The 72,089-nt window shown below is 40.5% G+C and overlaps 2 protein-coding genes across 2 annotated transcripts; one reads left to right on the top strand and one right to left on the bottom strand.

Annotated features, from left to right (window-relative positions):
- Nucleotides 1–16,915: 16,915 nt before the first annotated feature.
- PALMD (palmdelphin) lies at nucleotides 16,916–44,796 on the top strand. The gene is made up of 8 exons (XM_009948002.2): nucleotides 16,916–17,130; nucleotides 22,602–22,682; nucleotides 28,325–28,455; nucleotides 36,543–36,657; nucleotides 38,130–38,163; nucleotides 38,254–38,364; nucleotides 39,108–40,202; nucleotides 44,457–44,796. The coding sequence occupies exons 1-8, from the start codon at nucleotides 17,086–17,088 to the stop codon at nucleotides 44,498–44,500; spliced, it is 1,656 nt and encodes a 551-aa protein (XP_009946304.2). The 5' UTR covers nucleotides 16,916–17,085; the 3' UTR covers nucleotides 44,501–44,796.
- A 5,945-nt stretch (nucleotides 44,797–50,741) lies between these two features.
- On the bottom strand, nucleotides 50,742–70,227 carry FRRS1 (ferric chelate reductase 1). The gene is made up of 17 exons (XM_086463518.1): nucleotides 69,972–70,227; nucleotides 69,014–69,173; nucleotides 62,261–62,456; nucleotides 61,884–62,020; nucleotides 60,535–60,629; nucleotides 59,740–59,890; nucleotides 58,725–58,904; nucleotides 57,733–57,831; nucleotides 57,056–57,203; nucleotides 56,398–56,514; nucleotides 55,468–55,583; nucleotides 55,094–55,180; nucleotides 54,030–54,127; nucleotides 53,785–53,843; nucleotides 52,923–53,066; nucleotides 51,709–51,770; nucleotides 50,742–51,603 (listed from the first exon to the last, which is right to left on the bottom strand). Exons 2-17 carry the CDS (start codon nucleotides 69,062–69,064, stop codon nucleotides 51,511–51,513), a joined length of 1,833 nt encoding a protein of 610 aa, XP_086319644.1. The 5' UTR covers nucleotides 69,065–69,173; nucleotides 69,972–70,227; the 3' UTR covers nucleotides 50,742–51,510.
- Between the last annotated feature and the right edge of the window lie 1,862 nt (nucleotides 70,228–72,089).

Genomic DNA, 72,089 nt, shown 5'->3' with positions numbered 1-72,089 from the left:
AATATGGGATAGGAGAAAGACTAAGGATTAGGATAATGTCTGGCAGAAGTGGAGGAGGAGGTGGAAGAGTCTGAGACTCACACAAGGGTTTTTGGAAAGGAGACGCTATCAGTTCGGAGAAAGTTCCAGCCGCAGCTCAGGTGTGGCTGGCAGTTTTGCTGAAGCTGTCACGATGGTAAGGCAATTAAGACAAAAGGCTGCAGTCAAAGGAGTGGAGACTTGGCAGAAGCGCTGCTTTTAACCCCCTAGCAGGAGCCGCTGAACAGACCCATTGCACTACCAGCATCATCAATTCTAATTGCTAATTTGCATACGGCAGCACGGAACTGGCAGTGTTAGTTCAGCTCTGGACAACCCAGTTAGTATGAGGACGGGACACTCACAGCTCTGAAAATCCCCAACACACCTATCTTTCAGCACAGGTCCCCACATCACTATCTGAACACAGCCAAACCAAGCTAAACATAGCAAAGAGCTGTGGTCATAATGCGCAGAAATTGCTCCTTTTCTGATCTATATTGCACCTCTTGAGAATTCATGCACATATGTTAAAAAATTGTTTTAATTACCTTCAGAAAGCCAGCAATCAGCTCTCCCAGTAAGGGGAACTCATTTCTGAAGTTCTCTGAAGCCAAATGGTTACTACAAAAGCCATTTGCTGCCTCTGTCAAGAACAGGTATCCCTCAAGACATCTCCTAATTGCACAAGTTGTTCAATTTGGGATGGGGGGATGGGGGGATGGGGATATACTTTTAAAAAAATGCAAATTTTTTTTTATTTTTTAACCTATTATGCTACAAATCGTTTTCAAAATAGGAACCTGAAATCATGGCCTGTCAGTATTTTATTAAGGTATTTACAGAATTATGAAATTAATGAAAGGCTAGGAGATGATAGAAGAAATATGCCTATATGGTTAAAAGGCACGAAGTTCTCTAGGTATGACCAATGCATATGAAATGAAAATGAGTCAATTGTGAAATAAATTCCATGCACTCGAATTGGTAAAAAGAATCACTTCAGAATAACATGACATTGATGTAGAATATTTCTTAGGACTAAAGAAAGCTAAGATCTCTCAGCTGTGTTTATGCCCCCATTTTCTTCAGATAGTTCATTAGATCCCCAAAAGTGCCTTCCTCTGCCAGCCGGAGGTCTAAATTGATGTTATTGAAGTCGTTTGATCTATCTAACTTTAGCTCTTCCATTTCTGAGCTACAACATTAAACAACCCAACAATAAATCAGTGCAACAGTTATTGAGATTTATGGTTTAAATTCCAAGCAATACTAACATTACTGGCTGTCTCCTAAGAGAATCAAGTATTAATCCAAACCTACCTACATTAACATATATTTAATACAGTTGGAGAAAAGGTATTTACATAAAGAACACTCTTGAATCTCAGCAGAAAAAAAATATACATGTATGAATAAATTCGTTATTAATTTTTACAGGTGTTTAAAGTGTAGACTATGCAAAAAAAATGATGATACTTCCACTGGAATGTGGTATTCCTGTAGTGAAAGGACACATTACTGTGCATGCTATTCATTCCTTTGTTGATCTCCCATTGCTGATGGTCCCTTGGAAACAGAATATAAAATTTACCACACAAGGACTGAGCAACCACGGATGATGAAAATGTTTGATTACAATCCTGAGCTGCATTAGGCAAAATAAGAGAACATATCAACTAAATTAAAGGATGATATCAGTTAACTAGAACTGCTGGAGAGTTCCTGATTTTTCCTTCAAACACTAAAATTAATTCTGTCCAATCCAGTGATGATTATAAGAAAGAAATGTGGATTAAGTTCCTAATCCAAACCCCAAGAACCAGCTTCTTGAAGTCTCCTAACTGCATCGGCTGTTAAGTCCGACAACACAGCTAGATCCGCTTTACAGCAAGCTATTATAATACTTTGTGAAATGAGAAATTACCTGACAAGCCCCTTTTCCAGATTAACACTATGCATCAAAACCCTTTTAAAAAGTCATTTCAACTACAGGCTAAACCAATGGTAATATTTTCAAATTTTAAAATGTTTTGCTGAAATAGGTGATTAAAATAGTATCCAACTCCAGCCTTTGCAGGTCATCAGTCTCCAAGTGCATTTGAACAGTGAGAAATCTATAAAGACTGCTGTGGGTCTCACAACCAACCAAAGATCCTGCTTGCTAGGCTGAAGAGAAATTTGCAAAGACAGTCTTCAGAAATTACATTTAATTAAGCAGTACTGTGAGCTGCAGATTATCTTCGCTTTCCTGTTGTTCACATCTGAGAAGACACGACAAAAAAAGAGCTTTTATATTCCTCAAAATATTCTTTCATAAAACTTAAAGCCAGATTATTTTTTGCATTATGTATGGATGGCAACAAAATACTAACCTTTGATCTGCCAACAGTGTCTGAAAGGCCTATTCAGCCTTCAGGGGAAAGAAAAAAAAAAGTCGTTTCCCCACATCGTGCTAAATAGTCTATAAAGGTAAATTTACGTTTACAAGCTTGGTTTATCTAACAGCTTACCACCACTTCCCTTTCGTCCTGCTCCTCCCTCCTCTGCCCCTGCTCTTTCCCCCTCCTTTGCATTTTCCAGTAGCCACAGTTCCACCCTCTGCCCTCTTCCTTTACCACATTTTGGCACTCATCAGGCTTCTCTGGGCGATGATTTGACCCATTAGCTCAGCAGTAGTCACCTTTTTGCTTCGTTAGTTCCCTGATAGCTTAGCGAGCAGGTTCAGTGAGCAGACAGCCAAGTAAACTGTGGGAATACATGTTCAGGACTGAGAAAGAGGAGGAGGATGCCTCTTCTGAGCACAGCACAGCCACTATATCAGCTCAAACTTCTCATGTAATTTCACTTTAAGTGAATACCAAGCAACCAGTATGCTATCACTCAGAGAATCCACTTCAGATTCAGGTGAAAAGAAGGAAGATAATACGGTTAGAAATTAAAACGGTTAGAAAATATACGAAAGAGGTCTGAAATCCTAACAATCAAAACAAATCTTACAAAAAAAATGAAGGAAACCGTATCATACCAAGGTTTTTTGCTCCTAGTTAATAATCACCACACTAAGGTAAGGGGTTAAGTAAATATACAGTGCTATGAGAAGCAGAAGTGAAATATTTGAATCTGTTGAAAACTACAAGTTGGTGACATATGCTCACAGGCATCCGGATGAGTATTCAGCTTCAGCTGCTTGTGCTGCACCGCCTGGCGCTCCACGCAGCAGGCGTCAGCCGCTCAGTCAGAGTCCCCGTGTTATTCAGATGACCTACCCGGCACTGCAGAACAGGGGACAGCTGAAATTAACAGTTTGAATGACTGACAAGTTGAGAGTTTTTCTCAACCACTGCTTCCAAATAACAAACTCCTCAGCAAAAAATTAGGTCCTCTTCACTGAAGAAAATAGGCCTGTATTTGCAACAAGTGTTATCTACCATAAATAATCTTACCAGCTCTGCTAACAATAAAGTTTTGCATAATCTTATCATGTATTTTTTTCCATTAATACTTGGAAAGGCTTACGCAAAACAAATTGTATGTGGGATATTTTTTGCCCACCCACAGCGCAGGATACTGAGTATCTGGAAGCACAGGAAGGATTGCCAGAGTCTGAAGTCATCATGTTTTCACAGCAGTTTCAAGTTTCAGATAAATAGCTAAGCATACATGCTTATTATACACGTCAGTATAAGGTCTCTTATGGTGCCTGGACCACTGCAGTAATGTAAGCCTGAAGCCTGCAAGACGCTCGAGTTCATCCAGCAACTCACTGCTGCTGGAAGAGTCCCATTTTTTCCATCTTTCTCTTCTCACTGCTCATCTCCCAGCCAGAATCCCACTCGTTCTCACACCCTAATGCCACCATTCCTCTTGTTTCCCATTGAGCCTGTTCAGCTCACTGGCATAGCAGACACTCATGGATTTGGGGGTTTAGGTTTGGGTTTGTTTGGGGTTTTTTTAATTGCTTTCCTGACAGATTAGCAAATTCAATTGGTTCACAGAGTGTCAGAGGAAGGAAAGCGGCTGGAAAATGTGACTGGATGTGTGGGTGGAGAAAGCAGATATCAGAGCTATCAGATAAGGTCCATCCCATCTTGCAGCACACCTGAGCTCCAGTGCTCAGGGCAGACCTTGCTACAGGCAGAGGCTAGTTAGGCAGCTTCCCAGGGGAGCAGGGTGTGCGCTCTGCCCGCGCCTCAGGGCATGGGAATCAACTGATGTAACCTGCACAGCTCCCGTTCTTCAGCCTGCAGACAAGTGGCTGGTCATTAGGAGAACTTGCTGAATGGCTTCACCATCTCCAGTCTTGTCCCTGCCTCTTGTGCACACACACACTCCCCCCAGCTCCAGATGCAGAAGAAAGGTTTTCTCCTAAGGAATTCCTTCTTCAGCTCCGTCTTCTAGACCAAATCAGCAAACCTGGAACTAAGTGTTCACAAAATATGTCTTCAAGGCCCTAATTTTGCTCTGCAATCCTGCTGAGGCCTATTAGAACCAGACACCACGACTGTTCTCTTGTGTTCTCTGATAGCATCATAAAAGAAGCATCAGAAGAATATGTCATGCAGTTTCCCTTACTGTGGACAGCACAGTACCCGTGTGGGTTTTGTTACTTTCCCCAGGATTTGCCCCTGGTTATGGGGCATTTGGTTTCCCTTAATGAAACAACTAAAGATGGTTCTCAGAGCCCTGCTAAAAATTCCCCGCAGTTGGCTGGGTAGGATTTAAAACTCTGCACTATTCTTAGAAGTACGCATCTGCAGCAGTTGGAAAATGCTGGGTTGCAAGCAATGCATTCCAGAACATGTATAAGGCTCTGGTCCTGAGTATTTCAGACCTTTTGTGGGTTTTATTTACTTCAGTTTACTTTTTTTAAAAAAAAAACAAACCACAATCCTATCACTTAGCTAGTCACCTGAACATGTTCTGTTAAGAATTTCATGTTTAATAGCTCCACAGTAATTACACTTGAACTATCCAATGAAGTATGATTTTTGAATGAGAGACAACAGAGTTTGTTAAAGATTCCCACGTTCAGAGTCTCATAAAACATTTCCAAAATACTTAAGGCCAAGAACAGACAAGTGTCTGGGAACATGAAAAAGGCTACAAAACACATGTTTAACTGATTAAAAAATAATCAATACACTTTGACAAAGTTCACTGTATAATTTTAGAAAATAGGGCTAAGATGATCCGTATTTAGCACAACAGCATTTACAGCTAGGCTCCACTGTGCATATATTATAGACATCTACCATGGAAGAGACAATGGAGCCTGTGCTGCATTCTAATACTTCTCTATAGTACTGAAAGATATCTGACTAGCAGATTTATTATAAAATATTATTAAAATAATCAATGTCTTAAAAACATCTGAAGGCAACGACCAACGGCTGTTTCTTTAGTTTAGTTTTAAAGACAATATATTCATAGTTACGAACACCAACAGGAAGGGAGTTATACCAACAGAAACATAATAGTCCAAGGCTTTTCCTCCCAGAGATTCAGGGTGTGTGTCTACTCAAACAAGTAAAGAAGGTAGAATTTATCTTCATAATACTGTATAAAATTGAGATACTCAGATATCGTTTCGCTTAGTGAGAGGACTCAAGCTAATTAATTCTCCAAAACTGGCCTTCAAGGCAAAATTTTAATCCCTTCTGAGAGCTGGCAGAGGTTTTGTTATGAACTTCCTATAAGATCCTAAAAATATACAATATTAGAAATTATAAAAAAAATGTGTGCAATTTAATGGAGGGACGTGAGGCTTACACACACACCATTTACCACATACCTTTAAGCATACTGGCTAACTAATCTGAACTCTGAAAAGAAAGCACCCTGAATTTTATTCACCTGATAATGGTCAGGCAATTCCACATGCTAAACAGGTTATTAGATTAAAGATTTAGTGACCAACAGAAACTGAGAGGCTAGAAAGCTATAGATGTATAAGCCACAGAAGGAAAACAATGAGAAAGTCTCCCATAGACATGCTACACACAACTAGTCTGGTAATTATACATACCCCTAGATGTAATATTTAAACAACTACCTGTAAAGATACCTAATATCTTTTCTAATTACTAATAATTATTTTTATACATAATATATATATTTGCATATATAGACATATTCATCTATACAGACTTACATTCTGTGAATATTTTTTACCTTGTCTCTAATTTATCCCCACTTTAAAGCTTTTTTCCCCCCTTATTAACCCATGTATTTTTCAGGAAACACCTTCCAGTTTAGCTTGAAATTTATGACTCGATGGATACATGAAAATATGTTATTTATAACATAAAAGAAACCAGGTTAAAGTAAAACAAATTCAAAGTGATAGGTGCTGCTTCTGGCTAGTATTCTTTCCCTGGACTTCAAGCCTTTTATTTACTGAGGGCTAAGTTCTCCATCACTGAGAAGTGTAACCCCAAAAAAACTAGCACCATGATGAACCCCAGAAGAGTCCTTTAGCTGGACATATCCTGGACAAAAGCTATTTGCTGCTTGTTCTGCAACATTAATGCACTGTTGACCGAAACAGCTGGAAGTATCTTGCAGACTAATGGTGGAAACAGCCTTCAAAACCAAGCCCTGACTGAGACAAATGACCCTTCTTTCTTTTGGGAAATAACATACAGATAAAGTCTCTCTACAAAAAAAAAAATAAATTTGGGAGCAACTGCCCAAAGGCTTTAGTTATCTATGTGTACGCGTTTTACTGGGAATAAGCAAAAGTTTTCAATCTTCAAATTTATATTTCTTGCTGGCTCATTTTTCACCTTTAAAATGCAAAATCTTGGTTCTAGTTGGAAAACAGACCATTCCTCAATCATCTGAGGCATCCCAGACACCAGAACTTTGGGTCAATTGACAGGACGCTGTAGTAGACATTTTCAGTGAGGAAACTCCAATAAAATTTATCTCCTCTCCATTCCTCTGCTGTCAGAGATTCAAGACTACATGCAGACAGATGCATAGTGGCAGTACATTTGCTCACTGTAAGAATACTATAAAATTCGCTTTGATACTGTCTTGGTTTGAAAAAGACAGGTGTCTGTGGAGGAAGGCAGGAGCCTCCCTTGAAATGGAGAGTGCAACCCCCTTCCCTCCAAACTATTATAATTTTGAAATTAACGGGCCTTCAGGCAAAGATATGGGGAATAGGAATAACAGTTCTTTACTAATATATATATATATATAACACAAGGCAGGGAAAAAACAAACAACCCACTGGTTTACACTGACAGAGTCAGGAATACAACCTGACACCCTGTTAGGGTGGCAGTAGCAGTCCGATAAGATGCTGGCTGCAGTCCTCCTGAAGTGATGGGTGTAGTTCTGTGGAAGCAGCAATCAGGTAAAAGAGTCTGGTCTTCCTCCGAAGGTCCAGTGGTCGGCAGGTAGCTCTCGTCCTCTGGAACTCAGGTGGGGGGAAAAGCTCCTCTGGGAATCCAGTGGAAGAAAGGCGGCTAGGGTGTTCAAAATCTCCGTTTTTATTTGGCATGGACTGCTTGGCTCCTTCCCCCCCTCCCCGGGCGGAGCATCTCACAATGGGATGGGGAGTCGTGAGGCAGTTCCTTGATGGGCCATTAACAGGAGATAGCCCAGGAGCGAGTTACCGATGGGTCAGGCGATAAGGCATTGTTGTGCCCATTGACAGGAGATAGTCCAGAGGGGGGGAGGCAGGGAGCACCGCCCCACCTGGTCTCAACAGCTCCTGAAGATGGTAATAGAATATATTTTTTTTCTTTTGGCACATTTTACACTGTAACCCAGGACATAATCCACCCCTTATTCTATTACCATCTACACCATACCCAACCCAATGCCCCCTTACAGATACATATATACATATATACACAATGAAACCTTACACAGAGTTCTCACTTAAAATTAGGTCTCCTTGTGGTACACAACGGGTTTCCCCATTTTTCTGCATTACCCACCAAGTGTAACCAGGTCCTTGAGCAAAAACAACCCCACGGAGGGGTGTGCCTTTGCCTGATGTGGGATTAATCCAAACAGTCTTTCCTAACATACCTCTCGTGTGTACCACAGGGACTTTATCTCCGTCCACTGTGTGCAAGGGTCCAGACTGGGCGGGACCAGCTCGATTGATGGACCCTCGGGTATTGACCATCCAGGTGGCCTTTGCTAAGTTCAGTTCCCAATTTTTGAAAGTCCCCCCTCCAAGTGCTTTTAGGGTAGTCTTAAGTAGCCCGTTGCACCGTTCAACTTTCCCGGCAGCTGGTGCATGATAAGGGATATGATATATCCATTCGATTCCATGTTCTCTGGCCCAAGTGCTTATGAGGCTGTTCTTGAAATGTGTCCCGTTGTCTGACTTGATTCTCTCAGGGGTGCCATGTCTCCAAAGAACTTGCTTTTCCAGGCCCAAGATGGTGTTCCGGGCAGTAGCATGAGGCACAGGGTAGGTCTCCAGCCACCCAGTGGTTGCTTCCACCATGGTCAGCACGTAGCGCTTGCCTTGACGGGTTTGGGGAAGAGTGATGTAGTCAATTTGCCAGGCTTCCCCATACCTGTACTTCGACCATCGTCCACCGTACCACAGAGGCTTCACCCGCTTGGCCTGCTTGATTGCAGCGCAGGTCTCACAGTCTTGGATAACCTGGGAGATACTGTTCATGGTTAGATCCACCCCTCGGTCCCGTGCCCATTTATAAGTGGCCTCTCTGCCTTGATGGCCTGAGGCATCATGGGCCCATCGAGCTAAGAACAACTCTCCTTTATGTTGCCAATCTAAGTCTATCTGGGACACCTCTATTTTTGCAGCCTGATCTACCTGTTCATTGTTACGATGTTCTTCGTTAGCCCGACTCCTGGGGACATGAGCATCTACATGACGGACCCTCACAGGTAGCTTCTTTACCTGAGTGGCAATATCTTTCCACTCATCAGCAGCCCAAATTGGTTTTCCCCTACGCTGCCAGTTGGCCTTTTTCCACCTTTCCAGCCAGCCCCACAGAGCATTGGCTACCATCCATGAATCAGTATAAAGGTAGAGCTTTGGCCACTTCTCTCTTTCAGCAATGTCCAGGGCCAGTTGAACGGCTTTGAGTTCAGCAAGTTGACTTGATCCACCTTCTCCTTCAGTAGCTTGTGCGACCTGTCGTGTGGGGCTCCATACGGCTGCTTTCCACTTCCGGTTCATCCCTACGATGCGACAGGAACCGTCAGTGAAAAGAGCATATCGTGTTTCCTCTGCTGGTAGTTGGTTGTACGGTGGAGCTTCTTCAGCCCGCATCACTTGTTCCTGCTCCTCTTCGTCAGTGAGGCCAAAGTCTTCACCTTCCGGCCAGTTCGTAATTATCTCCAAAATCCCAGGGCGATTTGGGTTTCCAATACGGGCGCGCTGTGTGATGAGGGCAATCCATTTGCTCCATGTGGCGTCAGTGGCGTGGTGGGTGGAGGGAACCTTTCCTTTAAACATCCACCCCAGCACCGGTAGTCGGGGTGCCAGGAGGAGTTGTGCTTCGGTGCCAATCACTTCCGAGGCAGCTTGGACTCCTTCATAGGCTGCTAGGATTTCCTTCTCTGTGGGAGTGTAGTTGGCCTCAGACCCTCTATAACTTCGACTCCAGAATCCCAGTGGTCGGCCACGAGTCTCTCCAGGCACCTTCTGCCAAAGGCTCCAGGACAAACCATTGTTCCCGGCCGCAGAGTAGAGCACGTTCCTCACCTCTGGTCCCGTCCTGACTGGGCCAAGGGCTAGCGCATGAGCGATCTCCCGCTTGATTTGGGCAAAAGCTTGTTGCTGTTCAGGGCCCCAGTGGAAATTGTTCTTCTTGCGGGTAACCAGGTACAGAGGGCTCACGATCTGGCTGTACTCAGGAATGTGCATTCTCCAAAAACCTATGGCGCCTAGGAAAGCCTGTGTTTCCTTCTTGCTGGTTGGTGGAGACATCGCAGTGATCTTATTGATGACCTCGGTGGGGATCTGACGCCGTCCGTCTTGCCACTTTACCCCCAGGAACTGGATCTCTCGGGCAGGTCCCTTGACTTTGCTCTTCTTGATGGCAAAACCAGCTTCCAGGAGAATCTGGATGATCTTCTCTCCTTTCCCAAATACTTCCTTTGCTGTGTTCCCCCACACAATGATGTCATCGATGTACTGCAGATGTTCCGGAGCTTCACCCTTTTCCAGTGCAGCCTGGATCAGTCCATGGCAGATGGTGGGACTGTGCTTCCACCCCTGGGGCAGTCGGTTCCAGGTGTACTGTACGCCCCTCCAGGTGAAGGCAAACTGAGGCCTACATTCTGCTGCCAGAGGAATGGAGAAAAAAGCATTGGCAATGTCAATAGTGGCATACCACTTTGCTGCCTTGGACTCCAGCTCGTACTGGAGTTCCAGCATGTCCGGCACGGCAGCGCTCAACGGTGGAGTCACTTCATTCAAGCCACGATAGTCCACAGTCAATCTCCATTCTCCGTCAGACTTGCGCACAGGCCAAATGGGGCTGTTGAAGGGTGAGTGGGTCTTGCTGACCACCCCTTGACTCTCCAGCTCGCGGATCATTTTGTGGATGGGGATCACGGCATCTCGATTCGTCCGATACTGCCGGCGGTGCACTGTCGAGGTGGCAATTGGCACTTGTTGCTCTTCCACCTTCAAGAGTCCTACTGCAGATGGGTTTTCTGATAGTCCGGGCAAGGTGTTCAATTGCCTAATGCTCTCTGCCTCCACAGCAGCTATCCCAAATGCCCACCTGAGACCTTTTGGGTCCTTGTAATAGCCATTCCGGAGGAAGTCTATGCCCAGAATACACGGGGCCTCTGGGCCAGTCACAATCGGATGTTTCTGCCACTCCTTCCCAGTAAGGCTCACCTCGGCTTCCAACAGAGTCAATTGCTGCGATCCCCCCGTTACCCCGGCAATGGAAACAGGTTCTGCCCCCACATGTCCCGATGGCATTAGGGTACACTGCGCACCAGTATCAACTAACGCTTTGTATTTTTGTGGCTCTGACGTGCCAGGCCATCGGATCCACACCGTCCAAAATATCCGGTTTTCCCGTGCCTCTCCCTGGCTAGAGGCAGGGCCCCTCTAGCACTGGTTACCATTCCCTTCCTGGACATACATACTAGAGGTTCCTTCAAGGGGATCTGTCAGATCATCCTCCCTTCTGTAATATCTGGCAGCTCGGTCCTGGGAGGTTGAGGCTACCTTCACTTTAGTGTTACTCCCCCGGTTAGTGTTTCCCTCCTTGAGTTGACGCACCCGTGCTGCCAGGACAGAAGTGGGTTTCCCATCCCACCTTCCCATGTCTTCCCCATGGTCGCGCAGGAAGTACCATAGCTCAGCTCGTGGGGTGTACCCTCTCCCTCTAGCTGGGGGACGTTGGGCTCCGACTTTGGGGCCTGTGACTTGTACCGGTGCCAAATGGGAACTGCTCCTCCTCACCTCCTGCTTTATTTCCCTCATCTCCTCTTGTAGGCTCTTAATCACAGCAGAAACGTTAGCCTGCATTGGGCCATTGATCATGCTTTCAAAATTTCTAAGCTTGCTCGTGACAGAACCCACTGTCTCTCGGTCGTTATCTGCATTAATCATTGCAATGAAGGTGGAGTATTCGGATGGCCCTAGAGTTGCCAGATTCCACAACATTTGCCCTGTGCACCTGACTTTGTCAGGGTCATTACCATGCTGTCCATCCCTCCCAAAGAGTACCTCCAATACTGCCACTTCTCTCAGCTGCTGGATCCCTTCCTCAAGGGTCTTCCAGCGCATTCTATGATGGTGCTCCTGCATTCTCTCTCTGTGGACAAACCTCTCTCTCACACTCATTAAAAGCCGCTCCCAGAGGGAAAGGGTCCCTGGCTCCCTTACAAATACCAGATTGACACCTGAGTCCTGAGTCAAGGGTCCCAAATTCCTTGCCTCACTGCCATCCAGTTGCACACCCGTACCCATAAGATCCCAGACCCGAAGTAACCAGGTTGTAAAAGCCTCACGCCCCCGCCGTACGATGTCTTTGTGCAGATTACGGAGACTGTCGTACGTCAGGGACTCTGTGATTATCTCAACCACTGGCTCGCCTGCAGGTTCTGAGGGCCCTCCTTTCTTAACTGAGTGGTCTGATTTCATCTTAGATTTCCTCGTTTCCACAGGGGCGACTGCTGCTGGCTCTGACTGCCCTTGCGTTTCAGCTGGAACCTGGACGGTTGTAACGTCTGTGGGTTCTACTGCTGCACCATTAGACTCTCCCTCTTCAAGGCAGGAGGAGGGATTCCCAGCAGCTGAGAGAATGCACTCCTTCAGCATCTGGCCCATCTCACGTATCTCCTTCACCCAATCCGAGTGGTTCATTTCTGATGTGAGCTGTGAGGCAGGGTCAGATTCTGGAGCAGCATTCCTAGTCAGGGTAGTTATCCAAGCCAATCTCCCCTGATCTCTGAATACTGAATAAAACAGGATTATCAGCAACACCAGCCACTGTATGATATCATTAGCACTTAGGAAAGCTCTGAATCCTTCGAAAACTGGTGGAGTAGACCCAAAGAGCTGGGTTAGGGGTTGGGAGAAAGTTTCTCCCGGTGTCATTTCCTCACAGTAGGTACCATTATTAAAGTAACCCCAAAAGCATACATTTAGTGTTTGATAGCTCCGAATCCATGTGCCCGCCTTCCAGAGGAAGTTAATAAGCCATGAATTCCTCACCTTATTAATCCATAAAACAAACTGGATAACAGTCACGGTAGCCTTAGTTATAGGACCCATGTTTAGATAAGGGCCTGCAAATGGGAGAAATACAGCCACCACCACATGCCACACGAATCGGGATAAGCTAGCCCACATGATGCCACTTAACAAGGAATCTATATCCAACGCACAAGAACCGTTATTCCTTTTATCTCTCGATGCCCTCGAGCCCCACGTTGGGCGCCAAAATCTGTCTTGGTTTGAAAAAGACAGGTGTCTGTGGAGGAAGGCAGGAGCCTCCCTTGAAATGGAGAGTGCAACCCCCTTCCCTCCAAACTATTATAATTTTGAAATTAACGGGCCTTCAGGCAAAGATATGGGGAATAGGAATAACAGTTCTTTACTAATATATATATATATATAACACAAGGCAGGGAAAAAACAAACAACCCACTGGTTTACACTGACAGAGTCAGGAATACAACCTGACACCCTGTTAGGGTGGCAGTAGCAGTCCGATAAGATGCTGGCTGCAGTCCTCCTGAAGTGATGGGTGTAGTTCTGTGGAAGCAGCAATCAGGTAAAAGAGTCTGGTCTTCCTCCGAAGGTCCAGTGGTCGGCAGGTAGCTCTCGTCCTCTGGAACTCAGGTGGGGGGAAAAGCTCCTCTGGGAATCCAGTGGAAGAAAGGCGGCTAGCGTGTTCAAAATCTCCGTTTTTATTTGGCATGGACTGCTTGGCTCCTTCCCCCCCCCTCCCCGGGCGGAGTATCTCACAATGGGATGGGGAGTCGTGAGGCAGTTCCTTGATGGGCCATTAACAGGAGATAGCCCAGGAGCGAGTTACCGATGGGTCAGGCGATAAGGCATTGTTGTGCCCATTGACAGGAGATAGTCCAGAGGGGGGGAGGCAGGGAGCACCGCCCCACCTGGTCTCAACAGCTCCTGAAGATGGTAATAGAATATATTTTTTTTCTTTTGGCACATTTTACACTGTAACCCAGGACAGATACCAAGTCCAAAATGCCCTTTTCCTGTTTCAAACACTGCTACAGAAGGCAGCTCATGACAAAACAAAATAATCAGACTAGTTAAGATGCACAAAATGGTGATTCATGAACTCAGTAACCATTCTTTCCAGATAGTATAGGCCATGTTTTCAACTGGTAACAATCTGATCAACTCCATTCACTTCAAACTCACTTTTTCAAAAAGTGAAAGCTTCTTGCTCCTTACTGTTCATGAGATGTTTCTTCTTAGAAGCAATAGTTTGCTACTACGATAATCTATAATTCACTGTACGTGTATTACCTTTGGTTAACGATTTGTGTCAATAGAAATTCCAGTACGATGAGTAAGAGTAGAACTGAGGATGGTTTTGTTTGTAGAGTACAGCCAGGGACAGCCACCACACTTCTGAAGTGACAGGGTTTCTCTACCCAGTACTCAGACTTTGCTCCAGAAATGGGCAACGGAACTTGCATTTCCAGCTATGAAAGTGCTTCTGTGGTCGTACTTCTAGGTTTTGGTTCAGGATATTGCATTCTTCTAACTCCCCACCCACTTTGCTGTAAGACTTCATAATGCAACTCTTTCACCTTGTGCTTTAGATTCTCATTATTACTCCTACATTAGGTACCCAGTGCAAAACGGAAATGAACAAAGGAAGAAGTGAAGCCAGAAAAATCCAACCTGTATGACTATGTGATATAACAAACATTTTCTGCATAACTCAGAGAACCTGTTGTACCAAAAGGAAAATATACAGTTACCAGTTACAGAAATGCAGGCTAACACATTATTCTTCCAAAAGGGTTTTTGGGTCCGTCCGTCTGTGTGTCTCCCCCCCTTAAACTTGCAGAATAGGTAGATAGTTTCCTCTGGATATATTTCTGGCAGGCAAGTTCTGAGTAACCTTGTTCCAAGAATCCTGTAGACTGAAAACACAGCTGTTCAGATTCACTGGTCTAACCTATAACACCACGGATGCTCCTATTGGTGAAGCAGGCTTAAGGGGCAGACAAAATGACAGCTGGTCCATTTCTTCTCTTGCACATAAATCCCATTTAGAATAGGATTAAGATAACTGGAAAACAACCTATTGACTGAACAACAAATCCTAGCAAAGGGATGTATATGATTTAAACAATTTAAAATGTTTAAAGTGGGCTTTAACTACTTTCTTAATAATGTCACTTAAAAAGGGAAGCAGCATTTTAGAAACCATCTTCAGGCCACTTCATCTTACTGGGGCTTTAGATTTGGGAAAGACATTGTGAATACTTTTCTGGTCTGTAAACATATAACATCCACAAATAATGTTTTTAAAAGCATTTAAATAATTTTGAAGCATAAAGTTAGGAAAATATTTTAGGTCGTAAAAATTTAAAACAATGCAAACCCATTGATTCTAATTTGAACTTGAAATACCGATATCATTTCTCCATTCTGTGATGCCCATTTGCATTAGAGTACAGATTCTGGACCAAACAGACTTCCTTATTTCTGATGTAACTATTTGCTGCTTTAAATATTTTTTAAACATTTTGAAGTCCATATATGCACTTAAATTTTAAGATGAGCTTTGCAGAAGACAAAGATGAAATAAGTTTGGGGATTTTTTTCAAAATATAATAAGGCAGGCTATACTAACTTATGAAACATTAAACAGAAAGACTGCCTCTCTTTTGGCTTCTGCAGCAAGAATATATTTAATTCAATGGGGTGGTTGAATTTATTCTCAAACCCATAAGCTGAATGCATTTAAATTCCCATGTAATGTGTCTGTTGATATACCTCAGTATGCTTGCCTTTGAACTTCACATTTGCTTTTATGTGGTAATTTTTTTAATTTCAGGTGCTGACCAAAGGAGGCATATATTAATATTTAAAAAAAAAAATTTCTTCACTGGAGAATAAAACTTGGGGTCTTTGCAAGTTTGAACAAAATCTCAGGGTGTATCACAGTATAAACAAAATATTAATGGATCCTTAATCCCCCAGTGTGGAAGGGGACAGTCTGCTTGTGTACATGGATGAGTGATGACATACTAAAAAGTGGAAATTGAAATTAAATATTGATTCATACTGAATTATGAGGATGTAACTCACCATCAAGTGCTCAATTCTGTAACATTTTAGAGTTTGCTACTAATAAGCCCGATCTGCCACCAAGATTCGGGTCACTGTACTGACATGTAAAGTAACACCCCTCACCAAATCCTGCTGAGTTTAGTCATCTCAGTGAATTAGCAGGAAAAAAACCCAAACATGCTGACTGGCTCTCCTCTTCTGTTGGTGTCCTTACAAGGACTTAAGTTACATGATACTGATAGCAACAAAGAGATTCCAGATTCACATTTCATCTTTATGCTGTTTGAATTCAGCTTTATCTTGCTTAGAATTTTTTCCACAACCGGATTTTAGGAGAAGCAGTTCCACTTGTTTCGCAAGTTTCCTAGATTGATTCTGGAAGGCTGACTCCCACTCACGTAACTGGAAAGGTCAAAATGTACGCCATCCCTTAAGGAACATAGTGCTGTTTTCAGCAGAAGTCTGTAGTAAAAAACCCTTCAAGTCAGCTGAATGGAAATCCAGCATGAGAGCCACTGGCATTTTAGACTCATCTTGGTAACACTGAAATGATGATCCTGAAATCCTTACTTAGACAAAGCTTCCCCTGAGTCCTAGATAGCTGACCAGTTGTTGTGCAGATTAACACTTGCATTCAATGACAGACCTGATTGCTTAAAGTTTATTTTACTTTAAGTTAACAATTCTAAAACATTCTTCCAGGTATGAATACAGCTTCTCTAAAAATTTCATCTAGGAAACTAAATTAAAACTGCCATCTCAAAAACCCATCTCATCTACAGTGTTAATATTATAACAGGTTAAAACACACAGATGAAGTAAGTTTCATAAGAAAACAGGAATATTTAATAAGTTTAAAATATCTGTTTATCGCCAGGAGCATATACAAAGGCAAGAAAGAGAAATAGGAACATAATAGAAGTTTACTTCTACCATGGTCCTGGAAGATTCAGTTTTGGGCATTTAACAGTTAAAGAAGCAATGGCATGCTAACTGAGCACATTAAAACAAAGAGTTGGCAGCTTCTGAAGGAAAAGGGCTTGTGCTCCACTGTTCCAACTTGTCAGTCAACTCATGCCAGCACTCTCCACGTCTGCCTCTTCTACACACCCTCATTACATGTGTCTGTCTGGACTGATCTGCTCATCTGTTCAGGGACTCTCCTGACAAGTCAAAAATTCTGCCTTCTCTCTGCTCTGAAATTGGATCAAATCACCTCAGCTTTTTTTTGTGGCTCCACCAGGAGGCTTTTTGCTTATGGTCTCATTCTGTTTTCCTTCACTACTTGTCTGTTTTTGATTTCTAGAATGGAGGAAGCCGAATTGCTGAAAGAAAGATTCCAGGCCATAACAGTAAGTGCTTACAGCTATAACTTGCTATTAAAAAAAAAAAAAAGCTTAGAAGTAGTATTGTCTTAATGAGCTACTGTATGTTTTCTGAAGAATGACTTATCCCAGAACTGAAAAAGGAGACTTCTGTCTGCTTGAAATTGTTACTTTTTCATTCTGGTTTATAAGCCACTGCTTTAAGACAGCAAAGTTGCCTGTACTGACTTTATTAGGGGTTGTATTGCAGTTTCAAACTAAATTCAAATCAGTGAAAGTATGTGTGCAAATCACTAGTGGACAGTCTAAAATACATATTACTATGATCACAAATGAATGTTTGCCTGAAGGACAGCAGGTCAAAAGGCAGCTAGAGAATTCCAGAACAAACAAGTTTCCCATTTCACAACAAAACCAAGAGATGAAAGTTATTTGGTTTTGCACTGTGGAATTAAATACAATCTCTGAATTATTGATGATCTAACATAAATACTGAAAAAGTAAAAAAGGACAAGCTTGGATTAAGCAATTTCCTACGTTAGAAAACATTTTCAGTTTCTCTTCCAAAGGGAAATCTGATTCAAAAGATTTATTGTGTTTTAAAGGAACTACTGAGCTGTTTTCTAAAAGAATATAACCTGATATAACAAGAATGGCTGAATCCAAATTTTCCTCTGATTTGATCTCCACTGAAACCTATTCAGTTACAAAAGAATTAAACTGAAACAACATTTGGTCCTTTGGGATGAAAGGAAAACTGCAGAAGGATCACTCACTGTCACAGGCAATATTTAAAAACAAATAATGGGAACAAAGGTATTTTTCACACTCTTAGCATGATAGATTAGTTGTGAAACAAACACCACTAGATAAATAAATGATGGGCAGAGTCAAAAAAATACTTTATAGGAACCAAAATAAATGTGAGAAGGCATAACTGGAAAGTTACGGGAGTTGAATAGGTTGGGTTTTAATTTGGTCGGGTTTTAATTATGACACTTTATAAAGGCCAACAGCCCCATTTGTTGTATTTGAGACCTGAGTCCATCCCACAGTCAGGTAATTTGAAATGTTTTAAAGGATTTAGAGTATGTTTGTTTGTTTAACTGTAATGGTGTTTGAATGAGACTCATAACCTGGACTTTGTCTCTAGCGTATGTGCTCAAAAGATAAGAAATGTTTTGGCACGGCAGAGAAGTCCAGGCCTTGCAATGTTTTAGACTTCCTGGTATCTAGCAGGAGGAACAGGGCAGCACGCTTGCCTGCTGAGGACTCCTATGAATGTACTAGGGTTAGCATCCTCTGGCTGCATCTTTGCCTCCAGATAAATACTGGAGGAGTATTTTTTTAACAAACTGTGACAGCTTCCAGTGTCTTGCATTACAGGAAATCGTATTTGGGTTCTGGCCATGACTTCATTTATTACACTTGCGCCGTAAAGGAACTATTTGCTTTCTGCTTTCATCAATTGAGAGCATTTAATTGAAACACTCAGTGTATTTGTTACAATGCACTGCAGAAATGAAATAGCCTAAAGAAGGTGAAGTTATCATCAGGTTTAAGAACCTGCAGTGTGAGCTGTCTAAGAAAACAATACATAACAGTTGCAACTGTGAGTTGCTCAGTGGCTCTGGGAAGGTTTGTGCCAAGCAATATACCTGGGAATTTCAAGTGCTACCTACAAGATGTATGTTGTAAAGGATCTAACAGAGGATAGCAAGGGGCACTCGGAGCAGTAAATTACTACAGCTGCACTAAAGCCTGATCGGTTTCTGTTGTTAAATGCCCGGCTCCTTTACAGCAGCTGGCTCTCACAGAGCCACTAGGGCTTTTCAAGTTCTTTTTCATATCTTCTCTGTGTAGCAAAGCAAATTGGAAACCCCTATTATTATTATTATTATTTTAAGATTTTGATGCTCCCACAGCTCTGAAAAGGAACCTGTTATGTAGCTTCCACCTGCTGCTGGTGTATATATAACAAATTAAAAAAAAAAAATCAAATGCATCCATTTTGTTAGAGAAACTCATATCTTAAAATACAAAAGCTTTAGAGTTTGCTGTGGAAAGTGTTGAGACAGAACAGTCAAAGAGGAAACTTCGGCTTAACCCTCTCTCATCAACTCCTCCATTCTATAGGAAAACCAAAATGATAGATTTCAATTGTGTGTAAAGATTTGAATTATGACATTGCTGTAGTCTCATGCCATCAGACTAAAGTGTCCATATCTCCAGATAAGACCTTTCAATAACCAAGCATTACCTCTGGAAAATTATATGAAAACAAAAATACATCAGCTAAAACATTAGCTGCTCCATTGGGTCTGACAGTACATGGCATCCGCCATGGGACCAAGCAGACCAACATTGGTACCACTGCGGAACACTGGCACAAACTAATGGACTTGACACACAAGTTACCTAGCAAGACACTACTCCATAGAAGCGTTTCCCTTCCTTTCAGGCAGATCCAGTTTAGAACACAGTGCTTTTCTATGCTCGAAAGTCAGGAAATATTCCTGCATGTTTCAGTAGGAGTGAAAATTAGGGCCAAGACTCAAGTCTCACTGGCATTGATGTGCAACAGAGAGGAAGGGATGGAGGTGCTTTTTCATAAAAAACAAATCCTGCCCATGTTAACAAGAGCATAGTAAGAGAGGATTAGAGGACTTCTGCCAGCAACCTGATTATCTACTGGGGCAGAGTATGAAGTTTAGTAGAAGTATGGATCCCTTAGCTGTCTAGGAATAAACTTTTACTCTATTATGTGTCTAGTCAATAGTTTGTACAGCAAGACATGATTTGCTGACAAGGCATAGCAGAATACACTGTAGAAAGTGTCCTAACAGGTTTCAAAAATTATTCTGGCAACACAAGATTAAAAAGTGTTCCTCATACATCTTCCTTGAATTTAGCTTCTGGCATTAGACCTTCAGCTTTCTTTGACTAGATAATTGAAAGACAATCTATTTAATCTGGATAATTGTATAATGGATGCTTATTACCAACCAGTGAAACTAAAACATGCTAGAATACCATGGGATACAAGTGGAAAACTTTAAGAAAAAAAAATCAGATGCAAAAGAAACATAGATCTCTAACAAAAAAAATAGGCAAAAGTTTCATTACTGAATAGGTTCCTTATTACACAGTTAATTTAAAATGCAGTTATTTGTGCCTTTACACTCCAATTTCTTTCTGCACAGTATTTTTGTGTACCACTTTTCATTTCAGGCTGCCTAAACTCTTATTCCACATCACCATTGGTACAAAAAGAATATTTAAATTGACTTAGAATATTTTTTAATAGTATGAACGATGCAAAAATTCATTCTCTGGCTAAGAATTTTATCCGGAACTTTAGTAAAGAGGAAAAGCTATTTCCTTAAGAACTGTAACAGTCTGTAAACATAACCCCTTGTCACACTTTGCTCATCTAATGAAGGGTTAATTAAAGACCATTTATATAAGATTGGGAATATTTCCTAATTAAGGAAAGGTGTGAAGGTCAAATACCAGATGTGTCTCCAAAATCAGGACTAGATGAATAAAATCCAGCATAGCAGCTCTTGGGTAAAGTCTCTGAAAAGGGAAATTGCAGAAAAATTACATATTGTAGTGATCCTAAAGCAGTTCCTTTGTTAACTGCGTTAAAGAACATTGGCAAAACTCAAAACCACTACAGAGATGAAGGCAGCATGTATCTTGAGGCAAGATCCCTACCTGCTCTGCTTGCTGTATTAGAGGCAGATTAACACCGTCAAGGAAAAAATGTAAAGTACAGATGGTGTTTATAGAACCATAGAAGTGTTTGGGCTAGAAGGGACCTTAAAGGTCATCTGGTTCCAACCCCCCCTGCCATGGGCAGGGACACCTCCCACCAGACCAGGTTGCTCCCAGCCCCATCCAACCTGGCCTTGAGCACTGCCAGGGAGGGGGCAGACACGGCTTCTCTGGGCAACCTGTTATAGGCAGCTACTGCACCTTACAGAGTGCAAGAGAGAAGAGCTCTCTGACCCCCATTCACCTACCAAACCCCAACATACCATCAGTTGTGCTCGGCCAGCGTGCAGTCCTGCCCTCAATCTCCACTAGGCTAGGGGATTTCTTCTACTTCCTATCCTTCAACAAAGTGTCCCTATGCCTTGTGGCCCCACTGCTAATTTCTCATTTCCAGTAACAGCAAAGTGATTCAGCCAAGCACACTACAGCTCTTCCTGTTTCCAAATCCCAGACCCTAGGGAAGCATTGGAGAACAACTCCCAGCCTTATGCCCAGCACTTTCTTACTGACTTTCTACAGTCCTTATGCCCAGCTGGTTGCTCAGGTGGGCTGAAAGGGCAAGTCTCTTGCTATGTTTCTTAAGAATTTAACTCCTTCCTAAACCATACTTGTCTGAAAGAAGACTCGTTAGAAAAACCTATTGGTCATCTCTTCTAACTGAAAGGAAGGGGGGATTAGCCTCCAGTCAGCACACACTTCTGCCCAGGGCTACAGATGATTTAATTTACTCCCTAAACCATACCAAGAAAAAAGTGCAAAAGTTGCCATGTCCAGTAACAGGACTTCATAGCATTAAGGCTGACCAAGAGAATAGCCTAGATTCCACTCTTACAAGCTGTATTAATTGTTTCCTTTGGCATGATTTCTTTCCCAGTGGCTGCTGAGGACACAAAGTACTAAATCAGTGTTTGGCTTCGTATAGAGGAGCCACAAGGATACTCCATGTGACAGCAGTTATGCAAAGACAGAAGAGGCTCAAATGTTGCCAGTGTCCCCTGTTCACCCATTTCCTTTTTTCTATAATCTGTAGCAAAAAGGATGAATGTGGCACTATGACAGATCAGTACTACTTGGGGATTTTTCTTTCTAAAGTCCAGCAACCATGAAAACAATCTTTGCACAGACAAGTCTTTTTTTCTTTTTTTTTTTTTTAATTGAGAGGTAGCAACCACGTGTATGAAGCATTCTACATTTCTCTGTGTTCATCTTTACCACTATTCACCTAATGAAATAAAATTCTAAGTCTTTGTTTATTCCTGTTTATTTCAGCTATTAGCCACAGGATACCTAAACTCAGTGCTGGATTCACCAAGAGCCCGTTTCATTTAGTGATGTATCACAGCTGCACAGTATAGACCATTCAGACTCCTCTCCTAAATGATGTGTGGGCTGACTTAGGAATTTTGGTCAGGTCCCACTTCCAACATCCTTTTGCATGTACGATTTTGCTCAAAGGTTATTTCTTCCTGATTTCTTCCCCTACCCTTCCCAATGGGTAATTATTTTTTATTTGGATCATCCCTGCTTTGTGGTCATTAACATGTTTAAACACACTTCAGAGACACACGAGCTGCCAAGAATTATGCCCTGCCTGAGCATCATATAAGTTTTCAAAAAAGACTTTATTTGCATGAATTGATTTTGCCCTACTGAAAACCACTTTTTTTAGAAACAAGTAATTTCTCTAAACAAAGTTTTATTGTTCTCTTAATTTGTAGAACAAAAGAAAACTGCAAGAAGAAATTACACAGAAACGTCTAAAAGTGGAAGAGGAAAAAATGAAACACCAACATTTAAAGGTAAGTGTTGGATTTATCTAACTAAAGACAGCCTCAAGCCGTTCAGCATGAATATAGGTTTTGGATTTTGGAATGCAAATCTTCATGCATTTAAGTTGTGCTTTTACTGTCAAATTTTCGCAGCTTCTTGGAGTCTTGCCAGGAGTCCATTTGCCTTTAATAAGCATCACCCTTTGAAAAAAGTTACACTCAGGAGCTAATGCTATTTGATTACTTTCATGGCATAAAATGAGATCATAACCAGGAATAAATCACAGCTGAAAATTAAGCATCACATTTCAGACTGGGTGTGTTCACTCCTTAATTCCACTACAGCAACCTCACTCGGTACAGGGTGCAGCACAATCATGACGTCTAATTACATTTTTTTCTGGGAAAAAAAAAACAACAGCCTATTTTTATTTATTTGGCTATATCCTTTTTTCAGCTTGTTTAATGACTCTGATAAAATAATGTTGTTTCTTTGTGTATTAAAAAAAAAAAAGGTATAAATGCTGCAAATATTGTCCTGAAATATGGCCTGGTAAACTCAGAATTACAAAGTCCAAATTGCTAACAAACCAAAAGATCCACCTCTGTAGACTCTTGAAATGGTAGAGATTTCTACCCAACACCACCATTCCTTAAATGTCTATTGCAATTTGGCAGTACCTGTCATTTAGGGACATAAGATAAAATCTATGCTTCTAGAAATATGCAAGATCTGTTGTTTTACATACCCTTTTAATTATGTGAGTGAATAAACAGTTTCAAGAAAGATATGCTGAATCTTATACCAGAAGCATGGCCTGTCTCCTTGAGCAAATGTGGGAGGAACATATTTAAAAGAGACTCTTCTTCAAACTGAACACCTAATCCTGGGTTTCATCCACCCTCCTCTTTTGTGTCAAGCAGGGAAAAAAAAAACACACCAACAAACAAAAACAAACAAACACACACCCAAAAAAACCCACAAAAACAACAAATCAAAAAAACCCAAACACACACACTATTTCACTGGGCCAGGCAAGCCAACACAAAAGTCACCCATTATTAGATTTTTTTGGAACGTAGTGACCATAAAGGCAGGCTTGACCAATTGTGTAACATCTTGCCTAAAAGAGAGGGGAATATCTTTTCCGAGTCCTGAAATTAATGGGCATCAAATATGTGACTGTCTTTCCTCATCTTAGTACATGGTGACATGGAGTACTGCAATTTCTGTTTCAAGTTTCCATGCACATAAATTCAGAATGACTCTTTTGCCCTTCTTTTAAGCAGGATAAACTGATCTGTTCTACACAACCAGCTAATCCTCACCGCTGCTGTGTGCAGACAGAGTCCTAGGGCAGTTTCTGTACAGATTTAGTACATGCCTTCAGCTAACATTAGCAGGTACAATGGAGTTAAAAAGTTAAGAAAACAAAAACCCACCTTGCACTTATTCTGAGGATGTTTTATGGAATTTTACAGAAGCTAAAACACTCCTGCAACAATACTACTGAAATGCTCTACCTTCGGATGAGGACAGAGGATGTGATTTGTTTGCCTTTTCTATGAAAAATTTATACATGTATCACACAGAAAAGTTTTTAAATTAAAATCAATCACACTGCATACAGATAAAGGATCTGTAGTGGAAATGATTCACTTAGCAAAGAGGGACTAAGCCTACGTTTAAATATATATATATATACACACACGGTGTATAAATACATACATATCGTTAGCCATTTGGAGCACCCAAAATGGAGACTATTTACCAACTGATTACTAAGATAGGCACCTAATATCAGAGGCAACATTACTACATGCACATCCTCTGCTTGATGTCCAGAAGCATTGTCCTTTAATGAACATTTATTCTTCTGACTAATTCAGATATTTCGATGAAGTCAACACGAGAACCTACTGCAGAAATCACTTTAAAACAGATCTAGACTTCTAAAATGTTCAGGCACTTCAGCAAATTTTACTGAGGACTCATTTCCCTAGCGAGTCAGGTTGATTTCATTCATTTATACTCCCACGGGTTGTGCATAGCGAAATCTAGAGCTGCATGACCTATTCAACATAACTTGCACCTGTTCCTTAGGAAACTATTGCAGGTTAGTAAATCTCACTGTCATATAGACGTTCCTGTTAGCTGCATATCACTATCCTGTTCCTCATTTTGTCATTCATTCCTATTTATAACCCTTAGCAACAGGTTTATTAAAAGGCTGATGTTGGTTTTGTGGGGGTTTTTGGTTGGTTAGTTTTTGGATTTGTTTTTTAAACTTCCTTTTTGTAAATAGAAATCTCTGCTCTGGCTTCCCAATGATTCTGTTTGCTGTCCCCGAGCTAACTTCTTACTAGAAAGAGACAGACGAGCTATCATAACGGGTCTTAGTTATCCAGAAAAACTATACTGAAGAAGAAATATTTATTCCCTGTGTGCACACATGAAGCGGAGGACGTGGAAGCAAATACAGACATCTGTGTGGATAGGGCTTCATGGAACTGCAAGGGGTAACGGGGGATGCTGATGAGGGTACAAGGCAAATTTCATCCTCAAGTAAGTCTAGATGCGCCAGCAACTAATTCTTCCTCTTGCCTAAAACCCTTCTCACTGAGGCAACAAGGGAAAGGACCAGACAGTGTTTCTTGAAATACGTAGTCAGCACTGATTTGCATGTACTTTCCAAGGGCTTTTCTAGTTTAGCTTATTAAGTTTTTGGCTTCTGGCATGCCTGAACTCCATTAGTGCTACCTTTTAGGTGCTGGTCTCACACCTTCTTATTCCAAGAGCTAATAGTGTTGAACTACCTCTGTGAAAACTGAAAAGATGATTTATGCCTCCGCCAACATGCCATAAAATGATCTGCCATACCACTGGGATAGCAAGACCCACAAACAAAAACAAACACCTGTGCCTTGCAGCGAATGATGAATCTTTCAGTGTTAGTCCAACCTTGTTAAGAATTACAGCGGAGTTATACCTGGAACAAACATAGAACATCATTCACAGAATCTGCAGAATGTTGTCACAGTACTCCCGATGTGATCATGAAGTACAACAGAAAGCGATTGCTTTCCAGCACACTGGCCATTCCCAGGGTCTTATCACATCACAATGTACGAGTATCCCTTTCCCTGAATGAACCGAGCCTAATGCAAAATGAAAGCACTTTCATGTAAGTGCTATTACACATGCACAGCCTAGCACTGAGCTAGAGATGCTTTACAGAGGAAGGAAATGCTGGACAGCAGAGAGAACCCAACAGCCCCAAAGCTGTCCTTTGAAAGCCCCAGGCTCCTCCTGCACTGGCTTCTGCCGATGCCTCAGCAGAGCAGCCTTGAAACTGTCTGTTGTTGAAAGGCTGTTTCCAAACTACACAATATGTCATTCTCTCAAGAGTGGCTAATTAAATCAAAAAGATTACATGGCATTTAGTTGGGAACAGCAGCAAACTATTCTAGGAAAAATGCAAAAACAACACTATTGTGTTATGCCTGTTTTTCGGGAGTCTGTATTCTTGGGCCTAACCCTGTATGTACGTGAAGCCTTTGTGGACTTCAATGAGCGTTATCAGTTTGAGGTCTACAGGGCCAGCCCTGCTGTAATTCTTACAAGGAATTTTAGATTCCTTTTTGGAGATAGCAATGCTAGATTAATTCAGTTCCAGGCAGGATTAAATTCTCACTTTTCTAGGAGCCCTACTTATCATTAAAATCTAAACAGCTTGATTGAAAGGGAATTAATGGCTGTGTTCCCTCCACCTTGAGAAAACAGTATTTTGTGGTCAATATGAGCTGTGCCAACAGCAGACTACATGCATCTAACAGATCAGGTGAAACCATTCTATTAAAACCCGCATTTATCTTATCTGAGCCCAAGACACAACTGCCAGGAAGTGCTGCCAAGTGACCCTACAGCCACAGTCAAGGCTCAGTCTTGAGCAGCCCTTTTTTCCCATGGATTTCCTAGGATCGGGCGTCAAGACAGAGAATACTGTCCCGCAGGGCTAAGGCAAATGTAAATGTTGCTCATACATTTCAGGCGGGGGAAAAAGAAAGAAAAAAAAAAAAGAATTTGGGAGTGCCACAGAATTCCCAACAAGCCTGTTTTAGCCACAGTTTCTATCACATTATGTATGTTACACATCAAACAAGTTGAAAATTGCATTTAAATGCAATCAGGTCCTACATGCATCCTCCTCCATCAGTTGGGCCCCAGTAATAACCTCTTGTGAAGTATACAGTAAACAGAAAAGTGTAGGAAGCAACAGTTAAGTGACTCAACACACAGGCTGCAGGCAGGGATTCCAACAGCAGCTGCAAGCAGCACTGAGATTCATGCAGCCTTCTCAGTCGCGCTGAACACACCTCTGCCCCAAAGCAGCAGTAGTCAAAATCCAATTTAATCTTGATCTACATTCTCCAATTAATGAAACTATATAGGGAACAAAACAAAAAACCTAATGTGGAAATCAGACAGCTCAAGGAATCTGAATTATAAATGGAAAACTCATGGTTAATTAAAAATTTTGTATGTGCACTTTTTTCCCCCCACGTTGAAAGAGTTTTTCTAAGGAGGCCTGACTTCCACTTCTTCCCCAAGGCAGCAACTAGATTTATATTTCTGAGTTAGACTGAAGGGAGTAAAAAGAGCACAAGAAAGTTTGCATGGTTTACAACCTCTAGCCTGCAAATACGAACTTATCTCCACAAACGTTGTGTTGGTTTTTTTTTTTCAATAGGAATATTTTAGAGAGCTCTGATCACTTTCAGATGCTGCCTTTCATATTGTAAAGCAGCTGTAGGAAGCAATGCGTGCATGCAGTCACATTTCTCAAAATTTGAAAGCACAGCTGAGGGATCCACTCACCTGTATACATCCAATACACCCATTTATAAGCCGCTACTGTACAGAAAGAACTCCACAGGCACTAAACAGGTCAGGACCTAAATATGTAAGCCCTGGATTGCCCCTACAACAGCAGTTCTAAATACATAGCAGATCTGCTGAAACACTAACAAGACATTAGCAACCCATGCTCCACCTTTCCAGTCCCACTCTTACCCCCCACATCCTCACGAGATGAAATGCAAGTTCACTGCCATAATTACCCAAGTTCCTTGTAAACTCCAGAGACAGCATTGCACCACTCACTCCCTAGAGATCTCTTCCCCCTATACAACCTTATTTACAGAAACTATTCACCTTTTATACCTCCTCCCAGAATTTATGCAATACCACGAACCCAGAAATCAGGGCTGTTGAAATAAAACTACAGAGCTTCTGACTGGAGCCTTCTGCATGAGTCTATAATGTGTACACTTCGAAACAAGTGTCTCACTTTATTGAGGACAAACACATCACTGGATCCACTTATAAATATTAGTCTGTTACAGGTAGCAACTACCATCCTCTATGTATTTGTTGGGTGCGCTACTAAAATGGGACATTGTTCTTAATGAGTTTAGTTTTAAGTCAGTCTCAAAATACATGTTTTTTAGTACTTCTCTTTCAGTGTCACTCACCACTGTTAGGTTGCCTTATGCTAGATACAGCACAGAAATGCGGATCACACGTACGGCATCAAGACAAATACAGTAAAAGACTGAATAGCCTAACTTTTAAAGTACACTTACTTGTCTGTATTTTCCCCCCCCATCAGAAAAAGGCCTTGCGAGAAAAATGGCTCTTGGATGGCCTTAGTTCTCTCACTCCAAAAGAGCAAGAAGAAATGCAAAAGCAGAATCAGGAGGACCAACAACGGACTCATGAACTGGAACAAGACATTTTCAGGTAGGGTAGTACCCCTACCCTTCTGTTTGGGTTAAAGTGGTCCCTTCGTAGAAGTCCTACTTTATTTTGCAAAAGATTAAAGTGTCAGCAGGGGCTAAACATATACAGTTTGATACACAGAATAAAGCGATCTTTGTTATATCTTCTAATCAGCTAGAATTAGAGAATACACAATGCAAACTTGCATACTGTGAGTTTTATCAAACTGCACAATAAATACCTTGTAGAGGATTTGTTTCTCTAATTCCAGATATCCCTTTCATGCTATACTCAATAGATGTAAGCCACGGTTTTGCTCTAAGATCACAATAGTTGGATCAGAATTTCAAAATAACAGTAAATAGTTCTAAAAGTTCTTCAGTTTTACTAGGTCCTGCACAGCCTTTAATACTTGACTTCTACCATAACACAGCACTTCAGAACAGTACAAGCTGCCTAGTGCCATTAGTATCACTTGCCTTATTGTCACTTATCTTCCATGCTGTTTTGTCCTCAACATATTCCCGGAAGCCTGTTACAGCAAAGGTCTTTTTCCGCCTTTTCTTAGAGATGTTCCTACAAATCTCATTGCCTAGTGCCTCCTGACCACATAGGGCTAACATCAAACTGCACAGACAGTCTCGCATATGACTCCATACTACCCATTAGCACCCACAGAAAAGATGAAGCGTTCATGTTTCTTTAGTTTCTGGAAAGTTTCATCATCCTTTTTTGAGGCTTCTTCCTCTATTGCAGTTCAATAGCATCTTCCTCCATACTCTTCCCTTCCTTCACTGTCCTCCCACACACACTTTTTTGGCAAAGTTGTCACCAAGATTACCTCCTCCAGTTATCTCCCACCCACCTCCCTCCTTACTCCACCTCTCTGACACAAACAATAATTCTTTTGGCTGACAGGCAGCAGCCTAGTGCTAGTTTGTCCTATAATTACTCTGACTTCTTGCTTGAAAGCACTTTTCCCAATAGAATGGCTTTTCACGCACCTTTGTAGAATTCTTTCTTGCTAGGAGGTAGACAGCGTGCTCTAAAAACATCCCAGCAAGTTGTGATTACGAAGACATGCAAGAGGGGTCCCTACGACAGTGTGATCATCAGGAAAGAGAGCCACGTGGGGAAGGACTGGCTCAGGAGCAACAGGGAAGTTGCACTGAGGAAGTAGCCCCCCGCTAGCCCACTGGAAGTCCAGTCCTTCTCCAAGCACTGGGAGGATAGACTAGATTTTCAAAGTCCTGTGGACTTTGAGTAAGAGCTGGAGGTTTAGCCAAGATCTCCTTTATGCCCTAAGAAATTTGGTGATGGGAGATCTTCAAAACTATCTTTTTTTTTTTTTGCAAGTCTCAGAACCAAGTCATGAACTGGATTTGGTGTGTGGTTATGTTGGCAGAAAGATGCTTTTATTCTCCTGACATAACCTACATCTACACTATTGCCAATTCATTTGATAACACCCAAGTAAGGAACAAGTAATGCTATTAAAGTGAAGGTCTGTGAATGTCTATGTCGCTAAAAAGGAAAGCTACTGAACTCCTCACATACCAACTGCCTTTAAAACAGTGAAATGGTCTAGCAGTAAGTGTACTGTATCTCCAGCATCAAATCTAGTCTGTCGCCTCGTAACGTTACCTTTAGGGTTCTCTGCACCTGAGTCATTGTAACTGAGCTATCTCACAGCAAGGCTGAGAGCGGGTCCCTCCCTCCTGATCTACCCCAGGGAAGACTTGGAATGCAGGATTAGGACTTAAAAACCTTCCTACAATACTAGTTCAGAGATTTCAGCAAATAGGTTTGATTATTCACATATATAATGTCATTTCCATGTCTCGCACAATCCTAGGTTTGTAACTACAGTTGTACAGTCTTTTAATACTGTTTTTATAATTATTGTCCTGAATTTGTCACCAGCTCAGTGGCCTTAATTTTTATTTCCTCAGAGACCAAAAGTGAACACACATGGTAAGCTTCGCTTCTCTGGATATCGCCATATAAACTCTTTTTTTAGCTTGAACTAGAATTTATTGCCATTACAAATACTAAAACAGTAATCCAACTGGAGCTTCAAACCTGAAAAACTCCTTTAATTCATGTAGGTAAATCAGCATCACAAAGGAATATTGTGTCTGCTTTAATTCTAGATTAGATCCAAAAGTTGACAAAGGGTTATAAACTTAAAATTTATCTGAATTAGAAGCTTCCAGGTCTTTTCAAAAGATGCCCATAGGTATTTAAAGGAAGATTTCTAAACGCATTTGTTCTTTAAGGAAGGAGAAATGAACATGCCAAACCCACCATTTGTCCCCGATGGCTTTCTTAAATCACAACACGGACCCTGGAGTAATATCTCAGCCCATCTCCATTTTTTGTTAATTACAAGGACTAGATGCAGATACACCGAACGGGAAGATGGCACGTTTAGCCTGCACCACGTGACCAAGAGCACAGGCATTATGCCAAACACGACTGAGGTTCCTCAGCTCGTACACTTGATGTATGCTGAGCCTGTAACAGCCTAACAGCAGAAATGTGCCTGTTACCTTCCCACCAGAATTTTTGCCAAAGACTTGGTTAACATTCAGCATGTACAAAAAAAAAATCCACTTTAAAATTCCTTTCCCGTGTAGGTGGGATGCACGGATGACAGGTTTGTTTTATTGTGTTGGGTTTGGTTTGTGGTTTGGTTTTTTTGTTGGTTTTTGTTTGGGTTTTTTGGTTGTTAGTTTTGTGGGGGTTTTTAATACTTTCTATTTACATGCCTGCATTTAGGAAAAATGTATCAGGTATGAATTCTTTTCCTACAGAGTTCCAGATTCAGTTAATTACAAACACAAACGTTAATTTGTGCATCTAGATGGCTGATATTCTGACCATAAAGCAACGATTTAAATACTAATGAAAAGGAAATAATTTTACTTGCAACTTTAAGCATTATAGGGGAAAAAACTGCAATAAACGCTTGATTGTAGTTGCTGGCCTTTCTCCTCTTACTAAATGCTTTTCTTTCTAAGAATATAAGGCTATTTGTGTTACTATACTTGCTTAATGAAACCTGTGAATTTTTCTTTTGTTTCATATATGTCGCTTTTTCTTGGCAATTGATTTTTTTCATGGCGAACTAAGTATTGCCACAGCCATTTGTTGCTAATACCAGTGTTACCAACTAACTTTTCCTGCCTCTGACCTTCTCCTGGGAAGCTCCACCAAATTGCTTCCTCCTTAAAACGATTCCTACTTCTTGATGTACATCTGAAGCACTTCAGATTTATTTGTAGTGAAATGAATCAGACAAATTACATCAGCATAAAATGAAAAGATTAACTGACAAAGAAAGCATAACACAAAATGACACGCTGTCTTCACTCTTACAATAGGAACTTCACAGGTATAATACATCCTAGAAATGAAAATCAGTACAGAAATGCTCCTAATTACATTCCTGTGCCACCCTGAATTAAGAGCACTTAATTCACCATTGCCAAAGTTCGAAAGACAGTTTAGAGGTTCTTAAGGCCTTGATATCAAAAGAAATATTTTCGTTACTGATATACTTACTCTCAAAACCAAACAATCTACACAGCTTAGAATCTCTGGCAGCTTTAATCTTCACAATGCACAGAGAACTCTGGCAAGGACATTTGATTTTACAGATGGAGAACAGAGGCAGAACATTATACCTGGAGTCAGGCAGAAACTTCCCTCTGAACTAGAAATTCAAGCAGATTTATTCACATCAAGCATCTTTTGCCATAGATTATACTTCCCACCACTCTTCAATAGCTGTCTAGCAAAGGCCTCTAGAAAAACATCCATGCTGCCTTCCAGATATCGTTTTGTTTAGACATAACCAGCCCAGCTCCAAACCAGCCAGCAGCAATACAGAAACCTAGTAATACAGAGTTCAGTATGAACAAAGTCCACTAAAAAGCACAATATGCACTGTACAGTACTTGCACAGTGCTTTTGCTATGTCATAGATATCACCCAAGCTAATAAAACTTGCTTGCCTACATATATGTGAATTCATACCTTTTACTTGCCCTGTAAATCAAAGATTGATGAACTGATCATGTAGACACATGTCATGCAGCAGCTGTAAGATACATTATTGAGAAGCTCAGTAGAATTCTTTCTTCCAGGCATCTGATTATAAAACTTTACTTAATTCAGATAGATTCTGTCCACTTTGGTGATTATTCTCTGTGTGTTTTATCTTCAGTTAAAAAATCTGAATCACTTTAAAGTTTTTGAATACCCTTAGACCAGTCTTTGTTTCTTTCTGCTGAGAGGACAATTGCAATTGTAGGCAGATTATTTACAGTAGTGGCATGGGCCTTTCCATCACCATCCTAAATGGGACCTCTGTTTTGAAACATTCTTTACTCGGGTGTCAAATAGAGCTAGTATATGCTTGCTAATCAGTTCGGATTTGAGCATTTTTTGATAAAATGGAGAGTTCCATTCTTTGGACCAACAACAAAGCAGCGAACAGTGAGTAGCCTGAACCACCTTGCAGGCAAATAGCTGAATGCTCTGGTTACAGACAAAAAATAGCATTTACACAATCTGTCCTATTCACCCTTTTTACATGTTAGAGGTTACAGTGAGCCAAACGAGCGTGTCCTTGGTCAGGGTACAAGCTGAATGAAGAATTAGGACTCCCATTTTTTCTGTTTAATCTTCAGCTAATAGCACTCATTCTTGATGGAATTAGTTGCTAAACAACATACTTATAAATGCACAAACAACGGCACGTTAACCAAGCCTATTCAATGATTTATAACGCAAGACATGAAGGCAGGCTAAGGCTAGATGGACTCCAGAGCTGCTGAAGCATTTGACTCACCACAAAACATGCGAGGACTTGCTAAACTGACTTTTCCTCTCAGTCCAGTATTCTCCAGGGTGGTATCCTCCTATCTGCTTTTCATTCCTAAGCTGTTTATTTTTCTTCTGAGGTGGCAGTATGCCAACCCCAGCAGATCAGCTGGTGGCCAGCAGAACACAGGTATACCCTGTAGAATTTCTCAATTCAGCTACTACTTTGGCAGAGAAACCTCCAATTTAGTATCTTGGCTTCTAAGGTTCCTTCTTTCATCCACACCTCCATACTACTTATTTCCCCTCTCAGATAATGAATACTACTCAAGGAGAGACAGACAAACATCCAAAGGACTGATTTAATACAATAACTATGTCACACTTCTATTTCTTTACAAAACACAGCAGCACTATCAAAGGACAGTTTCTTATAATTGCTAGTGTAGCTGCCAGACCCTTTCAAGACAAATACAAACTGTGATGTAACTTCATAAACATATCACTGATTTAGAAGATTTAAACACACCAGAAAGATCCTGGCCTAACTTTTCAACTGCATGAAGTCAAAAGGACTTTGATTTCTTTGAACTTACACAGATTGCATCTTTTAAAAGTTTCCTTTCAACAAATTCCAGCACGCACACTCACAACATCCTCTGAAAATGAACCATAAAATCTATGCCTATATGCAAATACGAGTGCAAAAGAGGTACTTAAGGTCTAGATGCAATTCCCATTACATGGGCATGAGAATTTTTCCCTAACCCCACTGAGCACTGAATCAGTCCTCTTAATTACCATATGAAGTGGGTGTTGTTATGGGTGTTGGTATGGGTGTGAAAGCATATATAAACTTAAATAATACTTTTCTTGATCTCCCAGATAACTGTATGGGGTTTATCTCCTTTGATTTATTTGGGGTTATGTTTTCTCTTGCTCTCTCCCTGCTCCCTTTTTGTTGTTTTGGGGGATTTGGGGGGGTTGGTGGTGGTGGTGGTTTTTTTTTTTACCTTTCTAGGATTTTTCTTCCTCTTCTTCCCGTGTCTAGGTATGTTTAGAGTCCAGACTGAAATAAACCCGTAATAAGAGTTAATGATTCTTCAGGCCATGATGCTTCTGTGAGCTTTTAATGATTCATTTTTGCATTATGATAATATTGCAACCAAGTCTCATGTAGAAATACAACATTTCAGTATATTAAACAAATACTATTCTGTAAGAAGTGCAGAAATATGGCACATGATCATTCTTTTATAGCCCTCCAAGAATACTCATCCCCCTCATCATAAAATTTATAAATTTTAGCACTATAATCAGTACCTTTGAGCAAGGTCCTAAGGGCATCTTGCAGAGCCCAGGTCCAAAGTGTTATCTGCTTTTAAATACTTTTTTTTTTTTTAGTTTTTACTTTAATCCTGAATACATTTTCCTTCACATCTCAGTTCCAAAGTCTCTGATACCTTCATGTTTCAAAAAAGAGGATATTTTCACTAACTGGTAAAAGTCCACGTAGTATCCTATTATTGTAGCTCCACAAATCTGAGTTTAAATAGGGCGAGAGCCATAGTGTTAATTCAGACTCTTCAAGCAGTCACACAGAAGGAGATAAATCAAGCTTCTCTGCGAGCCTGCATTCAACTTTTCTGGTCTGCTTACTTTAAAGGGATGGCAGGTTTCTATTATTAATGATGACTTTGGTGTAATATTGTGGATCTTAGCACATACTAAAGAACAAGTCAAAACATAAAACATTTTTTTCTATAAGGGTTATAGGCCATCATTACTCTATTTGTAACCTTGCTTCAGATCATCTAGTTATGGCTATTCTGACTGATCTCGGCAACTAATGATATCAGCTGCAGTTGTCTTAAGTCTACAGTCACCAATTCCTGGCATAGATTCAAAAACTGTGGAAGACATTATTATTTCACTCAAATATGGAAGATTTTGAAATTTGCTTTTGTTTTTTCCTTTAAGATAAAAGAAGTTCTTCCAAAAACAATCCCAAAAAGAAAAGGTAGATAACCAGGAGACTGAAGCGATATGGCAATCACCTACAGCATGAGAGATCCAGTTCAAGCCCCAGTTCAAAGTTAAATCTGGACTTGGTTCTAGATCTTCATGAAAAATTGACTTCCGCCTACCAGGCTAATAAGGCAGATTTTTATCTAAAACACAAGAAATACGCACTATACATAGAGATTAGATATTTTATCCTGGACTTTGTCTAGAATTGTTTTGTCAAACCTCTTAGTGCTAAGAAATAAAAACTCTAATTAGGAAAAAGATGCCTCAAACATTGTACTCAGCTTTAACATGCACGAAACCATATAACATAGATTTAACAAATAACAAAAACAGAAGTGAAAGGGATCTGTGACCCCTTTTAAATAATGTACAAACGTAGAATAAAACTCAATAGCCCAAAAGAAAAGCTGAGCTTCAATCTCCCTTTTACATAATGATACAGGTTTTTCAAGAAAACAGTTAGCCCATCAGCCAAGTCTTAACCGGCAAGATACTTGCGGCTTGCACTGCTAAAATCTGACAGAGATAAGTCAGTTGCTGAATATCCTGCTGTCTTAGAGAATATCCAAAGTTAGTATATTTGGTATTCATCAGAGGTAGGCTTGTAGCCTTTGTAAAACAAAGCTCTTACTGGCTAGACCCGGGTTCAATCAAGGCTCCTCCTCCAATAAATAGACTCCTAAAAATTGTTTCCTATTGTGGAAATCTCACCTAATTGCAATCTTAGAAAGTGAGCGCTGTTCGCACCTGACACGACATTCTTCTGACTTCCTAACAACAAAAAAATTTGCTTCTTTTCATCATGTCTACACGTACACATACAAAGTTGAGAGACAAAGTCATAACCCTGGTGTCTGTATACTAGATTCCTACATCTTAATTACAACGGATTAATCACGTTTCTTGAGACAATGTAGGAGAGAAAATTTGCTTAGAGATGAGGAAATGCTGTGGGGGCCTATATTCCTTATCTATTCCCTCCTGAAAAATAAGTTAATTTCAGCCACTGTTTTCAAAGTAGGCTCAGAAGGAATCTATGGAGGCACTTTTTTTTTTTTTTTTGAGAAAATGAGAACACTATTTCACAGTATTTCCTGATGCATCTGAAATTATAAACTAAACTCATGTTAGAGCAAAATTTGTCAGGGTAAGTAAAACCAGCCCCACCAATGTCCATATTCACAATATATTGAATCTGCAATGTTGTTCTCTGCCTGGTATTAAATCAAAGGGAATTGTGATTGCAGACTGGAGAAGGAAATTGAGGCTCTGGAAAGAGAGGAAATGGAAGTCTCAGCTAAGGAAGAAGCAATTTTAAAGAAACTTAAGTCCGTTGAGAAAACAACAGAAGACATAATAAAGGTTAGTGCCAAATTACTCCAGAAGAATTCATTACTTGTTCATCATCGTAACCAGGAAAAGGAGAACTACCTGGATCCTGTGTGTCGTCATGAGCTTTTGTCAAAGTGACAGTAGTTCAGATACAAGAGGGGTCAAGATGTTATAGCGTTCAAGTGCCCAAACATCTCCACTTGCGTGTTTATGTGGGTGGGGGAACAATCCATAGCACATCTCAAAAAAAAAATAGCACTGACACTGCCACCGACCAGCAACTTTGCATCTCAGCCAGAGACAGACATAACAGGTACAGAGTGGGTACAGAAGCTGAAATATTCATATTCCTTCAGGTGACACGCCCAGCTAAACTGCATCATGCTTTCCCCCAAGTCCCTGAGAGAGGTTATAGTGAAATATGACTTAATATTATCAGTCACTAGTCTTTGTCAAGAGATCATTTTGGTATGTGAAAATCATCTTAAACTATCTCAAAAAATATAGTGATGGAACTAAACTTCAGTTCTCCAGTTCTTCTTACACACAATGTCTCTAAAGATGCACAGGGAGATAAACACAACTGGAAAGCAAAGTAGAGCCTTTGAAAATCCTTGAAGCCAACCAGCTTGGGCCACTGATTAACACTTTGTAATGTCCCGTCCGTCCCGGTGTGATTTGGAATCTATTGGCAAAAGAGACCAGAAGAATTTCACTTTCACCCTTGCCATGCTCCAACCAAGTGGAATAAGTTCCACTTTAGCCCCCTCTCAGTACGACACACAAAAAGTTAAAACTATCAGGTAAAGCAAAGCACAGTCTAGTTAACATCTCAAGAGTGACCATGAGCCAGCAATGTGCCCTCATGGCCAAGAAGGCAAAGGGTGTATTGGAAGGGGTATTGTCAGTAGGTTGAGAGAGGTTCTCCTCCCCCTCTCCTCTGCCCTGGTGAGACCACACCTGGAACAGTGTGTCCAGTTCTGGGCCCCTCAGTTCCAAAGGGACAGGGAACTGCTTGAAAGAGTCCAGCGCAGAGCCATAAAGATGATTGAGGGGGTGGAACATCTCCCTTCTGATGAAAGGCATAGGGAGCTGGGTGTCTTCAGCTTGGAGAAGAGGAGACTGAGGGGTGATCTCATTAATGTTTATAAATACATACAGGGCAAGTGTCAGGAGGGTGGAGCCTGGCTCTTCTTGATGATGGCCAACAGGACAAGGGGCAATGGGTGCAAGCTGGAGCACAGGAGGTTCCACATTAACATAAGGAAAAACTTTTTCACTGTGGGGGTGACAGAGCCCTGGAACAGGCTGCCCAGGGAGGGTGTGGAGTCTCCTTCTCTGGAGACACTCAAAACCCGCCCGAACGTGTTCCTGTGTGACCTGCTCTGGGTGGTCCTGCTCTGGCAGGGGGGTTGGACTGGATGATCTTTCGAGGTCACTTCCAACCCCTCACATTCTGTGATTCCATAACTAATCACATCCATTGTGGTTCTCTTTCCTAGTCTGTGAAGACTGAAAAAGCAGGAGTTGAAAAAGGTACGTTTAGTCAAAAAGATATTTTTTTTAAAGGTTCTTGTAAAAGTCAGTGAAAACATACTAAGTGCTTTGTGGATCTTCTTTATTCAGAGGCAGCCGACTACATATATGCCAGCATACCTGACCTTCCCAAGTATTTCAGGCCTTCCGCACTGAGAAGTACAGCACATGCTGCCACCGATGATGAAGAGAAGAGAAAAGGTACTGCTTATTAGTGACTCCAAAGGGTGTCAATACGTGCAAAGACTTCCTATAAATTGAATCTAATACACTTTAAGGGAAGGATAAACATTACAGATATGGGACGATGTTGTTCCTATTTAAGCTGTGTTATCCACGAGGTCATCAAAACTGAGAGGTGGGACACTGGTGTAAGGCATGTGCCATTGAAAATAAGGATCAAGGGTTTTCAACATCGACATTTCTTTCCAGCACTTCATTCCTCTACCTGGCATAACTTTAAGTAGTTCCTCCCTCCCTATCATACAGTTCACATTTTCTGTCCACGCTTACCCCTACTGGGCAGACAGCAGTAGTCTGGTTATTTCCCAATTGCTACAAAACCTCCTGACCCTTCTGAGTGCCCAGGACTCTTTAGACTTGTAGCACATTGAGCTCTTTCAACTCCTATTACCCAGCACAACACCAGGGGCCAAGGTTAAATCTGGCTTTCTCAGTCAATCTCGTAATAAAACCTGGCTCCTCTACAGCTTATTTTTCCTCACAGAATTAGATCCAAATGAAAATATTTTTTTCCACTTCAGGTTTTGACAGGATGGAAGGGGGCATTCAAAATGAGAATTCGATATATTGGTTATGTATGTGACAATTTCACATATTTGATAATTTATCCTGACTGTCGCTCTCTATCACTGTCAGACCTCTTCCATAATATTTCTTGCAGCTGCTGCATTATCAGTTTAAGCACTTGTTTCTTCCAACAGCATTATTTGCCATGGAAATTAAAGTTGAAAAAGACATGAAGACAGGAGAAAACACAGTGTTATCAACAATACCTCTTCCCTCAAGGGACTTTAAAGAGACAGGAGTTAAAGTCTATGATGACGGCAGGAAGTCAGTCTATGCAGTGTCCTCAAATGGCAGCACAACACAAAATGGGATGGATGAACTTGCTCCTGTTGAGGTGGAGGACCTGCTACGGCAGGCAACTGAAAAAAATTCCCAGTCTCCCACAGAGTATCATGAGCCTGTGTTTGCAAACAAATTTTGCAGGCCAGTTACTCCTCAGAAAGACAAATTAGTCCCTGGACCAAAACTGGAAGACAATCCCAGAAGAGAAATGAATGGCTTTAGCAATCATCAGACAGAATTCTCCAAAACAGAGCCCTTGATGCAGCAGCATAAAGAGAATGGGCTTGATCTTCCAAAGGTAACACAGCCAAAGTCTCCCTCTCCAGTACTTTCCCATTCAGAGAAAAAAGTGCACACTAATCCTGAGAACATGATACTACATAACGAAGAAAGAAAAGCTGCACATGAGGAATTAAAACCTTACCAGACTACAAAAGAAAGACATAATGAGACAAGATTTTTAAGTCCCTGCCATCTCAATGAAACATCTCCTGCACCTCAAGATGAGGAAGATGTTCAATACAGCATTGTCCAAGCTGTACCATGTTACGTGGATGATTCTGAACCAGTAACAATGATTTTCATGGGTTATCAGCGTGTTGATGATGATGATGCAGAAGCAGACCAAAAGATGTCACGATACGATGGGGTTATCCGTGCAGAATTAGTTATCATTGATGATGAGGATGAGGACGACAGCAAATCTGAGAAACCAGCATATCATCCCATAGGCCACTATAGTCAGGTTTATCAGCCACCAAGTAGGAAAACCACAGAAGTCCCACAGACAAAGCTTGTAAGCAGTCTGGATACGAGCCTGAACAAGGTACCCCACAAAAATTCCATCTCCCTGAAAGAACAAGAGGAATGCTTAAGCTCACCGACACACCATGCTCACCTTCACAGCCAGGTATCTGGAGATGGTACCGAAGATCCCTCGCTAACAGGTAACAGGAAAGGAAAATCATGTCACTGCTGTTCGCTCATGTAGCAAACTGATACTACTCTTACCTGCTAGCAACTGTTTCACTTTGCTGTTCGGATTGTTTCATGGGCTAATACGCAATTACTAATCATCTCTTTGCTCTTGTCTGCTAACAAATGCCAATCTGCATTTTGGTACTGTTGAATTATCTCATCTTTAGCAATGCACTAGTTACCATACCAAAATTTGGAAAATAAGTTATCTCAGAAAAGCCATTTTTGTAACCTTCAGAGATTAAAAGCGGTTCTCTTAAGTGACAATTAAAAGTTCCATTAATGCTACCTAAATTAGCAGAATTAGTTTTCATTTCTACCAGGTAACTAACAGCATTGCTTCTTAACACTCTCTCCTTACTGGAATATTTTTGTGCCTATCTGCATTCTAAACACTTCCTAGGTAAACAAAATTGTTCCTTAAATCAGAAAGGCTGTTTAATAACCAGCTTTGCTTTGCATTTTTACAGATTCAGCATTGCCCACCTTACCTTGACAACTTTTATGCAAGTTTTAATATTTTCTTGTTAACCTGAGTTACATATTTTTATAGTCTCTGAATGACAAAGAAACAGTTTTCATCACTACATGTGGTTAGTCCATATAGCCTGTAGTGTTATTTTTAATACTTTTTATATTCTACTAATGCTCAAGGTGTCTATTTCTTACCATAAAGTTTTACAATAAAAGGTTGAAAGAACAATAGCAAGATCTTCCCGAAACACAGAAAGCTCTTCTTTATGATTATGTTGCACTTTAACGCATACAATTAAACTGCACTTAAGTATATTTACAGAGCAGCAGATTTCAGACAGTAGTTACATTCCACTTAGAGGAAAGAATACTGTACCTGATTATAGGAAGATCAAGGATCCTGATCTCACATTCTCTCCCTGCTCTCTTCCAGGCTGTATTCTGGATAATTTTGCAATTTGGCAGTGTAAGTTTGGGCCCTGACTAAAGCTGCATTGGCAGCCCAGCATTTCCTTCCAGCACAGGTGAAGCCAGGAGAGAGTGTGGTCATGGGATCATATAAGGAGTTTCGAGTATTTTTGCATTAATATGCACTGATTGGGAAGGGCTGCTCAGTAACTAATGCTCTCAGTTTATAGGATAATAACCTCATGCCTGCAACAGCCTGAAATATTCCAGCTGCTGCCCAGCCTTTCTGACCAACGAGGTGCCACTGCACTTTTCTATCACTTGAGAGGACCTTTGCTTCTCTCAAGCACCAACCCTGCCACCTCTGCACTTCCCTGTGGCCTCCAGGACCAAAGGCTGCTGCCAGCAACCCTTATGCCAGCAACTGAAAGCAAAAGTAACAGGTACAGGCAAGACAAACCACTCCAGCAACTGCTCCAGCCCATTATATTTTGGGGATAGTCCCTTAATTCCCCTCACCACATATGTATAGGCATATAATGGAGAAGCAATGCTCACCCACACACCCACCAGCTGGTTGCACTAAACAATTCATTCATCCTACAACCTGCTGCGTGGGTGCTCCTGAGCAGATCCTGGGAAAGGGGATTCCAATAAGTAACTATGAGCTGGCAGCACCATTCGGGTGGAGCATATACAGGCTCTGAGGTGTCAGCCAAGCACCTCTGTCTGTAACTGTCTTTGCTTTTTTTTTTTTGTCTCTTGAAAGAAGCATCTGAAACGTCTTCATTTTTCTCTGCCACTCACAGACACTGTCCGAGCAATCTGGGTTCTCTCTCTTTTGAGGTTAGTAGAAAACAAACGCTGACTTTCAGGGAAGGTGGATAAGTGTAAACCTAGCAAAGACATTTGAGAATCTGTTCTGTTAATCTGCACTTGGTCTTAGCCATGCCTTCCCAAATATTCTACCCACGGAGAAAATAGCCAACTAGGAAAAAAACTGGTCTCAATTAAATTAAAAGCAGTTTGGCAACTGCCTCAAAAACACACCCAACAGTCAGTACTGCCTCCAAGTGAGTGTCTTAAGTGCCCAGCAGAATTTGGAGCTAAGCCATACTCCTCCTTACCCCTCCACCTATTTATTGCCACTCCCTGGGACATTTTGATCAGTGGAAAAAGCCAGGAAGTGACTCAATTTTTCCCAAGCAGTCCTTTAATCCTACTGTGACTTCTAAAAATGAAACAAAACCAGGAAAGCCTCTTAAATCAAGAACAATGTATTACCCAGAGTTGCTTCTTAGGGAAAGAAATTGTTTTCAAAGCAGCCACTGATGCCCAGCCTAGCAGGTTCACCCTAAACAGGGCCAGTGAAAAGTCAAGGCTATTTTTGGTACCACCTCATTCATTAGTAAAACAACAAACAGTACAACAGAAAAAATAATCTCTGAAATAAAAGCTTTGGGAGGCTATTGCAGCATTTGGACATCAAAGAGGCATTGAGGACTCTCTGAAAGACAACGGAAATCAAGGAAGCGCAGGACAGACCAGGGAGATGGTCCCTTATGTAACAATCTTGCTTTGGGAAAGAGATGAACCTTCAGAGCAAGTTACTGAAAGAGTTAGTGATAGCCAAGGACAACTAGGAGGCAGAGGAATTGTTCCATGTGACAAACTATATAGAGAAATACCAGATTAAGTTAGGAGCTTTCAGCATGCCCCCAAACTACAGAAACCTCAGACATACATGTTTCCATATGGGAGCAATTTTCATTTCCCCATGAGCTTGGTGGGGGACCAATATCTCAAAGTATGTGCCCTCAGAAAAAGCATACAGAGAGAAGGATGACAATGCTATAATTAGGACACCAGTGTTCTGCCTTATTATAGCTTATTTTCTTCTTTAAATTTCAGTCAAATGAGCTAGTGTGCAAATGTTTTCAAGATTCAACACTCATTAGGGAAATTAAAAAGTCCTTGGGGGGGAAACAAAGGCTAGACACAGTGGAATGAATAAGGAAAGGAAAAACTGAACCCGAGTAGGCAACAAAACCTCCTGACAGTGTGGAACAGGCTCTCATGGGACATGAAAGTCCAAGACATTTGGCAGGTAGCTAGTCTAGATGAGTTAATTTTTTTCCTTACCACCAGAAGCTGTGCAACCTTCAAAAAAAGCAATGGAGACTTAGCTCCATTTGCGTTGAACAAAGTAAAATAGAAAAAAAAAACTTTAATAGAGAAAAATTACCGCATGCCATCTGTTTCCATAATGCGTACAGCAAGACAAAAACGGACTATTGGCTACACGCGAAGCATCAGACTGATTGTCCTCTCAAAGCACAACCAGGACTTGAATCCTTCAGAATTCCTTAGTCTGCAAACAGTACACAGGGTCTTTGTAAGAGCTAAGCTTAACATCAGCAGCCCTATGATATAAAGTTACACTGAGATGCTTCTACGATTTGCGACAACTTCAGCATTCAAAACATAACTCAAGTTGGACATTTGCTGACAAGCATAAATCAAGTAAACAGCTGCTTTGACCCCCTGTTCTCTCAGTACAGAGACTCTGACCTATGCAGGGTGAAGGAACGAGACGTGCTATTTTGGGTGACTCTTCAAACTAACAGGTCAGAGGACTGGAGATTATTCCCACTGCATTCTCAGATCAACTACGTGGTGGGGGGAGGCTCTTGCATATCAAACAACAGCACTATATTGCTGTTCTAAAAATAACCTTAACATTTAATCATCTGCCCTGTGCTGTCACTTTCAAACTAACCCACATCACACCCAGTTACAGACAATAGCCATACTGATGTTTATACAGATACTAAGTTACTCCGTCAGACTTAAATCAGGAGCATGACTAACTCCTACTCTGACTCACTACACCAGGAAGAGAGGAAAGTTTTCTGAGAACATCAACACAAAAGAAAAAGGCTTCCAAATAGTTACATCTCCCACCGAGGAGTTCAGTTTAAACAAAGAGTTTGTTTAATTATTCATGCATCCTTTTAATCTGTCAGCATCTAGTCAAGGGCAATACCATCTGTCTGCAAAGCATTAGTGAAGGTAACAGAAACAAAACAGTTAGGAAAGAGCTATGCTAATTTTCAAACAGTGATAATGGAGTAATTTCTTATTATACTCGCTTTATTGCAAAATTACCAGAACTAATACCTTCTACTGGTTTCTTTCTATAACACTAAAACAATGCTTATTCTGCTGGATTAACCACCGGAGGTATGTGTATTCTTCATTTTTCTAAATAAGGAGCTTTAGCATCAGAAATAGAAAGTTAGTCTTAAAACGCAATGGCTTTGTTTGTCTTCTTTTTTCAGCTCTGAGGATGAGAATGGCAAAGCTGGGGAAAAAGGTGATTTAACAGCTGTTATGACATGGAAGTAAAATTTACTACTCAAAGCAGAATAAAGCTAAGAAGAATTTCTTCAAACACAGCTTGTTTGGATCATAATATTTGTTTTGCTCCTCTGTTTTATGCATCTGGGTTATTTTGCCCTCTGCATAATCCAATGGACTTGAACAGACTTTTAGATTTGACCAACTGCCACGTACACATGAATCACATCCTGGATTTTACTGAAAGTGGTGGAAAGTTATCTAAGACCATAAATACAGTGTATATCCAAGCATGAAGACATGTGCATACCTGTTCCCACAATCAGGAATACGTTGTTGCTATATACACAGAGCAGATAAACACCCATCTCCATGGAACAGGACATCGTTTCACTTCAAAGTGTGCCAATCTACCTGATTTTGATTGAAACTGCCACCCCAGCACTTTTCTGGTAAAAGCATTGGTTAATAAAAAACTAAACACGAGAGATAGGAGCAGGAAGAAATGTAAATACGAAAGCCAGTTTTCAAGCATACAACCTTGTCCAAAATTTAAAGCATTCCTTTTTAAGCGACAGGAAAACCAACCAAGAACAGTGAAGTCAGCATTTAAATATTTAGCCACCTTCTAGAGTTCCAGAGTCCACCCACCCTTCTGTTTCACGCATGACAATACAGCCATCCTCAGACCCTTCTCCCTTCCCCATGCTGCATACAGGCTGCCCACTCGCAACCTCACAGGTCAATCCTGCGCATAGCACTATGAACAGCCTGACCTCCCAAGCATGGTTTCACCTTCTAGCTCGCTCAGAAAGCCCTGCTTTTCCATGAAACTGGTTGCCAGACAGGCAGCGCCTGTCCATCAAAAAAAAAAAAAAAAATACTGCTTAGCATACAGGTTTCAGCCAGCCAGGGAGCTAAAATTAGTGCAAGCCTCCCATCAGAAATACTGAGTTGCCCATGGCTTGTGCTGCAGCTGCAACAGGAGGTCTGTTACAGGTGCAGCCACTGCTGAGCACAGGGCTCCAGCAAGGGCCAAGGCTCCCACCAAGGAATAGGTTAATTCTTTCCCCGTGAGGGAGGAGCTAAGTGCCCTTAAAGCAGTCACAAGGTACAATTACACCTAGAAAAATCACAGGCAAGTCAGAAAGTCAGATTTTTCCAGTACATTGTTCTTGGGGAGGGAAAAGTGCCTCATAGCACTACATCTTTATATTCAGATCAATGATAGCTTTATTTTGCTAGGTCTTAGCCTGGTTTGAATAACTAAATGAAGCTCAGGTTGCATTATTCTAGCATAGCTGACAAATTATGCACCAGCAAAGAACAACCGTAACTTTTTTGCCGGTCTTTCTCCTTTCAAAGCAGGAAACTGAAGCTACTACCTCATACTGAGGCACAAGGGTAGTAATCAGCTGACTTTTAGCCTCTAAGTCTGAAGTGGGGAATAATCTCAAATTTTAGGACTCGTCAGAGGTGGTTACCTGGAGAGTGGAATAGTAGATAAGAACAAATAAATTTAACTGTATTACACTTTCTCTATGTCTATCCTGGGTTTTTTAATAGCATTTTTTATTTTTTCCTTGTTTCTTCTGTTATTTGTTGGTTCTGAAAGCAGCAGAGAGAGTTATCTAAACTCTTATTTTTGTATCTTCTCAAAGGTTCTTAACAGGATACACCAAAAAGTGAGAGAGTAGGAGATTTATATGAAGTAGTCACAGGCAGTTTTTGCAATAGCAGCAGATTGCTATGGACACTCATCCTCTGCATTCCCCAGAAATCTGTGCTATTAAACTTAAGTGATCTGGAAAAGGACTGCTACCAACATAATACTATTTAAAGTAGTTTAAAAGAAAGGAGACTGAAGAGAGACTTCACAATAGTGAACGCATAGTACAACTACAGGTGAAATTCACTACCAATACATCAAAAGTGACGTGAAAAAAAAAAAAGTAGCTGTTGGTGCTACGAACCTCTCGGCTAGGAAGCCAAACACCTTGGCAGTATTTTAGATAGTCCTCTGAAAATACCATCTTCATGCTCAGAAGCCATGAAAATGAAGACAGTTTTAGGACTTGGTGGGGAAAGCATGGAAAACAAATCAAACCAGAACTGTGACATTGCACTTCCTATTTATAGCTTGAGTAGAGTTTGGTCACCTCATCTCTGAAGGGACAAATAGAGAAAAATAATGAAGATTGTCAGAAGTGTGAAATGGCTAAATACAGCAGCAGTCATATAGAGAAAAAGACACTGAGGAAAAGGCCTAAAGAACTGTGATAAAGGCAGGAAGGTAAAAACAAAATATGAATCATTAGGCAGTGATAATCAAGAAGCAGGCTTAAAACAAAAACAAGAAGCACTTTCTCATAGTGACTAGTTACATGGGAGGGCAAAAGCATTAACAGATTTTTGTTAATAATTCATTGCACACTTTATAAATACAACTCTATCATTACAAAAGTTCACTGTCCAGATGCAGTTTCTAGCTTAGGACATCCTTGCACAGATTGTGGCAAGTAGCAAGGAGATCTTGCTGTAAAGAGAGAATATCTCTGTAGTCTTATTGCACCTCTTGCTCTAAGCACTCATTACTACTACTCCTAGAGACAATACTGGGCCCAGTAGATCTTTGCTTCGCCATGTGGCAATTCTGATGTCACATGTATTAAAACTATTCAGTTTGTGCCAGATGAATCTGAACTGTCCCACAGTAACACGCTAACTATGTAGCAGCATGGGTATCAGATCATTGGAAGAACTGTGAGCATTCGAGTTGTGTGCTCCTGGGAAGCAGCCCAGAGCTTTCCCACATCCCATGTCAACAAGAACAGAATTAAAATAAGGCAAGTCATCTTTTTCACACGTCAGTACAGATGCCATACAAAATCCAATTCATCATTAAAGGTGAATGATTTCTGAGGTCCAGCAAGACAAAAGGCTCTCTGAAAAAAGCCAAAGCTGGAGTCCCTTAGTGCAGCATCATTTGTCCAGGATGACCATCACAGGCAAGTGGTTCAGTGGCACGCAGATGTTCAGCTTTCATGGTGCCCAATATGTAAGGAGACTTTTGCACAGCATGAGGAAGACCAACAGAAGCTATAAAGTGGTTGAATTGGCTCATACATGAGCTAAAACAGACAGTACCAAGCGTGTTCTGAAGCAACTCTCCTGTGCTGATTCTGCTGTGTCGCTCCCTCAGGTAAGCGAGCACAACATACCCCTTCGAGAAGCTGGGATCAGACTGGTGCGAGCAAAGAATTTCTCAGAATTACTAGCAGATCATCCCTCTTAACCATCCTTTTATTCAGTTGCAGTCTTTATTACTTCAGCCTGCACTGAAGGTCTAAAATCACTGAGGTATTAACTTCTGCACTAAAATGCAGAAGATTGGCAGGTTTTCTTCGGTGATTGCCACTCATCTCAAGTTGTTTGGAAAGGGATGTATCCACATAGAGCACAGTTTACCCACACGACAAAAGAAAACAGGCCGTAACTGTTCAAACAAAAGCTTAAGCATAAAAATCAAGTAAACACCCATTTCATAAAGTCTGTGTGAACTGGCTTGGAATTAAAAATCGAGTTTCTTAATAAAGCTTAAGAATTTTTTCGATTAGTTCATCTAGGAACACGTCCCGTTTTGGACATCCTTTACGTGTCTAAACCTCTCACTGACAGATCAGAGAAAGGAAGCAAAATAAAAATGCTGTTATTTGAACAAGAGCGCCACGTAGTGTTACAAACTGTGATGGAAAACAAAAAGCAGGCAATCTCTCTAGCCTTCCCAAGCCTGGGTAAAGGAAAAACATCAGCATTATCACACCGAATATGAAGTCTCCCCACCTTGTGATCCTTGACAAAAACAGAAAACCTTCTTGCGTTCAGTGTAAGGAAGAGAAACAAAGCACACCTTTTCTTAGTTCATTCTGCAGCCTGCATGATGGCTAGCAACAAAAATTATTTCAAGCAAAACAAGTAGCATTGAATTCCATTGCATTTGAGCTACTTGTGTCAGTTTTCATTCAAAACATATGCAAGAAACAGGATTTGTAGTTAAGTCAAGAGCAGATGACCAGTACTTGGAGGCTGCGCCTAACAAATCAGTAAACTACTCGTGAGACTAATCACAAGTTTCAACTTGACTGGGAGTGTTTGCCTGTCTAGAAGAACCCAGAAAGAAATATGCTAATGTTGATTTGTCATCACAAATTTAATCTGAGAGTAAAAGAGAACACTGAAACCTTCTTGATCTCTTCTTGTGAAGAAGTTTTGTTGACTTCAGTGGGATCCCTTTATAAAGCAAAGCAACGCAAATTATCTTCTATACAATATTTCATCATTCAAGACAAAAAATACAGCAGCCACCAGTGTCTCTAGAACCAAACTGCCTGTCACCTATTTTACTGTTGATATCAAACACTTCCATAGACTCTTCTCTTCCTTTTTTTCCTGAAGGAGTATACCAGAAGTTTTAGAAGTCCCTAGAACACAGTGACACATTGCTTCCTCTTACTAGGCATGCAGAAAGGGGGCAGGGGTGGTGGTGTGAACAAACGTTACACAACATCAACAAGTCTTTCAATCAAATAAGTTACAATGCTGGACATAAGGCCTCACATAAGAAACTACACAATACTGCTAGCACTGGGAAGGAGCAAGTTACCCAAAGAGCAACTGACAATTTTTCCAACTTTAAAGCTGTATTAGTTGTGGAACAAGGACTTTTTTTTTTTTTTCTTCTTGAGGAAAAGAAACTCTGCATTACAGAGAAAAACTATTTTAACATTCGGTTTCCATAACACTTTCTCCAGTAAGCAATTAGATAGCTTTAATTTATGAAACAACATCTACAAAGAAAACAGACAATCCATTTTGCTGCTAGGCAAGCCTATTCTTTTCTAGTTTCTATTTGATAGTGTTTTCACCTTACTAAAAGAGACAAAAACTTTATTAAGACATTTACATTCATGTTTTAAAAACCCTGTGTCCATTGTCACATGCAAATGAAACAACACACAGTACAGCTATTGTATTACAGAAAGAATCCACCATTGACTTTAATTTAAAAAGCCATCAATCATGCCTAGGTTGAGATATTTTTCTGAGAAATTTTCTTCTATAAACTCATGGTATACAAAAGAGTCCCCCAAAACTTTAGCACTAGATGGGCCTGTGATTTCCAGGCTTTTGAGATCAGAGTTCTCTTAAAAAAACCCACAAACGCACACAATCAGCCATATACTTCTTGCCCTTCGGCCTGGGTTTTGCCATATTTCTTTACGGTCCTCCTTTCCCAAGCTGCACACGACTTTTCCAGCTTCCAGGAGGAAGAGAGACGATTCAAATTACACTCACTTGCATTCTGCTGCTGCTGACAAAGGGATTAATCCCAGCTCTAGAAATGCTCTTATGGCTAAACCAGTTACTTGAGCAGCCAAAAAGATGATCACGGACTACCAACTTGCAGATTTCTGAATAAGACTTGTCCCTGCAACAGGCTGTCTTGTGGATTTGGGGGGGATGGAGGAAGAAACAGAAATACACAGCTTTAGTAAATGGAGAGAACCACTACCTGACCCACACGTACAAGTATTTTAGAGCTGGCCACAAAGTAGTAGAGATGTTGCTGTAATGCTCTATATCAAGTCAGGCCTCGCTATTTACCATTCTGTCCAATACTCCAACACCTCTAATGCCAGCTAGCTTAGTAGCCCTAGGCTGAAGATATATTTTGAAGCATTACAACTAAAACTCGATACTTTCCAGTATCAGAAGTGTGGAAGCAAACTGCTCAGAGCTGCAAAAAACAAATGCAAAGCACTATACTGCATGGCATATTAAGGGTTCATTTCTAAGATGCCGTTTCAAGAGCGTCCTTCCATACTCAGGCAAACTGTGAACCAAAAAAACTTAAACAATATAGTCTCTTTCCATTCCCTGTACCTATTTCATGTATTTAGACAAATCTTTTGTTGACTAAAAAAAAATGCCCTCCCATATTCTTATAAAGACAGTTTTGTCTCCTAGATAGGCCAGCTCAAAGGACTCTCACCTACTATTAACAGAAGCTGCTATTCCTGAAGTCAAACCAACTCCTAATCTACATTTTGCTCAATAGGACAAATACAAGTGCAACATTCCTGAGCAAATATTTTCACTTCTATCTAAGTATCAAGTGGCATAAATCCATCTTATTCACACAGGAAAGTAATTCAGAAGTCACAAGCAACCAAAATCAGCAAAACACAGAAATCCATACACACAAATAGGTTGTTCCTGTTCGACTTTTGGATAAGTACAACTGGTTTTAATGCACTTACATTGCAAACACGTTTTCTCTTTATGGTTTAGAAACACTGAGGGGGACGGGAGGGAAAGATATTTTGAGTGAGGCAAATGGTGGGTTTACTAAAGCACTGACATTGCCAAACTCATATGCTTGTGTAAGTGTACTGCTCTTAGAGCAGAGAGAATATTTTTTGCATTTAACTGCAAAGACAGACCACAGCTCATACATCAACCTGCATTTATAACAGTTTTTCACTAAGGTTTGGGGATTTTTTTAATGCACAAAACTGTCGTGAGCGGGAAGTTGTCACACCACAAGCCATTAGAACACAGTAAAGTAAACAAATATACTATATTCTGGATCAATCTTTCCAGTTTTCCCAATAATACTCACAAAAGGTTTAGGGAACTGACTATCAAAACAGAATTTTCAGCACATCATCTCAGTCTTCTTAACCTATAAGCTTCAGTCAAGTTAATTACTGCACTTAAAATATAGATTTCATTCCTTACTTGGGCAAAGATTCCCCTTAAAAGTCCCATCAGAAGACAGCTTTTGCAGGACTGCAGCATCCTTCTACAGGTTTGAATTCAAGTTCTCCCTAACACTGACAATGACGCATATGTGCTATTATTCTTCAACTACATCTTCAGGGAGGTGTTGAGGGAAAAGTTGTAATAGAAAACATTCCTTTCAGGTTTTTCAACTGCACAATATTTCAGTCACAAAATTCTCAATTACTTATTTCATATTTGGTCGATTGCTGCCAGGAAGGCAATGAGGAACACTATATTTCCACAGACATAGATGGTTAACACAATCTGTTTAAACAGACGACCCTGCAAGAGAAAGGGAAGAAAAGCCATAAAAGTGTCAGTCTTTTTGCTGGTTTAAACAAAGAATCATCCCATCTCAGAGTAGTTATTTACAAAATTGCAACTTACCTCTGCTTCTGCAGATGTGAGTGATTGCAATATCTGTACTCTGTCATCCTCTATCACTTCAACTATTAGTGGGAAGAAAAAAAAAAAAAGTTAAGTCTACTCTTAAGAGGAAAGGGGTTTTTCATTTTTATACTCCAGAAGTCTTGATCCTGTCACTAAGTAACTAAGTCTTATACAACATGAAATTTGTAAAGCACTTGGAAGTCTCATTGGACATTTCATCACCTGTACTATCATGTTCACAGCACAAATGAAAAATTATTCTGGAGCTGACCTACGAAAAGGAACTTCTGGACACTGAAGTGGCAAAACATTGTCTCTTTTGCTAGAGTGAATCATCAAAACACTGAGTTTTGAGCCGAACAAAACATTTGTTTGATCTAAAACCTTTTCCTTTCAAGATAACTAGATTTCATTAAGAAGTGTTTTCCATTAGCCAACATGAGAACATTCATTGTTCAAACATTTCAGGTTCCTGCCTCTATTTCTAGGAAGTAATTACTGCATTTAAATTTAAATTCACATCTTTTATAATCACTTCTTCTCCATGTGCCACCTTACACAACACCTTAACTAATCATGCTTCTTCAATTTTGCAGATATCTCTGCCTTAGATACAGGTCATTTACAAGTGCACAGTCATCTCCTCTCAGTAACACCAGCCAGTGAAACTAAGAATTTCCAATAAAGTTACTACATGTCTCTTCACTAGACATACTAGAGTCAGGATTTCACCTTCATTCCCCTGTTGAGCACAAATACTTGCAGTTTTGAGTGAAGTTTCTGATCATTTTGCTCATGCAATAGCAGCCATTCATTCCAGCAATTTGTCACAATAAAATGCTGTCTAACTCTGCACGAATTAACCTGAACTTTACCTACCCACCTGGGATCAAAATCATCGTAAACAGTGACAGATTCTTGGAAAATACTTAGGCATTTCAGTCTGCCCCATTGAACTGTTGATTGAGAAATAAGAGGCTACTATGTAAAACAGCACAAAAACAACTTTTCTAGAACACTTTGGTCTTGAAAACCAGTTTACTTCCATATTAGTTTGTACAAAAGATATGACACTATTACTCAAGAGTTATTCCCCTTCCAGCTTCCAAGTTAGAGGCCAAAGAACACCTTCTTAAATTCAATCCACCGTCACATTTTTTGCACAATCTTCAGCAAGCAAGGTAACAACAGGAGTTCTGTTAGGTTTGTACCTTTACGTACGAGACAGTAGCTGTGTATTTCCATAAGAACATCAATACCAACATGCCAAGCTACAAAACCAATCATTGTATAGGTGTCCCATGGGTCCGGTAGGTCAAGTGCTGGTAGATCCATTCCCAGGAACATGGTCACCACTAGTCAGTAAAAAGATAAAAAAAGACAGTAAGAGTGCTGTGTCAAGAGTAATTTAAAAATGCTCTTAACACCTTTGGCAATAAGTTTTCCATGAACTGCCTACAACTGCTCAGGGAATGAAGTTAAAGTTGTCCATGTAGCTAAAAGCTTTTGGGTTTTGGCAGTGTGAGGGGGAGAGCAAGAAGAAGAGGCGGTCAAGATAGGGCACTGAGCAGGATGAAGACTATCACATCCCAGTCAGACAAACACTAGCATTCATGACTACCAACAAGTCCACAGTCACTGCAACATTTGTGCTCAAGCTGCCTTTGGAAACTTGTCACTATCGACAGAATTAAGCCCAGATTCCGGTTCTGTAAGCAAGTTTCCCCTCTCCTGTTAAACAATACTGAACTATGTTATCGTAAGAACACTATCCTCAAATCTTCCAAGACAAAAAGAAATTACTATTACAATCAAGAAAAGAATAGGTCCTCATTACAGAGATCTTTCAGATTTGTCTATAATCTCTTTGGTTTTACATAGTCACTTTTTCCTCCATAAAGCTGTACTTGATGGCCACTTAAAATTCACACAGAAGATGGCCAGCAAGAAAAAGAATCTTCAGTGATGCCTGGACTGGATGCCCATAGATGTTTTAGACAAGCAATAGCCCAGACAATGAAAAAGTTCCTTTAAATCACTTAAAAGGTAGTTACAACTATTAGTCCTACTCACCAGCTAGTATTCTAGCTGTTGTACCAGTACTCCAGTGAAACCAGTTAAATAATTGCCTCCTGCAAAACAATGAAAAATATTTTATTGATTATATGGAGGGGGGGGTGTAAAAAAAAAAAAAACACCACACAAAACAACACATTGTTACCCCCTTTAAAGATATCTTTACAATGTACAAAGAATTTTTAAAGAAACAGGCATATTTAATTTTTGTGGCTGTAACTTAATGAGTTTGTTGTGAGTACCTTGGCGCATGACGAGATGGTCTGAAACCTGCCATAAGTGGTTGAAAGATTGTCAGAGCCATCACGGTACAGCCGAGATAGGGATGAAAACCTGCTTGCTAAACACAGGACATTTTTCTTTAATATTATGTCTAAAGAAAAAATACCAAAAAGGTTACAATTTTTTTTTATGCTGTATTAGTAAGTTACAATGCTGGAGCAGCACTGTGTTGAGACTGGCAGAGGTGACAGGATACAGTGAGCTGCCCTGCAGCTGGATGGAAATGGTTCTCCTTGGCAGCATGAGACACTAGTAAGTCTGCCCAGGGTTTGTCCCACCATTTTGCTGTACTGAGAAATTCTACCAGCTGAAGAACAGAGAGCAGTGTGACTGTAGAAACTATGCTCCAAGCTCTTCATCCTCAATCCTATGTCTCCAGGAAAGGCCTATTCATAACACCTCCCAGCACTGGTCTCCCCTCTCACCCTGTCTGTTCTAATCTTAACCCTAAAACGTTTTATTCAATTTCCCTAACTCCTAGCTCATACCTGTGACCACCTTCCCCCACCTTTAATTCAGATAGGCTCTGAACTTTGCAATTTCTGGTATTGCCTTGTACCAAGTATTATGCAGGTGACAGCAACAGGTATACAATTTCTATCTAATATTCCACGTTAAGTTTAATCACTGGATAGTTACTCAAGTCCAAGTTCATAACAAGACTTATTCCCAGCAGGTTTACCACGTTAATAAATCAGCTGTCTCATCCTCACTTCCCTCCCAAATTCAAGTTCTCTGAGGAAATGGGAAGATGACTGATTTAGTACACAAAGAAACTATGAGCAAGAACTTTATTTGGGAGAAAGAGGAAGGAAGGAAAGTACTGAAGTTTTTCAGTTGTAGTTAAAGGAGGCAACATTCCTCTTCTGTGTTGTTCAGATTTTAAAATCAGCCTACTAAAGGACAGCTTTCACAGCAATTTCCTCGGCAATAGTTGTAACGTGTTAGTCCTCAGTGGACCTCCTTCTCATTCAAAGATCCAACCTTTACATTTGAGTTAAACAAAACAAAAGCACACACTTACTTGGCTCCAGCCTCCTCTGTATATAAAAGGCAACACAAAAGAAATGCTTGTAAGCATGACTGTGGTCAACATAAGCGTACGATGCACCTAGAAAAGTTAAGTTTGCCTTTAGAAACTCTACAGCTTTCTTAATACACCATTAAAATACATTTAACAGATCTACAGTTAAAGATGTTCTTTAGTGTCCCCTTTAGCTGGCTTTCACTAGTAAAGTAGGTGAACTTCTGATTTGTAGTTGTTCCATTTTATAAGATTAAAGAAAGATAAAAATTGCACCAAGTTCAATCTCCTGTTTCTTGGATCTAGTAGGTTTATAGTTATACTTAGAATAAAGCTAGAAAATACAGCTGGAGATATGGGGAGATTTTGCCCACCTGAAACCACATCTCCTTTCCAAACAGGAATGAATGAGACCAGACAGGTTTGAAGAATCGTGCAACAATTACACCAATACTAACTGTGGTAATCCAAGCAACAAACATTAGCGCTCCTGAAAATAGAAAAAAAACCAAACAAAAACACACAACCAAAACCAAGGTAAACGTAAGTAATTTGGCTGCATACGAATACAGCTTCAAAGCCTGTGTAATAGTTTAGTCCATACAAATGCAGTCAGAATTCATCAGTGACAATTTTTTAGTCACCTGGTTCAGATTACAACTTTATAGCATTTATTTTGCTAAAGAGCAGAAACATCCATCTAGAAGATAGTCATAGTGTGCATATACAGCCCGACAGAGCAGCTCCGGCTACTGCACATTTCATATGCGCCAGTACGGTCAGTACAGGCCGGTGAGAGATTCTGTTCTGTCACCAACTTAGACATCAGATGATAAAAGGTGACATTTCTTATAATATGTTTGACAAAGCATGAGGGATAGTTCTCTCACAGGCCTGCTTTGAAGTCCAGTACTGTGAAAGAAAAAATTCTCATTAACTTCAATGGCTCTGAACTGTCAGTTGAGGGGTTTCTCATTTCAAATAGGATTAAACCAATCATGCAACTAGAACAAATTAAACCAGAGAGAAAGAGGTAAACAGAAACAAGTCCTAATTACAAATTTCAGAGAAGAGGCAAATGCAGGTGCATTTTCCTGGGCAAGACTCTTGTAACACTGTTCTTGAAATGAAAAATTATTAATAACTTTATCTTCACAGTCTCAGATCTTGCTAGCCAACAGTATACATAGCATGAGTGCCAGAAAGACAAGAGGAAACACCTACTCTGCAATAATGAGGAAAACTTAATTCTCCAGTCTCAGCAAGTCTAGAACTGGAAGACAAAACTAGAAGTTGTAGCCTACCATGAGCCTTGATAAGCCGTGGGGATCGGGAACCTCCAATATCCTGAGGAAGGCCCGTGACATTGTATATTCCGTTGGTGACCAGAGGCTGACGACGATGTTTGTATAGTAGTCCACCTAAGCAGTGACATAAAGCGGTTTATTTATGGCTGATGAAAGCCATTGCACTCGTAAGTGTGTCCACTCCTTGTTTATGAATGCAAGCCCTGTCGTGACCACTAGGCATAATCATACAAACTATATTTCTGACACACAATATGGTAAGAACTTAGGATGTCATCTAAGCTGTCCTGCATACTTGATGTACAAGAACCAACTCGCCCTACAGAAAACAGCTTTCTGCACTACATACACAAGACCTGAAGAATAATTCCCTTTGATGCTAGTCTCCATTTAAAAAAAACATGACCAGCTTTTAAGAAGCTACCAGTTCCTAGCATCAAGCAGGCATACAACACATATATATGAGTAAGTTTACTACCATTTCCAAAAGCAAACGCGTGATCCAGAGAGGCAGTAAAGATGACTGGACAAAGTGCCTCAAACGTGGAAACCTTAGTTCAGATACTAGTCCTCAGCTAAGCCATATCTTACATAAGGGTTACTAACTCAGTCAGAGCTGTTCAAAGAAAAGCAACCCTATGCAAGTCAAGTTTACCTTCACTAGCTTCCCCATCTGCCAGAAAGATGTAGTAACTGGCATCCAGATTAAATCTCCCTTTATAAGCAGGAAGACGAATACTCCTTCTGAAAGAACATTGAAGAACACCATCCACAAGCCTCCATGACACGTCTTCAAGGGCATTCTGTGAAACAGGAGATAGTTAATGCCCAGTCTTTTCAGGCTAGCAGAGTAACTGGCTTAAAAGTAACCCTGCAAAAGGCAAGTGTCACTGGTGCACTAAGAAAGTACTGCAAAGATCAGGGGAGGGGAAGGGAAGGGGGTAACAGTCTCTTGCATACCAACTTAGAAGGTATGTCAGTAAGTCAACACAGCAGCCTAAGGGTTGGAGTTATTACCACCAAGTTCCTGTTCCCTTCCAACTTTTAACACAAAATGTATTGATTGCAACTGCAGCCCTAGCTTGTAAACACGAGCACAAAGTTCCTCAATAGAGTAAGCTCCCATCACATGACTTTAATTTTTAAAAATTAGACTGCCAAAAGGTAACATTTACTAGGAAGTAAGGGCTCAACTGATCTCACCTTAAAGAATTAAGGATCCACCTTACTATTTACAGCTGCTGTGCAAAATAGAAGCACAAAGCAGCAGCATACCATTCATTACTTCAAGCCTACATTTGTTGAAGTGTCTCAGTTTTTTTTCAAACATACCTCTGAATCCAAAACAGGAGGACTTCGCCCCTTCAGATAGGCGGTGCTTACATGAACGCGGTGGTCCTCATTAATGCACAGATAAGCATCATCACCACCCTGGAGAGTTTAAAAGAAAGAATTATTTATAGCCCAATAAAAACCACTACTGGCAGTCTCCAAAAGCTCTTTGATTTAATATATGCAACAAGACCTGAGACAGATTTCTCTAGCTGTCAAACTGTTATTTCCCAGCTTTCAAACACTTCAGTACTACAGCGGAACCACATTAAGTCAAACAGATGACACATAGTAAGGCATATTCTCACTCTCTCTCCCTCCCAGGGCAACAACCATATTATCAGAAGTTTCTTTAATTATTTAGAATTTACTAAACTAACCAGACAAAACAGAGATGGATATTGATGTTATTCAAAAAATCCTTTTTAGTTAAAAGTTAGTTTCCCTCTTAGCTATAAAGACAAAGTATTGTTAAGAACAAGAGTTCTTGCACTAGGGACATAAATATAAACAGCATCTCCTTTGTGCAACAGTTAGTTTATGGATTATGCATTTGTCAACAGCATCATCCCTTCACTTTAACACCAATTAGAAAAAAGGATCTCAACACTTTTTAAGATTGAATGGAGTCACTCCTGAACAAACCACGACAAAATGCAAGTGGTTTTCAGAAAGCATAGCAACTCAGCTTCTGGTTTTTGGCTAGGTAACAGAGAAAGATTGATCTAGCCAGGAATTCCAGTCAGCTACTGTAGAGTCAGGCAGGTTGGATACTGCAAAGACAGGGAAATTCTACTGCAAATAGCCAGTTCTGAGCCAAAACTGAATATCCACCTATAAAAGGCAACCTGTGCTTCAGCACCATGGGAGAGAAGTTACTTTGTGCGACATCTAGCAGTGTTTCAGTTTTCTATATGTGTGTTTTGCTAGAGTAACATTCAAACATTACCAAGATCATAAAAGCAACTAAAGCAGTATAATAGGACACTCACCATCCACTGGTCATGGGACAATGCAAATGCTAAATATCCTTCACCTGGACCACTCATTTCAATAACTACGGAATTCTTCTCTTGTTGGAAGGATAGAAAAAAACAGGAGGCACTTTCAGGATCACAGTCTGAAGGGTTCCTAATGCAGAACTTCGTACTTCCACAACGTGATGCATCGAACTATACAATCAAGTAAACAAACAAGTCATAAGCAATGAGAGTTTCCCTCCTCTTCCTCCCTTTCCACCCGTTCTAGAAGAAAGCATACAAGGTACAACAAAGAAATGCCATCTATGTCTACATACCAATCTCAACACATCCCTACAATTACCCCAGGACTAGTAGGTAAGACTACGGTGATTTCTGAGCTGTACTTTCACCCAAGGTGAATTTTCACTTTAAAGACATAATAGAATAACTTTGAGAAGAAAGTAAAATCTTTCAAGAAACTTCCTTGGTGTAATTTTTAGAGAGGGAATATCAGCTGCAGGAGGAAGAAAAGACGGGAAGACCAGCTTTTCATTTCCTTTTTAAAGTAGGAACTCCACTGACAGAATGAGAAAACATATGGATTAAAAGTCATGCTTATTCTGGATCAAATAGCGACGCTTGCTTAATCCATTCAAGAATCAGTAATGGAAATCGGCAACACAGATAAATTCATAGAAGAAAGTTTCTAAGCCTGCAGCTACTAAATAGGAAGTTATGAGTCAAGACTAGAGCAAGTCTTTTGCCGTCTCTATTCCCAGGTACATGTAACATTTTCTGACCACTGAGTTCTAAAAATTCTATCAACCTTCTGACCCATGTGTTGCATGACAACATTTAACCCACACTAGTTCAGGCAACTCAAGGAACACAAGAGGGTAGCTGTCTATGTTCTTAGTCTCCAATAGCTACGTTACACATCCATCATCTCTCCCTTTATGTCAATAGGCTGTATCAACAAGATTTCATTAAATTCCATTGATCACAAGCATTAACTATAGCATTACTTAGGTTTATAATTACTTACTGGTTTTGATAAGTAGGAAATCTGGTGTGAAGTTGATATAGCCTCTGATGTTGCATGTAAGGGTGTTGTTGGGGACAGCACATTAGGCTGAGAAACAATGGGACCAGGAATCTTCACCCAGAAAATCTTGTATTTCTTCACAACGGTGGCTCTTGAAAAACACACCACAGACAGTCATTACTGTATACATCAACAGCAGCTTCTATAGTTTGTACAACTTACGTATAAACCCCTCATCTTTATGCAGATTTCTACCATTTTAAGGATCAAAGTAAGAAAATATCTGAAACCTCAGTGGAAAAATAATTTTAAAACATACTACTACACGCTCTACTGCATATAAGAAACATTCATGCCTATGGCACAGATTAAATCCTCAGAGAAGAGTCGTATAGCTTTTATCCATTAGTTCCCAAACAGCTAGTAGTGCAACAGGACGGTATACATACCATTTCGTCAGGTACAAGCACAGAAAAAAAAAGGCAACACAGAAAAAACATTGTATGTTACATGCACGAGAAGTGAGCGGAAAATAGAAATCCTACAGAAACCACTCTCCAAGTCCCCTTCTACTCTCTCCACAAAAATCAAAATAATCATCTCCAAGCTTTCCCTAAAAAAAAAAAAAAAGTGTCTGCATTAACATAGACTCTGCAGTGAGCAAGAGGTGTTGACTTTTCAGGCCATTAGTCCAAGGATACTTTTCAGTTGCTGGCCAATATTTGACACTGACAATGGTACAGGTTTACCATATTTGCATTTTAATAAACTAGAACTAGTACTAGATTTACTTACAGAAACTGTACATGTTTTGGTGCATCTCCAGGAGCAACCCAATAAACTTTTATGTATTTCTTCTTTGCTTTACTTGTGTGACTGACAGCTGAATTCTGAAAACACACACATATTAAGAATCACACAGTGGATACGCACTAAGGAGATTTCATTTAACACAGTCATCACAGGCTGCAGCTAAATCCTAAACGACACCGCACTGTTACACCACACAGACCCAGTGCAATTGACTTTTCCCCAGTCAGTCATGATCAACTCAAAGGAAGTCTACCACCAAAACTTACACATACTAACAAACTCCAGGCCAAAAGGAACAACTAGAGGTCTTTCAATCAGAAGACTCCAGTGATGAGACAGAGGTCCCTGCAGCATTTTTCCAGAAATAGTGTGATAACACTTCATGTGTTTGATAGCAAGATAATGTTCCATTTTTTTGATAGTAAGAGCGTGAAGGGACAGTGCAATGACTGTACAGAGAGAACAGAACTAGTATTCCAGAGGACAAAGACCAAAAGCAGCCTTGCGGTCAGACAGTTATTTGCACAAGATAACAGATCAGACACAGCACTGAACTAAGTCCTTCGAGCACAGAGGGCACAACTCAGCCATCCCCATGACTTTACAGCACTGGTGAATGCATTCACTGGATGCTACTGGGGAGCAGGTGGTAGAAGTGGAGAGAAAAAAAAAAAAGAATACATCTAGGCAGATTGAGAACTTTGTCACACCAGCTCAGATGGCATGTTCATGAAGTTCAAGCAGGTTGCTTGAACTAGTCAGAGTTCACATGTCTTACACATGAGGCAGAATTGATTTATCAAAAATGGATATTGAAGATTGTTATCTAACCTGTTACTAAGGCAGCTCCATTAACAGTAACTGACAGAGCAATGCTAAAGATAATAGCCTATTCTAGTGTTTGTTGACCACAATAACTGCCCTAAACTTCCCTTGCTGTAGGACATTTTCTCTGTACTTAACAAGCACGGAAAATGATTGATAACTCTCCTCTTCAAAGCAAATAGAGCATGCCCTCCTCTTTTTAATACTAAGTACAATAACCAGGAAAACACTACATTCATTGTGCGCAAGTAAAAATCATGTTATGAATGCTGCATCTTTCTGCAGCAGCCAATAGCCTTCTGTCACCAGGATAGTTTAAATGGCTCATAAGAACAGCCTGACAGAGTTGCAGTGAGCCATGCCTCTACACTGCAAGTTGGTGTAATTTCCTGAGAGACTTACTGAGCTCAAAGAAGGTTACATAGCTTAGCTCTGTCCTGTTACAGACATGGTCTAGTACAAACACCTCAGTGCCTGATGTCCCATTTTAAGACACTAGACTATACCTTGGTACGGCCACATGTCAGAAGCTGAGAAAGTCTCCGGTCAACTAACACAAACGAACCAACTGCAGGGCTATCCAAGTGCTCTGCATCCCGGGCTTGTATGAAAAATCCTTCAAAATCTGGTCCAGACAGATGAACTGAAGCAAGAAGAAAAATAAAAGAAAAGCTGAAATATTTTCCAGAGGAAGAATGAAATGTTTCAACAACGACCACCAGAAGCTCATTCTACAAGTACTGAACGACTGCTAAACGGATCACCTGAGCAAGATTCAACCACTTCAACAGATCTAGTATAGATCTAGTACAGCTGAGTAAAGACATGCTACAACACCAAGAAACAGGAAATTAAAACTCTTCAGCTATAACTGACACAATACCTTCTATGTTGTCCCCTGGTTTAAATTCAGTCCCATTCACTGTAATGGTGTGCTCAGGTGAAACTTGTGGAGAGCTACCATGACAGGGTATCATACTAGTGCAGGCTTCTCTTACTTTTCCATTCGGATAGCCAGCCACAGATGCACAGAAGCAAATAAACATCCCAATGGCAAAACCAAGGCCAGGCAGCTCCATCTATATAAAGTAAGAGTTACAGACAATTAAATACAGTAAATATTTACATTACAGGTCACCACTCATCTTTAGAAGAGTCAGCTGAACACTAAAATTTAAAAACATGTTTAAAACAAAAGCATGCATGAGAAGAGACCATTCCCAGCTGCAGAAGCTGAAAGTAACGTGCACTTCGGATTGTCAGACTTCGAAAGAATGTTCACAGATACCACGTTTCAGGACATCAAGAGTACAGACAGATGGATCCCTCTATCCACCGGGTGGATTATTTCTCTCAGTGCATTTTGACATCACCTCTTAAATTTGTTTTGCTTGCACCTTTGCTGTTCTCTCTCAAAAGAAAAACAATTCCCATCTGCACAGGACAGACAGATCTTAAAATGTGTTTCATTGATGTATAAAGGTCCACAGTACTAATGAACTACACAGCTAGCATCAAGCCCACTCGTATTAATCATAGCTGCAAACTGTGCAGCATTACAGACTGCCTTTTGTTTCCACAACTCGTATCTATTTCTTCACATGTGACAAATAATTCCCATGTAACAAGTTCTTCTTTCTGCAAGGAAACTAAAGTAGCCAAATGTCAGAAATAGATTTTATACATGAAAAGGAGGGGGAATTTGGTATGAATATTTAGACAAAGAAATACATATGCTGCAGACAAGCACAAGACTTGAATTCTTTTAACTCTTCCTTTTGGATATTGACTAATTTTCTGGGGATCCAAACACTATCACTGCTTGTCACACTCTCATTAAGGTAACAGTATTCATGAAAAACAGGTGGGGTAGCAGGACCAAAGAGTGTAAAACAGTTATATGAACCCCTAATCTCAGCATTCATCATATAAAGTTTTGCTCTGCCCCAACACTGTTTTCAAAAAAGCGGTCATAATTGCTTTATTACTCAGCAGCATGCAGGGTTTACAGTTGTATCATCGTTCACAGAACGCCTTCGCCAACAAGAAAAAGCGTTTGCACATCCAAAAGGCTGGGAGAACAGAGATAAACTTACTTTCAATCCTTAGGCACAAGATGAGAGTTATCAGCTCTAGTGGAACATATACCAGGCTATGCCAGGCAAGTAGGTCTGCCTTCTGGAAGAGCCATTCCCATTTTGCACCAACTGATAAGAAGTATCAGGTTATGAAGTTGCCTGACAGCACACATGGACATGAAGATAAGAATGGCACAGAACCATTTCAGACTGAACTCCGATACCCAAAAAGCAGTCAAATGAAGACAAGTCACGTCATTAGTGTTACACACTCTCTAAGAGTCACCAATATTAACTTTTCCAAAGTCCTCATACATTCAGTGCTAAAGATCCACAATATCCAGGGCAATGCTACATTTGTACTTCAACTTAAGAGTTCCTTGGCAACTTTACACCAGTAAATAGAAGAAAATTAGGGGAGAGAAGAGGTTGAACAGTTAGATTTCAGGAACTAGAAAAAAAAAACCAAACAAACCAACACCACTCAGCGACTCCTCCCAAATATTCAAGATAACATTATGATAATACCTTTAACTTCTAGTTAAAGTAAGCCTTTCCTTCTAGTTCCAATACTTCTCCAAACTCACAAATCTACATCAACATGATTCTATTCATAAGTTAAGGAAACCCACAGGAAGATAAAAAACTAAGGTTCAGTACAACGGTGGCATTAAAGCAGCTTTTATATGTACAAGTGGAATCTCCAAAACAAGTTGCTGACAGAAGAGATAAGGCTGTATATGACAGAGATAAGAAAAAGAGTAGGTTAGTATTCTAGTTTAAGTAGCAGAGGATGTGGTAGGGATTTAGAACAACACAAGAAATATTCTTTTGCACGTTCAACTGACTTAAAAACTGGCAGAAGAGAAGGAGGAAGAAGCAGAGATGAAAAGAATGAAAAAGGCCAAAATCTGAAAGAAGCGCGGTACTGGATAGCATTTTATTTTTCAAAATAAACATTTTTTTATTTTTTAAACAGGGTTAACTGTAGAAGAGCAATCTTCTCTACATACATTCAACAATGAGGGCTAGATCCTATAAACAATAGTAATTTCCACACTAAAATTTAATCTTCCTCAAACAACATTTATTCAGTTGTCTTGAGAAGTCCCTTTCCTCCTTTAATCTGGAAATACATTGTGGCACTCTACATTCTCCACTTACGCAGCAAAAGAGGCAGAGGGAAGATGGGAAGCACTCTTGTAACACCAACCACTCTGTGATTGAAGATCTGGTTTGTACTTCTAGGAAAATATCTCCTAAAGCATTACTGTAGACAAAACAGTACAAAACATTCTAGAGAAGTCAAGCTTTAAGAAATTATTCCTTAACTTCAGATTAAAGAACTATGGACTTTAACTCAAATACCATAGTTGAACCCTTTCTATAACACTGTAGAACTTCATATTTAAAACTGTAGCTTGAAACAGGCAAAAATAGAAGTTTACACTCACTCATCTGCTGTCCATAACTCAGCTAGGATCTCACTGTGCCTCCCCATCTCCTTTTGCAACATGCACACACCCCCTTGGCCTTCAGCCAAGACCTGTTCAAACAAGCATCAAACCAATCATAACGGGCAAGACAGACAGAAAACGTGAATATATAGGCAGGAAGAGGGGAAATCCAACAGATGCCCAGAACTTCCTCGTACAAGCAGGTTAAGATGTCTTCTTTAGCTCTAAAAAAGTAGCTGTTACAAGAGCACGAAACAGCACGTCATGCCCTTGTGGATATGACAGTCTGGCCAAGAGAAGGAAAAAGTGAGTTAGTCTGGAAAGCTGAGCACCTATCATCAGTAGTTCAAAAATGAACCACATGAAAAAACACCCACCTAAGAAAGATACCTGGCTAAACTAACGAACCAGCAATAAACAATTCTGATACGGGAAAGAAAAAGTATCTTTATGCTCAGGCTGAAGACAGATAAGCAATTATACCCATCCTCAGACAAGTATCTGCACAACAGATCATCTGCTTTGTTAAACAAACAAACAAACAAACATCAGACAGTGGCAAACAACAAGTCAGTCCTATATAAAAGCCACCTCTTCTTCTGTAAGATTACATGCTTTCCTCTTTTCTATGGTTAGAGTTCTATAGCCATGATAGCATTATTTCTCTCCAAGTGACGTTGTCAGGAACGACTGCAATTTTAGACATTTAGCATGTCACATACACCACAATGCAGAAGAGTTATTCAGAATTACAGGAGCAACTAGCTTTAAAATTTTAACTCATCACACACAGAGGTAAAGGAATCCAGGTTTGTAGTAAGTGAACATACAAAAAAACCACCACCTGTAGAGTACGCAAATATTAAAATATTCCCCTTTGCAGGAAAAACAGAGGAAGACAACTAAATCATGCAACTACATACATAAATACAATCCCAAACAAAAAGGCATTAGGATTAATAGCATGGAGAAAACTTGTTCAGAGAGGTTAGTTTCAGGAAAGCAGAGGTGCAAGATGTGAATCGTGCTTAACTTCACCACCAAAGAATAAAGTAAAAACAAAACCAGTGTTCCACCTCTATCAAGAAGGACCTGAGAGATTGATCAAAGCTATTACATCTTGCAGAACTGTTACTCACTCTATTATTCTATTCCTCCCAGAAACACAGTTGAATTAAAAAAACAGTTAATTTGCATTCTAATAAAGATGAATCAGCAGATCTCTGCAAGATTCTTTTCTAGATAAGAACAACATAAACTGCATCAAAACTTTAAATCACTAAGTATTGCCATTAAAGCTAGATTCAAATTGAGAATCTATGTTAACTTAAGTTTTGAAGTGCATGACAGCAGGCTGTTCCATAGCTTATCTATAGCATTTGAAAATATCCTCAGTTTCCATTGTAACTACTTATAAACTGTAGATTTATTCATCTTGGCAGATTTTTCTTGCAAGTTGTATTAAGAAGCTTTGGCTATAGTGGCTTATTTATAACCCTCTGACACACGACAACTCATTGGTGACAGCCTATGAATTCACAGGTAGTCAAGTTCCCTGTACTAAAGAGGAACAGGAATAATTGACTTCAGGACTGAAGCATAATGATGTTAAAAAACCATAAAAGTTAGTTCCTGCAGCATTTTTCCACTGGCAATTCTCCAGTGTTTTCGTTAACTTCTATTGTTTGAACAGCCTGGAAGAACAACAGGGAGTTTAAGGATTTCTGCACTATCCTGTGACTTGTTTTCCAAGATAAACGCATTACACCAAAATGCTTGTGTTAACCAGGAGCCTGAGAGTACATACAATCTCCTTCTACCCTGCCTGCATGCCAGCTGCACACCATGTGGTAGCACACATCAGTAAATGCCCCAGTCAAGGTTACAAGGATGTGCTACAAAGCGTACCAGCTCCATAGTCAGAACACAATCACATAGCATTGATTGTCGATTTTACTTAGTCTTGCACTACACACAGACTTTTCAATACGTTATATACGACCAAAGACGGCGTAAGATCCAGATTCTCTGCAGATATAAATACTAGCGCCTACCACAGCATTACAGTATAAGACAGTTACTCAAACCACTATGCCATTTATTTAGAATGGCAAAAATACTTCAATACTTATCAGTTTGAAGTATGACTGCAAGTTTGTTATTCCCTCCCTACTTAAATCTTCAGTATAACACATAACCCACCACCCCTGGCAGGAAAGAAAGCTTCAGAACAAGCTTGTTCAAAGAAACTTCATCATTACCTGTAATTCTAACAGTGTTTCAAATATCATGTCACTCTTGGGATGGAGGGAGGGAGGCAATTGTGTACTTGAAGTCATTTATAATGCAGTCCTCTAATTAACAGGAAGCCAAAAAACATGGAGTGACAGTCACCATCCCATCATCCTACCTAACTTCAGAAAAATGCTTTACAAAGAAGTTAAGCTTTTCCAAGGAAGGTGAGTAATCAGAACGTCAATTAATATTTATTTCATATGGAACTTGATTATAACTGTAAAATTCAATTTCATACAAAGATTACTCAGTACTAACAACAGACTTCCAAAGTGGTCTGAAATTTCAGTCAAGCATTTCTTGAGCCATACTACCAAGTTATTTTATATGTTTGCTGAGCAGGTCAGAACTCAAGATAGAAACAGAGCTTTTTGTTAAGTGCGCCCTTCGTTGGGAACTTACATTGTATACAACCCACCAGAAACTTGGAGAGAAGTCATGCAGAAAAATCAGAATAGGGGTCCCAAAGGTACTCCTTGCGTGGCTAGTTATTCCAACAGTAGTGGGATGCAGAACAGTTATTTTAAATAAGAGGCAGCCCAAAAAAAGCTCACTGAGAACCTACAACAGATATTTCTGAAAAAGTGAACTAGAAAAAACCGTTTCAGGTAGTATGAATGGGGATGACACAGCTAGCATTCTTCATACTTACGATGGACCATGACAAGACAAGTCCACCTCTGTGATAATTTCTTTGGCCTTTAACCATTAATGCTTGAGTTATCTGTGGCTTAACCTCAAGAGATTCTGCCTTGTCAGGCAGATTGCAAAGAGAAATACGGGTTTGCTCATAATAACAGCTACTGACTTCCGTAAAGTTTCAATACAACACAACTACCCTTGTCTGAACATTTAGAATTTATCATTTCATTCAGGAGTCATCTCATCCTCCTCTTAAGGAGGGAGGAGGAAAGAATAAGAATGGTTAGAAAAAAAATGAGTGCTATAATTTTAGGAACGGAATCTTCAAAAGCTGAACTGACCATATCAAAATTTAGTGGGAATCTTTTCATGATATTTACTATACATGGGAATTTATTTTCCTGATTACATCTCATGATCTTACAGTAACTGGATTTGGATAAATGGAGAGCAGTAAGTTACTCCCTCCTGTGTTGAAAAAGACTCCTACAGTCCCTGCAGTTATCAACAGCTAAGAACACCCTGGCAGCGCAATTCCTCAAGAGCACAACATTCATACACAAACTCAGGATCTCTTCACAGAAATTAGCTTCTTCCCAGCTGTTCAACAGAACTACATTAGCTGCAGAGTATGAAATCTAAACTAGTTTCAGAGAGGAAGAGGAGATGAGAGGAGGGGCAAGGCAGACATATTGACAACTCAAAGGTACAAAAACTATTGTAGCCAGAACTTTTCCTCTGAGCACCATCAGACAAGAGGGCAAGCAGAACAGCAAAACACTGTTGAAGGAGAATAAGCTGTAGTAATAGAAAGTGTCTGTGCCATGTCTGGTCAGAAATATATTCTTACAAAGCAAAAGCAGACAGCTTTGCTGTCAGAGTCACCTTCCCTCCCAGTTCAGAAAAAGAGCTTGGGTTAACATCTCCTGCTCATTTAAATGTGGTCGTATCACCACGGCTGGATTGAGCAAGGGCAGAAAACAAATAGTATTCACAATAACTCATCACTTTTAAAATACAAACACACACCCCTCATGTCCCAAGATGAGAAAACACACACACCTCAGCCTCTTGGCCTTTCTACTCAGGAAACATTCAAACAGAACTTCAAGGCTTGTGTGTTTCAGAATCAATTTTTATAATAGTTTAAGTGTAAGTACTTACCTTACAGCCAGTCCTTCTGTTACAGTGACCAAGCCCGAGTAAAATTGCCATTGGCTTTCTACTTATAGCAGGACAACTTATATTACATCGTAACCTCTTCTATTTGCCTTGCATCTAACAGCGCTAACCTTTATCATGCCCAGGATCAGAGGAAGTTTGTCTGAAAGGAGAAACAGTACACACACAAAAAGGAAACATTTGTAAGAGCGTTCTTTACTTCAGGCACATGTTTTATACAGCTTACCGAGCCAAGCCCGTAAGACCCCATACTTCAGCTGAAATGCATGAAGTTGTAATGAAGCACTGACCCTGCAACTTCCTTCGCTTTGTCAGACACTTCCACAGATCTCAAAGTTTCATATTAAGTAATTATTTTAATTATCTTCTAGTGCAGTTAAGAAAAAAAAAACCAACACGCACCAAAAACCACGAATCAACCAGAACTTTTAATACCTTCTTCCTCAAAGCACAAGCTGGTGCAAATGATTTTAAAGCTCGTTACATTTAGTCCCTATGAAAGAGACACTTTCTTTTGGAAGAGTGATAAGCAATCTTACAAAGGAATACGGTAAGTTTGTCTTTTTCCCGTATATCCCACCAAGAATGAGCAAAAAGCAAAGATTTTGCCCTGTTCAGTTGTTCACTTTTGATTATTTAACTTTCTGTTAGGCAGCTACTCTGCCTATAATCTTTAAGTCCACAACCTTGCAAACTTCTATCTATACAAAGAACCCAAACTTGCAGGCTGACCTAAAAATGGCATAGTTTGTTACCCCAACAAGCAAGTCCACGTACAGGATGAGCACGTTTACTGTAACAGTTACCATACAGCCATCTCCTAATTACGTCAATGAAGAAACAAAATAAAAGAGCAACGTTCACATAACATTAAGAAGCAAACTAGATGCAAGAAGAGCATGGTTGGGGTAGCTTCCAGACAGAATAAGCTGCAGCTTACCTTTACTCATTAAGGCAAGCAGGCTTAAGAGTTTTCTCTAAAGCAATTGAGAAATGCTGGCACGAAAGGTAGCAGCTAGTAAAAGGCTTATAAGAGCTTGCTTTAAAGGCTTCCCCAGATTTTAACCTGCACCACAGCTCCTGCAGACACTCTACGAAGCCCAGCCAGCCCTCAGAAAACCTGCAGCACCCGCACCGCCAGCACTCGCTGGCCTCGCTTTAACCAAACCGCCCCGGAGCCTCAGCCGCTGCCCAGCTGGGACGGCCCCGCTCCCGCTGAAGAGGGCGGCGGCGGAGCCGCTCCGGCCCACCCCTTCCCCGCCCGAGCCGCCCGCCGCGGCGGCGGCCCCTGCGCTGGACGCGGGGCAGCCCCGGGGGAGGCGCGGGAGAAGGGCGGGCCCGGCGGCGGGCGGGCCCCGGCCCGGTGTGGATCGGCAGAGCTGAGGGCCCCTGGGGGGCACGTCGTTCTTCCGCGGTCTGCAAACGCTGGGGGTGTTGAGGAACGCCCCGGGTTTGCAGCTGGAGCCGTGCCCCGCGGGCTTTACTGGGGGGTGGTCCTCGCAGAGGCTTGCGGAGCTGTTCGTAAGGCCAGAGGCGCTCGCGTGTCCAGGCTTGCGAAATCAGGTTTTTCTTATCAAGAAAGCAAATAAGTACTGGCTGTAACTGGGGTCTTGCTGGCAGAAACTACAGTTACTTACACAGGCTTCTCCGAGTTCTGTTTTTCTTGTTTTGGTCCAAGTCCTCAATTGCTCACAAATCAAAGCAGCACAAAAAGACAATTATTTAACAAAAATTCAGTGGGAATTGTGCCCTCGCACGGAACAGAAATGCCGTGTTTGTGTGAACAAACACCCTGACTGCCGAGGGCTCTGGTAGTTCAGTTGCTTATTAGTATGTCTGAGCAGTTCTAGGCAGTCTCAATACTATTAATTTAGTGATATTTTCTTTAAAAGTACTATCTACTAAAATACAGCAGCCTTGCAAATGCTCTGTTAGTGTTCTACTGTTCTCACAGCTTCTATAAAAGCAGCATTAACCTTAGGGGTACTCTGTAATAGCAGAAGATATATTTAATGTAGAAACCAATAATGAACTACTTTGCCTGATCAGACAAATTATTTGACTGTTACACTTGTATTATCTTGCTCACGGAAGTCGCTGGGAAGCTGAGCTCTCACTAGGTGTACAGCAACTGAAGAAACGTAATGCAGAATCACAGAATGGAATCAACAGCTTAAAATTAAATATAGGTATTTCCCCCTGGCTGAGGGGAAAAAAAAAATCAGTTTACAACAGCCATTCACAAAGTCCACAAAATTTGAAAGAGTGTGATAAAATTGTAAACCCAAGCGCATACATGCTTTATTAAGTGCTGATGTGTTACTAATTAATTTATGCTGATTAAAACCAGCTGTCTTTGCAGATACATTATTAGTATGAGAAACACTAACATAAAAACATTTACAGTACGAAAACTCTGGTGACTACAGTGACCAATATATTCTTGACAATATTTAGGTTACATAGATTATAGTGGAACTAATATCCAAATATTTTTTAGACCTTATTTTAGGGTCTTGGCTCATTGACAGAATGGGGTGTATACTTATGAAACACTGTTGTAAATATAAGAATGTATGGAAGTAATTTCCTCATTAAGACCCACAAGAAGGGATGAAAATGCAAGCTACAATCCTATTGGAAACTGTAATCAGAGTTTAAGAAATCATTTATCTGTGAAAGGTAAGGTGGGTAAGGGAGGGAATACTGGTTTGCTTCTCATTTTATAGCTTCTCTTACTTCAGAACGTGCTGGCTGTCACCAAAGAGCTGTAAAGCAAGAAAACCAGGAAAACACCAAGGGAACCAGGAAAAAACAATTACTTTAACTACTGTCTGCAAGTACCCCCATACTCCTTCTGCACACGCAGTCATCAGACTGGAAGGACTCTTTCCAAACATACTAGTCTCCTTAAAAAAAAAAAAAAAAACCCAACAGTTCTACAGCCTTAATGAAAATATTTCTATGAGAGACTACTGCATGCTAATTTGTTAACTGTCGATACCCAATATGTGTCAAGGGAACAGAACACATTAGGAGACAGGAACCGTGAGAAGTC

Source organism: Leptosomus discolor, chromosome 3, assembly GCF_034619465.1.
Source record: "Leptosomus discolor isolate bLepDis1 chromosome 3, bLepDis1.hap2, whole genome shotgun sequence".
Taxonomy (NCBI): domain Eukaryota; kingdom Metazoa; phylum Chordata; class Aves; order Leptosomiformes; family Leptosomidae; genus Leptosomus; species Leptosomus discolor.
Note: the sequence above shows the minus strand (reverse complement) of the source record. Positions and strands in the feature narration are given on the sequence as shown.

Excerpts from the sequence above, each read along its gene's own strand:
- FRRS1 (XM_086463518.1), bottom strand. The coding sequence starts at position 69,064 with ATGGCAATTTTACTCGGGCTTGGTCACTGTAACAGAAGGACTGGCTGT. Across the intron at positions 60,630-61,883 it reads TGACATGTGGCCGTACCAAG|AATTCAGCTGTCAGTCACAC; the intron begins GTATAGTCTAGT and ends GTGTGTTTTCAG. Across the intron at positions 58,905-59,739 it reads TTTCCTACTTATCAAAACCA|TTCGATGCATCACGTTGTGG; the intron begins GTAAGTAATTAT and ends TTGATTGTATAG.
- PALMD (XM_009948002.2), top strand. The coding sequence starts at position 17,086 with ATGGAGGAAGCCGAATTGCTGAAAGAAAGATTCCAGGCCATAACA. Across the intron at positions 22,683-28,324 it reads TGAAACACCAACATTTAAAG|AAAAAGGCCTTGCGAGAAAA; the intron begins GTAAGTGTTGGA and ends CCCCCCCATCAG. Across the intron at positions 40,203-44,456 it reads CGAAGATCCCTCGCTAACAG|CTCTGAGGATGAGAATGGCA; the intron begins GTAACAGGAAAG and ends TTCTTTTTTCAG.